This window comes from Hemitrygon akajei, chromosome 12, assembly GCF_048418815.1.
Source record: "Hemitrygon akajei chromosome 12, sHemAka1.3, whole genome shotgun sequence".
NCBI lineage: Eukaryota > Metazoa > Chordata > Chondrichthyes > Myliobatiformes > Dasyatidae > Hemitrygon > Hemitrygon akajei.
Window position 1 is genome coordinate 94,096,491 of NC_133135.1, and position 72,089 is coordinate 94,168,579.

The window sequence follows — 72,089 nt, forward strand, 5'->3', positions numbered from 1 at the left end:
AGCTCAAAGCATTACCTTCTATTCTATGCATTTTCTGTTAAGGATGTGGACATAACTAATCAGGGTGAGCTGGAATTGTATAAATATTGCCTGCATACTTCTCAGAGCTATGGAATACTCAAATGCAAGATGAATTCAGGAACCTACCTCATAACATTCAGAGTGGTACAGGGAATATGTTTGCTTAGTTCCGTAAACGCTAATGTTCCATTGTGTACAAAAGGTGATGTTACTGAAAGTATCTTCTCGAACATTGGTAGAACACTCATTGGTGGCATACTACTCTAAATCATATGGTAAATAAAATAATAAGGTTTACATCAAGTTATCACATAGCAGTTTTCAGCAAAATTCATCTCTACACTCTATTGACCTGAATGCATTACTTTGTATTCTATGCATTTTGAGTTAAGGATGTGTACATAGCCACTCAGGGAGAGCTGGAACTGTATAGATATTGCATGTACACTATTCAGAGCAATGGAATACTCAAATGACAGATGAATTCAGGAACCTACCTCATAACGTTCAGAGTGGTACAGGCAATATGTTTGCTTAGTTCCGTAAACGCTAATGTTCCATTGTGTACAAAAGGTGATGTTACTGAAAGTATCTTCACGAACCTAGGTTGAACACTCATAAAATTGGTTGCATACTACGCTATCATATGGTAAGTAAAATAATGAGGTTTACATCAATTTAGCACATCGTAGTTTTCAGCAAATTTCAATACACTCTATTGAGCTCAAAGCATTACCTTCTATTCTATGCATTTTCTGTTAAGGATGTGGACATAACTACTCAGGGTGAGCTGGAATTGTATAAACATTGCCTGCATACTTTTCAGAGCTATGGAATACTCAAATTCAAGATGAATTCAGGAACCTACCTCATAACATTCACAGTGGGACAGGCAATAACTTTGTTTAGTTCTGAAAACGCTAATGTTCCATTGTGTACAAACGGTGATGTTACTGAAAGTATGTTCTCGAACGTTGGTAGAACACTCATTGGTTGCATACTACTGTAAATCATATGGTAAGTCAAATAATAAGGTTTACATCAAGTTATCACATAGCAGTTTTCAGCAAAATTCATCTCTACACTCTATTGACCTGAATGCATTACTTTGTATTCTATTCATTTTGAGTTAAGGATGTGTACATAGCCACTCAGGGTGAGCTGGAACTGTATAGATATTGCATGTATACTATTCAGAGCAATGGAATACTCAAATGACAGATGAATTCAGGAACCTACATCATAACGTTCAGAGTGGTACAGGCAATATGTTTGCTTAGTTCCGTAAACGCTAATGTTCCATTGTGTACAAAAGGTGATGTTACTGAAAGTATCTTCACGAACCTAGGTTGAACACTCATAAAATTGGTTGCATACTACGCTATCATATGGTAAGTAAAATAATGAGGTTTACATCAAGTTAGCACATCGTAGTTTTCAGCAAATTTCAATACACTCTATTGAGCTCAAAGCATTACCTTCTATTCTATGCATTTTCTGTTAAGGATGTGGACATAACTAATCAGGGTGAGCTGGAATTGTATAAATATTGCCTGCATACTTCTCAGAGCTATGGAATACTCAAATGCAAGATGAATTCAGGAACCTACCTCATAACATTCAGAGTGGTACAGGGAATATGTTTGCTTAGTTCCGTAAACGCTAATGTTCCATTGTGTACAAAAGGTGATGTTACTGAAAGTATCTTCTCGAACATTGGTAGAACACTCATTGGTGGCATACTACTCTAAATCATATGGTAAATAAAATAATAAGGTTTACATCAAGTTATCACATAGCAGTTTTCAGCAAAATTCATCTCTACACTCTATTGACCTGAATGCATTACTTTGTATTCTATGCATTTTGAGTTAAGGATGTGTACATAGCCACTCAGGGTGAGCTGGAACTGTATAGATATTGCATGTACACTATTCAGAGCAATGGAATACTCAAATGACAGATGAATTCAGGAACCTACCTCATAACGTTCAGAGTGGTACAGGCAATATGTTTGCTTAGTTCCGTAAACGCTAATGTTCCATTGTGTACAAAAGGTGATGTTACTGAAAGTATCTTCACGAACCTAGGTTGAACACTCATAAAATTGGTTGCATACTACGCTATCATATGGTAAGTAAAATAATGAGGTTTACATCAAGTTAGCACATCGTAGTTTTCAGCAAATTTCAATACACTCTATTGAGCTCAAAGCATTACCTTCTATTCTATGCATTTTCTGTTAAGGATGTGGACATAACTACTCAGGGTGAGCTGGAATTGTATAAACATTGCCTGCATACTTCTCAGAGCTATGGAATACTCAAATTCAAGATGAATTCAGGAACCTACTTCATAACATTCACAGTGGGACAGGCAATAACTTTGTTTAGTTCTGAAAACGCTAATGTTCCATTGTGTACAAAAGCTGATGTTACAGAAAGTATCTTCTCGAACATTGGTAGAACACTCATAAAATTGGTTGCATACTACTCTAAGTCATATGGAAAGTAAAATAAGAAGGTTTACATCAAGTTATCACATAGCAGTTTTCAGCAAAATTCAACTCTACTCTCTATTGAGCTCAATGCATTACCTTCTATCCTATGCATTGTCTGTTAAGGATGTGGACATAACAACTCAGGGTGAGCTGGAATTGTATAGATATTGCCTGTACACTTCTCAGAGCCATGGAATACTCAAATGCAAGATGAATTCAGGAACCTACCTCATAACATTCAGAATGGTACAGGCAATATCTTTCTTTAGTTTTGTAAACGCTAATGTTCCATTGTGTACAAAAGGTGATGTTACTGAAAGTATGTTCTCGAACGTTGGTAGAACACTCATTGGTGGCATACTACTCTAAATCATATGGTAAATAAAATAATAAGGTTTACATCAAGTTATCACATAGCAGTTTTCAGCAAAATTCATCTCTACACTCTATTGACCTGAATGCATTACTTTGTATTCCATGCATTTTGAGTTAAGGATGTGTACATAGCCACTCAGGGTGAGCTGGAACTGTATAGATAATGCATGTACACTATTCACTGCCACGGAATATTGAAATGCAAGCTGAATTCAGGAACCAACCTCATCACATTCAGAGTGGAACAGCCAATATCGTTGTTTAGTTCTGTAAACTCTAATGTTCCACTGTGTACAAAAGGTGATGTTACTGAAAGTATCTTCACGAACATAGGTTGAACACTTATTGGTTGCATTCTACTCTAAATCATATGGTAAGTCAAATGATAAACCTTACATCAAGTTAGCACACAGCAGTTTTCAGCAATTTTCATCTCAACACTCTATTGACCTGAATGCATTACTTTGTATTCTATGTATTTTGAGTTAAGGATGTGTACGTAGTCACTCAGGGTGAGCTAGAACTGTATAGATAATGCATGTACACTATTCAGAGCCACAGAATACTGAAATGCAAGCTGAATTCAGGAACCAACCTCATCACATTCAGAGTGGGACAGCCAATATCGTTGTTTAGTTCTGTAAACGCTAATGTTCCATTGTGCACAAAAGGTGATGTTTCTGAAAGTATCTTCACGAACATAGGTTGAACACTCATAAATCTGGTTGCATACTACTGTAAATCATATGGAAAGTAAAATAATAAGGTTTACATCAAGTTAGCACATCGTAGTTTTCAGCAAATTTCAATACACTCTATTGAGCTCAAAGCATTACCTTCTATTCTATGCATTTTCTGTTAAGGATGTGGACATAACTAATCAGGGTGAGCTGGAATTGTATAAATATTGCCTGCATACTTCTCAGAGCTATGGAATACTCAAATGCAAGATGAATTCAGGAACCTACCTCATAACATTCAGAGTGGTACAGGGAATATGTTTGCTTAGTTCCGTAAACGCTAATGTTCCATTGTGTACAAAAGGTGATGTTACTGAAAGTATCTTCTCGAACATTGGTAGAACACTCATTGCTGGCATACTACTCTAAATCATATGGTAAATAAAATAATAAGGTTTACATCAAGTTATCACATAGCAGTTTTCAGCAAAATTCATCTCTACACTCTATTGACCTGAATGCATTACTTTGTATTCTATGCATTTTGAGTTAAGGATGTGTACATAGCCACTCAGGGAGAGCTGGAACTGTATAGATATTGCATGTACACTATTCAGAGCAATGGAATACTCAAATGACAGATGAATTCAGGAACCTACCTCATAACGTTCAGAGTGGTACAGGCAATATGTTTGCTTAGTTCCGTAAACGCTAATGTTCCATTGTGTACAAAAGGTGATGTTACTGAAAGTATCTTCACGAACCTAGGTTGAACACTCATAAAATTGGTTGCATACTACGCTATCATATGGTAAGTAAAATAATGAGGTTTACATCAATTTAGCACATCGTAGTTTTCAGCAAATTTCAATACACTCTATTGAGCTCAAAGCATTACCTTCTATTCTATGCATTTTCTGTTAAGGATGTGGACATAACTACTCAGGGTGAGCTGGAATTGTATAAACATTGCCTGCATACTTCTCAGAGCTATGGAATACTCAAATTCAAGATGAATTCAGGAACCTACCTCATAACATTCACAGTGGGACAGGCAATAACTTTGTTTAGTTCTGAAAACGCTAATGTTCCATTGTGTACAAACGGTGATGTTACTGAAAGTATGTTCTCGCACGTTGGTAGAACACTCATTGGTGGCATACTACTCTAAATCATATGGTAAATAAAATAATAAGGTTTACATCAAGTTATCACATAGCAGTTTTCAGCAAAATTCATCTCTACACTCTATTGACCTGAATGCATTACTTTGTATTCCATGCATTTTGAGTTAAGGATGTGTACATAGCCACTCAGGGTGAGCTGGAACTGTATAGATAATGCATGTACACTATTCAGAGCCACGGAATATTGAAATGCAAGCTGAATTCAGGAACCAACCTCATCACATTCAGAGTGGAACAGCCAATATCGTTGTTTAGTTCTGTAAACTCTAATGTTCCACTGTGTACAAAAGGTGATGTTACTGAAAGTATCTTCACGAACATAGGTTGAACACTTATTGGTTGCATTCTACTCTAAATCATATGGTAAGTCAAATGATAAACCTTACATCAAGTTAGCACACAGCAGTTTTCAGCAATTTTCATCTCAACACTCTATTGACCTGAATGCATTACTTTGTATTCTATGTATTTTGAGTTAAGGATGTGTACGTAGTCACTCAGGGTGAGCTAGAACTGTATAGATAATGCATGTACACTATTCAGAGCCACAGAATACTGAAATGCAAGCTGAATTCAGGAACCAACCTCATCACATTCAGAGTGGGACAGCCAATATCGTTGTTTAGTTCTGTAAACGCTAATGTTCCATTGTGCACAAAAGGTGATGTTTCTGAAAGTATCTTCACGAACATAGGTTGAACACTCATAAATCTGGTTGCATACTACTGTAAATCATATGGAAAGTAAAATAATAAGGTTTACATCAAGTTAGCACATCGTAGTTTTCAGCAAATTTCAATACACTCTATTGAGCTCAAAGCATTACCTTCTATTCTATGCATTTTCTGTTAAGGATGTGGACATAACTAATCAGGGTGAGCTGGAATTGTATAAATATTGCCTGCATACTTCTCAGAGCTATGGAATACTCAAATGCAAGATGAATTCAGGAACCTACCTCATAACATTCAGAGTGGTACAGGGAATATGTTTGCTTAGTTCCGTAAACGCTAATGTTCCATTGTGTACAAAAGGTGATGTTACTGAAAGTATCTTCTCGAACATTGGTAGAACACTCATTGCTGGCATACTACTCTAAATCATATGGTAAATAAAATAATAAGGTTTACATCAAGTTATCACATAGCAGTTTTCAGCAAAATTCATCTCTACACTCTATTGACCTGAATGCATTACTTTGTATTCTATGCATTTTGAGTTAAGGATGTGTACATAGCCACTCAGGGAGAGCTGGAACTGTATAGATATTGCATGTACACTATTCAGAGCAATGGAATACTCAAATGACAGATGAATTCAGGAACCTACCTCATAACGTTCAGAGTGGTACAGGCAATATGTTTGCTTAGTTCCGTAAACGCTAATGTTCCATTGTGTACAAAAGGTGATGTTACTGAAAGTATCTTCACGAACCTAGGTTGAACACTCATAAAATTGGTTGCATACTACGCTATCATATGGTAAGTAAAATAATGAGGTTTACATCAATTTAGCACATCGTAGTTTTCAGCAAATTTCAATACACTCTATTGAGCTCAAAGCATTACCTTCTATTCTATGCATTTTCTGTTAAGGATGTGGACATAACTACTCAGGGTGAGCTGGAATTGTATAAACATTGCCTGCATACTTCTCAGAGCTATGGAATACTCAAATTCAAGATGAATTCAGGAACCTACCTCATAACATTCACAGTGGGACAGGCAATAACTTTGTTTAGTTCTGAAAACGCTAATGTTCCATTGTGTACAAACGGTGATGTTACTGAAAGTATGTTCTCGAACGTTGGTAGAACACTCATTGGTTGCATACTACTGTAAATCATATGGTAAGTCAAATAATAAGGTTTACATCAAGTTATCACATAGCAGTTTTCAGCAAAATTCATCTCTACACTCTATTGACCTGAATGCATTACTTTGTATTCTATTCATTTTGAGTTAAGGATGTGTACATAGCCACTCAGGGTGAGCTGGAACTGTATAGATATTGCATGTATACTATTCAGAGCAATGGAATACTCAAATGACAGATGAATTCAGGAACCTACATCATAACGTTCAGAGTGGTACAGGCAATATGTTTGCTTAGTTCCGTAAACGCTAATGTTCCATTGTGTACAAAAGGTGATGTTACTGAAAGTATCTTCACGAACCTAGGTTGAACACTCATAAAATTGGTTGCATACTACGCTATCATATGGTAAGTAAAATAATGAGGTTTACATCAAGTTAGCACATCGTAGTTTTCAGCAAATTTCAATACACTCTATTGAGCTCAAAGCATTACCTTCTATTCTATGCATTTTCTGTTAAGGATGTGGACATAACTAATCAGGGTGAGCTGGAATTGTATAAATATTGCCTGCATACTTCTCAGAGCTATGGAATACTCAAATGCAAGATGAATTCAGGAACCTACCTCATAACATTCAGAGTGGTACAGGGAATATGTTTGCTTAGTTCCGTAAACGCTAATGTTCCATTGTGTACAAAAGGTGATGTTACTGAAAGTATCTTCTCGAACATTGGTAGAACACTCATTGGTGGCATACTACTCTAAATCATATGGTAAATAAAATAATAAGGTTTACATCAAGTTATCACATAGCAGTTTTCAGCAAAATTCATCTCTACACTCTATTGACCTGAATGCATTACTTTGTATTCTATGCATTTTGAGTTAAGGATGTGTACATAGCCACTCAGGGTGAGCTGGAACTGTATAGATATTGCATGTACACTATTCAGAGCAATGGAATACTCAAATGACAGATGAATTCAGGAACCTACCTCATAACGTTCAGAGTGGTACAGGCAATATGTTTGCTTAGTTCCGTAAACGCTAATGTTCCATTGTGTACAAAAGGTGATGTTACTGAAAGTATCTTCACGAACCTAGGTTGAACACTCATAAAATTGGTTGCATACTACGCTATCATATGGTAAGTAAAATAATGAGGTTTACATCAAGTTAGCACATCGTAGTTTTCAGCAAATTTCAATACACTCTATTGAGCTCAAAGCATTACCTTCTATTCTATGCATTTTCTGTTAAGGATGTGGACATAACTACTCAGGGTGAGCTGGAATTGTATAAACATTGCCTGCATACTTCTCAGAGCTATGGAATACTCAAATTCAAGATGAATTCAGGAACCTACTTCATAACATTCACAGTGGGACAGGCAATAACTTTGTTTAGTTCTGAAAACGCTAATGTTCCATTGTGTACAAAAGCTGATGTTACAGAAAGTATCTTCTCGAACATTGGTAGAACACTCATAAAATTGGTTGCATACTACTCTAAGTCATATGGAAAGTAAAATAAGAAGGTTTACATCAAGTTATCACATAGCAGTTTTCAGCAAAATTCAACTCTACTCTCTATTGAGCTCAATGCATTACCTTCTATCCTATGCATTGTCTGTTAAGGATGTGGACATAACAACTCAGGGTGAGCTGGAATTGTATAGATATTGCCTGTACACTTCTCAGAGCCATGGAATACTCAAATGCAAGATGAATTCAGGAACCTACCTCATAACATTCAGAATGGTACAGGCAATATCTTTCTTTAGTTTTGTAAACGCTAATGTTCCATTGTGTACAAAAGGTGATGTTACTGAAAGTATGTTCTCGAACGTTGGTAGAACACTCATTGGTGGCATACTACTCTAAATCATATGGTAAATAAAATAATAAGGTTTACATCAAGTTATCACATAGCAGTTTTCAGCAAAATTCATCTCTACACTCTATTGACCTGAATGCATTACTTTGTATTCCATGCATTTTGAGTTAAGGATGTGTACATAGCCACTCAGGGTGAGCTGGAACTGTATAGATAATGCATGTACACTATTCACTGCCACGGAATATTGAAATGCAAGCTGAATTCAGGAACCAACCTCATCACATTCAGAGTGGAACAGCCAATATCGTTGTTTAGTTCTGTAAACTCTAATGTTCCACTGTGTACAAAAGGTGATGTTACTGAAAGTATCTTCACGAACATAGGTTGAACACTTATTGGTTGCATTCTACTCTAAATCATATGGTAAGTCAAATGATAAACCTTACATCAAGTTAGCACACAGCAGTTTTCAGCAATTTTCATCTCAACACTCTATTGACCTGAATGCATTACTTTGTATTCTATGTATTTTGAGTTAAGGATGTGTACGTAGTCACTCAGGGTGAGCTAGAACTGTATAGATAATGCATGTACACTATTCAGAGCCACAGAATACTGAAATGCAAGCTGAATTCAGGAACCAACCTCATCACATTCAGAGTGGGACAGCCAATATCGTTGTTTAGTTCTGTAAACGGTAATGTTCCATTGTGCACAAAAGGTGATGTTTCTGAAAGTATCTTCACGAACATAGGTTGAACACTCATAAATCTGGTTGCATACTACTGTAAATCATATGGAAAGTAAAATAATAAGGTTTACATCAAGTTAGCACATCGTAGTTTTCAGCAAATTTCAATACACTCTATTGAGCTCAAAGCATTACCTTCTATTCTATGCATTTTCTGTTAAGGATGTGGACATAACTAATCAGGGTGAGCTGGAATTGTATAAATATTGCCTGCATACTTCTCAGAGCTATGGAATACTCAAATGCAAGATGAATTCAGGAACCTACCTCATAACATTCAGAGTGGTACAGGGAATATGTTTGCTTAGTTCCGTAAACGCTAATGTTCCATTGTGTACAAAAGGTGATGTTACTGAAAGTATCTTCTCGAACATTGGTAGAACACTCATTGGTGGCATACTACTCTAAATCATATGGTAAATAAAATAATAAGGTTTACATCAAGTTATCACATAGCAGTTTTCAGCAAAATTCATCTCTACACTCTATTGACCTGAATGCATTACTTTGTATTCTATGCATTTTGAGTTAAGGATGTGTACATAGCCACTCAGGGAGAGCTGGAACTGTATAGATATTGCATGTACACTATTCAGAGCAATGGAATACTCAAATGACAGATGAATTCAGGAACCTACCTCATAACGTTCAGAGTGGTACAGGCAATATGTTTGCTTAGTTCCGTAAACGCTAATGTTCCATTGTGTACAAAAGGTGATGTTACTGAAAGTATCTTCACGAACCTAGGTTGAACACTCATAAAATTGGTTGCATACTACGCTATCATATGGTAAGTAAAATAATGAGGTTTACATCAAGTTAGCACATCGTAGTTTTCAGCAAATTTCAATACACTCTATTGAGCTCAAAGCATTACCTTCTATTCTATGCATTTTCTGTTAAGGATGTGGACATAACTACTCAGGGTGAGCTGGAATTGTATAAACATTGCCTGCATACTTCTCAGAGCTATGGAATACTCAAATTCAAGATGAATTCAGGAACCTACCTCATAACATTCACAGTGGGACAGGCAATAACTTTGTTTAGTTCTGAAAACGCTAATGTTCCATTGTGTACAAACGGTGATGTTACTGAAAGTATGTTCTCGAACGTTGGTAGAACACTCATTGGTTGCATACTACTGTAAATCATATGGTAAGTCAAATAATAAGGTTTACATCAAGTTATCACATAGCAGTTTTCAGCAAAATTCATCTCTACACTCTATTGACCTGAATGCATTACTTTGTATTCTATTCATTTTGAGTTAAGGATGTGTACATAGCCACTCAGGGTGAGCTGGAACTGTATAGATATTGCATGTATACTATTCAGAGCAATGGAATACTCAAATGACAGATGAATTCAGGAACCTACATCATAACGTTCAGAGTGGTACAGGCAATATGTTTGCTTAGTTCCGTAAACGCTAATGTTCCATTGTGTATAAAAGGTGATGTTACTGAAAGTATCTTCACGAACCTAGGTTGAACACTCATAAAATTGGTTGCATACTACGCTATCATATGGTAAGTAAAATAATGAGGTTTACATCAAGTTAGCACATCGTAGTTTTCAGCAAATTTCAATACACTCTATTGAGCTCAAAGCATTACCTTCTATTCTATGCATTTTCTGTTAAGGATGTGGACATAACTAATCAGGGTGAGCTGGAATTGTATAAATATTGCCTGCATACTTCTCAGAGCTATGGAATACTCAAATGCAAGATGAATTCAGGAACCTACCTCATAACATTCAGAGTGGTACAGGGAATATGTTTGCTTAGTTCCGTAAACGCTAATGTTCCATTGTGTACAAAAGGTGATGTTACTGAAAGTATCTTCTCGAACATTGGTAGAACACTCATTGGTGGCATACTACTCTAAATCATATGGTAAATAAAATAATAAGGTTTACATCAAGTTATCACATAGCAGTTTTCAGCAAAATTCATCTCTACACTCTATTGACCTGAATGCATTACTTTGTATTCTATGCATTTTGAGTTAAGGATGTGTACATAGCCACTCAGGGTGAGCTGGAACTGTATAGATTTTGCATGTACACTATTCAGAGCAATGGAATACTCAAATGACAGATGAATTCAGGAACCTACCTCATAACGTTCAGAGTGGTACAGGCAATATGTTTGCTTAGTTCCGTAAACGCTAATGTTCCATTGTGTACAAAAGGTGATGTTACTGAAAGTATCTTCACGAACCTAGGTTGAACACTCATAAAATTGGTTGCATACTACGCTATCATATGGTAAGTAAAATAATGAGGTTTACATCAAGTTAGCACATCGTAGTTTTCAGCAAATTTCAATACACTCTATTGAGCTCAAAGCATTACCTTCTATTCTATGCATTTTCTGTTAAGGATGTGGACATAACTACTCAGGGTGAGCTGGAATTGTATAAACATTGCCTGCATACTTCTCAGAGCTATGGAATACTCAAATTCAAGATGAATTCAGGAACCTACCTCATAACATTCACAGTGGGACAGGCAATAACTTTGTTTAGTTCTGAAAACCCTAATGTTCCATTGTGTGCAAAAGCTGATGTTACAGAAAGTATCTTCTCGAACATTGGTAGAACACTCATAAAATTGGTTGCATACTACTCTAAGTCATATGGAAAGTAAAATAATAAGGTTTACATCAAGTTATCACATAGTAGTTTTCAGCAAAATTCAACTCTACTCTCTATTGAGCTCAATGCATTACCTTCTATCCTATGCATTGTCTGTTAAGGATGTGGACATAACAACTCAGGGTGAGCTGGAATTGTATAGATATTGCCTGTACACTTCTCAGAGCCATGGAATACTCAAATGCAAGATGAATTCAGGAACCTACCTCATAACATTCAGAATGGTACAGGCAATATCTTTCTTTAGTTTTGTAAACGCTAATGTTCCATTGTGTACAAAAGGTGATGTTACTGAAAGTATGTTCTCGAACGTTGGTAGAACACTCATTGGTGGCATACTACTCTAAATCATATGGTAAATAAAATAATAAGGTTTACATCAAGTTATCACATAGCAGTTTTCAGCAAAATTCATCTCTACACTCTATTGACCTGAATGCATTACTTTGTATTCCATGCATTTTGAGTTAAGGATGTGTACATAGCCACTCAGGGTGAGCTGGAACTGTATAGATAATGCATGTACACTATTCAGAGCCACGGAATATTGAAATGCAAGCTGAATTCAGGAACCAACCTCATCACATTCAGAGTGGAACAGCCAATATCGTTGTTTAGTTCTGTAAACTCTAATGTTCCACTGTGTACAAAAGGTGATGTTACTGAAAGTATCTTCACGAACATAGGTTGAACACTTATTGGTTGCATTCTACTCTAAATCATATGGTAAGTCAAATGATAAACCTTACATCAAGTTAGCACACAGCAGTTTTCAGCAATTTTCATCTCAACACTCTATTGACCTGAATGCATTACTTTGTATTCTATGTATTTTGAGTTAAGGATGTGTACGTAGTCACTCAGGGTGAGCTAGAACTGTATAGATAATGCATGTACACTATTCAGAGCCACAGAATACTGAAATGCAAGCTGAATTCAGGAACCAACCTCATCACATTCAGAGTGGGACAGCCAATATCGTTGTTTAGTTCTGTAAACGGTAATGTTCCATTGTGCACAAAAGGTGATGTTTCTGAAAGTATCTTCACGAACATAGGTTGAACACTCATAAGACTGGTTGCATACTACTGTAAATCATATGGAAAGTAAAATAATAAGGTTTACATCAAGTTAGCACATCGTAGTTTTCAGCAAATTTCAATACACTCTATTGAGCTCAAAGCATTACCTTCTATTCTATGCATTTTCTGTTAAGGATGTGGACATAACTACTCAGGGTGAGCTGGAATTGTATAAACATTGCCTGCATACTTCTCAGAGCTATGGAATACTCAAATTCAAGATGAATTCAGGAACCTACCTCATAACATTCACAGTGGGACAGGCAATAACTTTGTTTAGTTCTGAAAACGCTAATGTTCCATTGTGTACAAAAGCTGATGTTACAGAAAGTATCTTCTCGAACATTGGTAGAACACTCATAAAATTGGTTGCATACTACTCTAAGTCATATGGAAAGTAAAATAATAAGGTTTACATCAAGTTATCACATAGTAGTTTTCAGCAAAATTCAACTCTACTCTCTATTGAGCTCAATGCATTACCTTCTATCCTATGCATTGTCTGTTAAGGATGTGGACATAACAACTCAGGGTGAGCTGGAATTGTATAGATATTGCCTGTACACTTCTCAGAGCCATGGAATACTCAAATGCAAGATGAATTCAGGAACCTACCTCATAACATTCAGAATGGTACAGGCAATATCTTTCTTTAGTTTTGTAATCGCTAATGTTCCATTGTGTACAAAAGGTGATGTTACCTAAAGTATGTTCTCGAACGTTGGTAGAACACTCATTGGTGGCATACTACTCTAAATCATATGGTAAATAAAATAATAAGGTTTACATCAAGTTATCACATAGCAGTTTTCAGCAAAATTCATCTCTACACTCTATTGACCTGAATGCATTACTTTGTATTCCATGCATTTTGAGTTAAGGATGTGTACATAGCCACTCAGGGTGAGCTGGAACTGTATAGATAATGCATGTACACTATTCAGAGCCACGGAATATTGAAATGCAAGCTGAATTCAGGAACCAACCTCATCACATTCAGAGTGGAACAGCCAATATCGTTGTTTAGTTCTGTAAACTCTAATGTTCCACTGTGTACAAAAGGTGATGTTACTGAAAGTATCTTCACGAACATAGGTTGAACACTTATTGGTTGCATTCTACTCTAAATCATATGGTAAGTCAAATGATAAACCTTACATCAAGTTAGCATTCAGCAGTTTTCAGCAATTTTCATCTCAACACTCTATTGACCTGAATGCATTACTTTGTATTCTATGTATTTTGAGTTAAGGATGTGTACGTAGTCACTCAGGGTGAGCTAGAACTGTATAGATAATGCATGTACACTATTCAGAGCCACAGAATACTGAAATGCAAGCTGAATTCAGGAACCAACCTCATCACATTCAGAGTGGGACAGCCAATTTCGTTGTTTAGTTCTGTAAACGCTAATGTTCCATTGTGCACAAAAGGTGATGTTTCTGAAAGTATCTTCACGAACATAGTTTGAACACTCATAAAACTGGTTGCATACTACTGTAAATCATATGGAAAGTAAAATAATAAGGTTTACATCAAGTTAGCACATAGTAGTTTTCAGCAAAATTCGACTCTAAACTCTATTGAGCTCAATGCATTACCTTCTATTCTATGAATTTTCTGTTAAGGATGTGGACATAACAACTCAGGGTGAGCTGGAATTGTATAGATAATGCCTGTATACTTCTCAGAGCCATGGAAATCTCAAATGCAAGAAGACTTCAGCGACCTACTTCATAACATTCAGAGTGGTACAGGCAATATGTTTGCTTAGTTCCGTAAACGCTAATGTTCCATTGTGTACAAAAGGTGATGTTACTGAAAGTATCTTCACGAACCTAGGTTGAACACTCATAAAATTGGTTGCATACTACGCTATCATATGGTAAGTAAAATAATGAGGTTTACATCAAGTTAGCACATCGTAGTTTTCAGCAAATTTCAATACACTCTATTGAGCTCAAAGCATTACCTATTCTATGCATTTTCTGTTAAGGATGTGGACATAACTAATCAGGGTGAGCTGGAATTGTATAAATATTGCCTGCATACTTCTCAGAGCTATGGAATACTCAAATGCAAGATGAATTCAGGAACCTACCTCATAACATTCAGAGTGGTACAGGGAATATGTTTGCTTAGTTCCGTAAACGCTAATGTTCCATTGTGTACAAAAGGTGATGTTACTGAAAGTATCTTCTCGAACATTGGTAGAACACTCATTGGTGGCATACTACTCTAAATCATGTGGTAAATAAAATAATAAGGTTTACATCAAGTTATCACATAGCAGTTTTCAGCAAAATTCATCTCTACACTCTATTGACCTGAATGCATTACTTTGTATTCTATGCATTTTGAGTTAAGGATGTGTACATAGCCACTCAGGGTGAGCTGGAACTGTATAGATATTGCATGTACACTATTCAGAGCAATGGAATACACAAATGACAGATGAATTCAGGAACCTACCTCATAACATTCAGAGTGGTACAGGCAATATGTTTGCTTAGTTCCGTAAACGCTAATGTTCCATTGTGTACAAAAGGTGATGTTACTGAAAGTATCTTCACGAACCTAGGTTGAACACTCATAAAATTGGTTGCATACTACGCTATCATATGGTAAGTAAAATAATGAGGTTTACATCAAGTTAGCACATCGTAGTTTTCAGCAAATTTCAATACACTCTATTGAGCTCAAAGCATTACCTTCTATTCTATGCATTTTCTGTTAAGGATGTGGACATAACTAATCAGGGTGAGCTGGAATTGTATAAATATTGCCTGCATACTTCTCAGAGCTATGGAATACTCAAATTCAAGATGAATTCAGGAACCTACCTCATAACATTCACAGTGGGACAGGCAATAACTTTGTTTAGTTCTGTAAACGCTAAACTTCCACTGTGTACAAAAGCTGATGTTACAGAAAGTATCTTCTCGAACATTTGTAGAACACTCATTGGTTGAATACTACTCTAAATCATATGGTAAATAAAATAATAAGGTTTACATCAAGTTATCACATAGCAGTTTTCAGCAAAATTCATCAATTGACTCTATTGACCTGAATGCATTACTTTGTATTCCATGCATTTTGAGTTAATGATGTGTACATAGCCACTCAGGGTGTGCTGGAACTGTATAGATAATGCATGAACACTATTCAGAGCCACAGAATACTGAAATGCAAACTGAATTCAGGAACCAACCTCATCACATTCAGAGTGGAACAGCCAATATTGTTGTTTAGTTCTGTAAACTCTAATGTTCCATTGTGTACAAAATGTGATGTTACTGAAAGTATCTTCACGAACATAGGTTGAACACTCATAAAATTGGTTGCATACTACGCTATCATATGGTAAGTAAAATAATGAGGTTTACATGAAGTTAGCACATTGTAGATTTCAGCAAAATTCAACTCTACACTCTATTGAGCTCAATGCATTACCTTCTATTCTATGCACTTCCTGCTAAGGATGTGGACATATCTACTCAGGGTGAGCTGGAATTAAATAGATATTGCCTGTATACTTCTCCGAGCCATGGAATACTCAAATGCAAGATGAATTCAGGAACCTACCTCATAACATTCAGAGTGGTACAGGCAATATGTTTGCTTAGTTCCGTAAACGCTAATGTTCCATTGTGTACAAATGGTGATGTCACTGAAAGTAGCTTTTCGAACATTTGTAGAACACTCATTGGTTGCATACTACTCTAAATCATATGGTAAGTCAAATAATAAACTTTACATCAATTTAGCACATTGCAGTTTTCAGCAAAATTCATCTCTACACTCTATTGACCTGAATGCATTACCTTCTATTCTATGTATTTTCAGTTAAGGATGTGTACATAGCCACTCAGTGTGAGCTAGAACTGTATAGATAATGCATGTACACTATTCAGAGCCACGGAATACTGAAATGCAAGCTGAATTCAGGAACCTACCTCATCACATTCAGAGTGGAACAGCCAATATTGTTGTTTAGTTCTGTAAACTCTAATGTTCCATTGTGTACAAAATGTGATGTTACTGAAAGTATCTTCTCGAACATTGGTAGAACACTCATAAAACTGGTTGCATACTACTGTAAATCATATGGAAAGTAAAATAATAAGGTTTACATCAAGTTAGCACATAGTAGTTTTCAGCAAAATTCGACTCTAAACTCTATTGAGCTCAATGCATTACCTTCTATTCTATGAATTTTCTGTTAAGGATGTGGACATAACAACTCACGGTGAGCTGGAATTGTATAGATAATGCCTGTATACTTCTCAGAGCCATGGAAATCTCAAATGCAAGATGACTTCAGGGACCTACTTCATAACATTCAGAGTGGTACAGGCATTATCTTTGTTTATTTCAGTAAACGCTAATGTAACATTGTACACAAAAAGTGATGATACTGAAAGTATCTTCTCGAACATTGGTAGAACACTCATAAAACTGGTTGCATACTACTCAAAAGCGTATGGAAAGTAAAATAATAAGGTTTACATCAAGTTAGCACATAGCAGTTTTCAGCAAAATTCAACTCTAAACTCTATTGAGCTCAATGCATTACCTTCTATTCTATGCATTTTCTGTTAAGGATGAGGACATAACAACTCGGGGTGAGCTGGAATTGTATAGATAATCCCTGTATACTTCTCAGAGCCATGGAATACTCAAACGCAATATGAATTCAGGAACCTACCTCATAACATTCAGAATGGTACAGGCAATATCTTTGTTTAGTTCTGTAAACGCTAATGTTCCATTGTGCACAAAAAGTGATGATACTGAAGGTATCTTCTCGAACATTGGTAGAACACTCATAAAATTGGTAGCATACTATAAATCATATGGGAAGTAAAATAATGTTTACATCATGTTAGCACATAGTAGTTTTCAGCGAATTTCAACTCTACACTCTATTGAGCACAAAGCATTACCTTCTATTCTATGCATTTTCTGTTAAGGATGTGGACATAACTAATCAGGGTGAGCTGGAATTGTATAAATATTGCCTGCATACTTCTCAGAGCTATGGAATACTCAAATGCAAGATGAATTCAGGAACCTACCTCATAACATTCAGAGTGGTACAGGGAATATGTTTGCTTAGTTCCGTAAACGCTAATGTTCCATTGTGTACATAAGGTGATGTTACTGAAAGTATCTTCTCGAACATTGGTAGAACACTCATTGGTTGAATACTACTCTAAATCATATGGTAAATAAAATAATAAGGTTTACATCAAGTTATCACATAGCAGTTTTCAGCAAAATTCATCTCTACACTCTATTGACCTGAATGCATTACTTTGTATTCTATGCATTTTGAGTTAAGGATGTGTACATAGCCACTCAGGGTGAGCTGGAACTGTATAGATATTGCATGTACACTATTCAGAGCAATGGAATACTCAAATGACAGATGAATTCAGGAACCTACCTCATAACATTCAGAGTGGTACAGGCAATAACTTTGTTTAGTTCTGTAAACGCTAATGTTCCATTGTGTACAAAAGGTGATGTTACTGAAAGTATCTTCTCGAACATTGGTAGAACACTCATTGGTTGAATACTACTCTAAATCATATGGTAAATAAAATAATAAGGTTTACATCAAGTTATCACATAGCAGTTTTCAGCAAAATTCATCTCTACACTCTATGGAGCTCAAAGCATTACCTTCTATTCTATGCATTTTCTGTTAAGGATGTGGACATAACTACTCACGGTGAGCTGGAATTGTATAAATATTGCCCTCATACTTCTCAGAGCTATGGAATACACAAATTCAAGATGAATTCAGGAACCTACCTCATAACATTCAGAGTGGTACAGGCAATAACTTTATTTAGTTCTGTAAACGCTAATGTTCCATTGTGTACAAACGGTGATGTTACTGAAAGTATGTTCTCGAACGTTGGTAGAACACTCATTGGTTGCATACTACTGTAAATCATATGGTAAGTCAAATAATAAACTTTACATCAAGTTAGCACATTGCAGTCTTCAGCAAAATTCATCTCTACACTATTCAGCTCAATGCATTACGTTCTATTCTATGCATTTTCTGTTAAGGATGTGGACATAACAACTCAGGGTGAGCTGGAATTGTATAGATAATGCCTGTATACTTCTCAGAGCCATGGAATTCTCAAATGCAAGATGAATTCAGGGACCTACTTCATAACATTCAGAGTGGTACAGGCAATATCTTTGTTTATTTCTGTAAACGCTAATGTAACATTGTACACAAAAAGTGATGATACTGAAAGTATCTTCTCGAACATTGGTAGAACACTCATAAAATTGGTAGCATACTATAAATCATATGGGAAGTAAAATAATGTTTACATCATGTTAGCACATAGTAGTTTTCAGTGAATTTCAACTCTACACTCTATTGAGCACAAAGCATTACCTTCTATTCTATGCATTTTCTGTTAAGGATGTGGACATAACTACTCAGGGTGAGCTGGAATTGTATAAACATTGCCTGCATACTTCTCAGAGCTATGGAATACTCAAATTCAAGATGAATTCAGGAACCTACCTCATAACATTCAGAATGGTACAGGCAATATCTTTCTTTAGTTTTGTAAACGCTAATGTTCCATTGTGTACAAAAGGTGATGTTACTGAAAGTATCTTCACGAACATAGGTTGAACACTTATTGGTTGCATTCTACTCTAAATCATATGGTAAGTCAAATGATAAACCTTACATCAAGTTAGCACACAGCAGTTTTCAGCAATTTTCATCTCAACACTCTATTGACCTGAATGCATTACTTTGTATTCTATGTATTTTGAGTTAAGGATGTGTACGTAGTCACTCAGGGTGAGCTGGAATTGTATAAATATTGCCTGTATACTTCTCAGAGGTATGGAATACTCAAATGCAAGATGAATTCAGGAACCAACCTCAACACATTCAGAGTGGAACAGCCAATATCGTTGTTTAGTTCTGTAAACGCTAATGTTCCATTGTGCACAAAAGGTGATGTTTCTGAAAGTATCTTCACGAACATAGGTTGAACACTCATAAAATTGGTAGCATACTATAAATCATATGGGAAGTAAAATAATGTTTACATCATGTTAGCACATAGTAGTTTTCAGTGAATTTCAACTCTACACTCTATTGAGCACAAAGCATTACCTTCTATTCTATGCATTTTCTGTTAAGGATGTGAACATAACTAATCAGGGTGAGCTGGAATTGTATAAATATTGCCTGTATACTTCTCAGAGGTATGGAATACTCAAATGCAAGATGAATTCAGGAACCTACCTCATAACATTCAGAGTGGTACAGGCAATATGTTTGCTTAGTTCCGTAAACGCTAATGTTCCATCGTGTACAAAAGGTGATGTTACTGAAAGTAGCTTTTCGAACATTTGTAGAACACTCATTGGTTGCATACTACTCTAAATCATATGGTAAGTCAAATAAAAAACTTTACATCAATTTAGCACATTGCAGTTTTCAGCAAAATTCATCTCTACACTCTATTGACCTGCAAGCATTACCTTCTATTCTATGCGTTTTCTGTTAAGGCTGTGGACATAACAACTCAGGGTGAGCTGGAATTGTATTGATATTGCCTGTATACTTCTCAGAGCCATGGAATACTCAAATGCAAGATGAATTCAGGAACCTACCTCATAACATTCAGAGTGGTAAAGGCAATATGTTTGCTTAGCTCCGTAAACGCTAATGTTCCGTTGTGTACAAAAGGTGATGTTACTGAAAGTATCTTTTCGAACATTTGTAGAACACTCATTGGTTGCATACCACTCTAAATCATATGGTAAGTCAAATAATAAACTTTACATCAAGTTAGCACATTGCAGATTTCAGCAAAATTCATCTCTACACTCTATTGACCTGAATGCATTACGTTGTATACTGTGTATTTTGAGTTAAGGATGTGTACATAGCCACTCAGGCTGAGCTAGAACTGTATAGATAATGCATGTACACTATTCAGAGCCACGGAATACGGAAATGCAAGCTGAATTCAGGAACCTACCTCATCACATTCAGAGTGGAACAGCCAATATTGTTGTTTAGTTCTGTAAGCTCTAATGTTCCATTGTGTACAAAAGGTGATGTTTCTGAAAGTATCTTCACGAACATAGGTTGAACACTCATAAAATTGGTTGCATACTACTCTATCATATGGTAAGTAAAATAATGAGGTTTACATCAAGTTAGCACATAGTAGATATCAGCAAAATTCAACTCTACACTCTATTGAGCTCAATGCATTACATTCTATTCTATGCATTTCCTGTTAAGGATGTGGACATAACTACTCAGGGTGAGCTGGAATTGTATAGATAATGCCTGTATACTTCTCAGAGCCATGGAAATCTCAAATGCAAGATGACTTCAGGGACCTACTTCATAACATTCAGAGTGGTACAGGCAATATCTTTGTTTATTTCAGTAAACGCTAATGTAACATTGTACACAAAAAGTGATGATACTGAAAGTATCTTCTCGAACATTGGTAGAACACTCATAAAACTGGTTGCATACTACTCAAAAGCATATGGAAAGTAAAATAATGTTTACATCAAGTTAGCACATAGCAGTTTTCAGCAAAATTCAACTCTAAACTCTATTGAGCTCAATGCATTACCTTCTATTCTATGCATTTTCTGTTAAGGATGAGGACATAACAACTCGGGGTGAGCTGGAATTGTATAGATAATGCCTGTATACTTCTCAGAGCCATGGAATACTCAAACGCAATATGAATTCAGGAACCTACCTCATAACATTCAGAATGGTACAGGCAATATCTTTGTTTAGTTCTGTAAACGCTAATGTTCCATTGTGCACAAAAACTGATGATACTGAAGGTATCTTCTCGAACATTGGTAGAACACTCATAAAATTGGTAGCATACTATAAATCATATGGGAAGTAAAATAATGTTTACATCATGTTAGCACATAGTAGTTTTCAGCGAATTTCAACTCTACACTCTATTGAGCACAAAGCATTACCTTCTATTCTATGCATTTACTGTTAAGGATGTGGACATAACTAATCAGGGTGAGCTGGAATTGTATAAATATTGCCTGCATACTTCTCAGAGCTATGGAATACTCAAATGCAAGATGAATTCAGGAACCTACCTCATAACATTCAGAATGGTACAGGCAAAATCTTTGTTTAGTTCTGTAAACGCTAATGTTCCATTGTGCACAAAAACTGATGATACTGAAAGTATCTTCACGAACATAGGTTGAACACTCATAAAATTGGTTGCATACTACTCTATCATATGGTAAGTAAAATAATGAGGTTTACATCAAGTTAGCACATAGTAGTTTTCAGCAAATTTCAACTCTACACTCTATGGAGCTCAAAGCATTACCTTCTATTCTATGCATTTTCTGTTAAGGATGTGGACATAACTACTCACGGTGAGCTGGAATTGTATAAATATTGCCCTCATACTTCTCAGAGCTATGGAATACACAAATTCAAGATGAATTCAGGAACCTACCTCATAACATTCAGAGTGGTACAGGCAATAACTTTATTTAGTTCTGTAAACGCTAATGTTCCATTGTGTACAAACGGTGATGTTACTGAAAGTATGTTCTCGAACGTTGGTAGAACACTCATTGGTTGCATACTACTGTAAATCATATGGTAAGTCAAATAATAAACTTTACATCAAGTTAGCACATTGCAGTCTTCAGCAAAATTCATCTCTACACTCTATTGACCTGAATGCATTACGTTGTATACTGTGTATTTTGAGTTAAGGATGTGTACATAGCCACTCAGGCTGAGCTAGAACTGTATAGATATTGCATGTACACTATTCAGAGCAATGGAATACTCAAATGACAGATCAATTCAGGAACCTACCTCATAACATTCAGAGTGGTACAGGCAATATGTTTGCTTAGTTCCGTAAACGCTAATGTTCCATTGTGTACAAAAGGTGATGTTACTGAAAGTATCTTCACGAACCTAGGTTGAACACTCATAAAATTGGTTGCATACTACGCTATCATATGGTAAGTAAAATAATGAGGTTTACATCAAGTTAGCACATCGTAGTTTTCAGCAAATTTCAATACACTCTATTGAGCTCAAAGCATTACCTTCTATTCTATGCATTTTCTGTTAAGGATGTGGACATAACTAATCAGGGTGAGCTGGAATTGTATAAATATTGCCTGCATACTTCTCAGAGCTATGGAATACTCAAATGCAAGATGAATTCAGGAACCTACCTCATAACATTCAGAGTGGTACAGGCAATATGTTTGCTTAGTTCCGTAAACGCTAATGTTCCATTGTGTACAAATGGTGATGTCACTGAAAGTAGCTTTTCGAACATTTGTAGAACACTCATTGGTTGCATACTACTCTAAATCATATGGTAAGTCAAATAATAAACTTTACATCAATTTAGCACATTGTAGTTTTCAGCAAAATTCATCTCTACACTCTATTGACCTGAATGCATTACCTTCTATTCTATGTATTTTCAGTTAAGGATGTGTACATAGCCACTCAGTGTGAGCTAGAACTGTATAGATAATGCATGTACACTATTCAGAGCCACGGAATACTGAAATGCAAGCTGAATTCAGGAACCTACCTCATCACATTCAGAGTGGAACAGCCAATATTGTTGTTTAGTTCTGTAAACTCTAATGTTCCATTGTGTACAAAATGTGATGTTACTGAAAGTATCTTCTCGAACATTGGTAGAACACTCATAAAACTGGTTGCATACTACTGTAAATCATATGGAAAGTAAAATAATAAGGTTTACATCAAGTTAGCACATAGTAGTTTTCAGCAAAATTCGACTCTAAACTCTATTGAGCTCAATGCATTACCTTCTATTCTATGAATTTTCTGTTAAGGATGTGGACATAACAACTCACGGTGAGCTGGAATTGTATAGATAATGCCTGTATACTTCTTAGAGCCATGGAAATCTCAAATGCAAGATGACTTCAGGGACCTACTTCATAACATTCAGAGTGGTACAGGCATTATCTTTGTTTATTTCAGTAAACGCTAATGTAACATTGTACTCAAAAAGTGATGATACTGAAAGTATCTTCTCGAACATTGGTAGAACACTCATAAAACTGGTTGCATACTACTCAAAAGCATATGGAAAGTAAAATAATAAGGTTTACATCAAGTTAGCACATAGCAGTTTTCAGCAAAATTCAACTCTAAATATCTATTGAGCTCAATGCATTACCTTCTATTCTATGCATTTTCTGTTAAGGATGAGGACATAACAATTCGGGGTGAGCTGGAATTGTATAGATAATGCCTGTATACTTCTCAGAGCCATGGAATACTCAAACGCAATATGAATTCAGGAACCTACCTCATAACATTCAGAATGGTACAGGCAATATCTTTGTTTATTTCTGTAAACGCTAATGTTCCATTGTGCACAAAAACTGATGATACTGAAGGTATCTTCTCGAACATTGGTAGAACACTCATAAAATTGGTAGCATACTATAAATCATATGGGAAGTAAAATAATGTTTACATCATGTTAGCACATAGTAGTTTTCAGCGAATTTCAACTCTACACTCTATTGAGCACAAAGCATTACCTTATATTCTATGCATTTTCTGTTAAGGATGTGGACATAACTACTCAGGGTGAGCTGGAATTGTATAGATAATGCCTGTATACTTCTCAGAGCCATGGAAATCTCAAATGCAAGATGACTTCAGGGACCTACTTCATAACATTCAGAGTGGTACAGGCAATATCTTTGTTTATTTCAGTAAACGCTAATGTAACATTGTACACAAAAAGTGATGATACTGAAAGTATCTTCTCGAACATTGGTAGAACACTCATAAAACTGGTTGCATACTACTCAAAAGCATATGGAAAGTAAAATAATGTTTACATCAAGTTAGCACATAGCAGTTTTCAGCAAAATTCAACTCTAAACTCTATTGAGCTCAATGCATTACCTTCTATTCTATGCATTTTCTGTTAAGGATGAGGACATAACAACTCGGGGTGAGCTGGAATTGTATAGATAATGCCTGTATACTTCTCAGAGCCATGGAATACTCAAACGCAATATGAATTCAGGAACCTACCTCATAACATTCAGAATGGTACAGGCAATATCTTTGTTTAGTTCTGTAAACGCTAATGTTCCATTGTGCACAAAAACTGATGATACTGAAGGTATCTTCTCGAACATTGGTAGAACACTCATAAAATTGGTAGCATACTATAAATCATATGGGAAGTAAAATAATGTTTACATCATGTTAGCACATAGTAGTTTTCAGCGAATTTCAACTCTACACTCTATTGAGCACAAAGCATTACCTTCTATTCTATGCATTTACTGTTAAGGATGTGGACATAACTAATCAGGGTGAGCTGGAATTGTATAAATATTGCCTGCATACTTCTCAGAGCTATGGAATACTCAAATGCAAGATGAATTCAGGAACCTACCTCATAACATTCAGAATGGTACAGGCAAAATCTTTGTTTAGTTCTGTAAACGCTAATGTTCCATTGTGCACAAAAACTGATGATACTGAAGGTATCTTCTCGAACATTGGTAGAACACTCATAAAATTGGTAGCATACTATAAATCATATGGTAAGTAAAATAATGAGGTTTACATCAAGTTAGCACATCGTAGTTGTCAGCAAATTTCAATACACTCTATTGAGCTCAAAGCATTACCTTCTATTCTATGCATTTTCTGTTAAGGATGTGGACATAACTACTCAGGGTGAGCTGGAATTGTATAAACATTGCCTGCATACTTCTCAGAGCTATGGAATACACAAATTCAAGATGAATTCAGGAACCTACCTCATAACATTCAGAGTGGTACAGGCAATAACTTTATTTAGTTCTGTAAACGCTAATGTTCCATTGTGTACAAACGGTGATGTTACTGAAAGTATGTTCTCGAACGTTGGTAGAACACTCATTGGTTGCATACTACTGTAAATCATATGGTAAGTCAAATAATAAACTTTACATCAAGTTAGCACATTGCAGTCTTCAGCAAAATTCATCTCTACACTCTATTGACCTGAATGCATTACGTTGTATACTGTGTATTTTGAGTTAAGGATGTGTACATAGCCACTCAGGCTGAGCTAGAACTGTATAGATATTGCATGTACACTATTCAGAGCAATGGAATACTCAAATGACAGATCAATTCAGGAACCTACCTCATAACATTCAGAGTGGTACAGGCAATATGTTTGCTTAGTTCCGTAAACGCTAATGTTCCATTGTGTACAAAAGGTGATGTTACTGAAAGTATCTTCACGAACCTAGGTTGAACACTCATAAAATTGGTTGCATACTACGCTATCATATGGTAAGTAAAATAATGAGGTTTACATCAAGTTAGCACATCGTAGTTTTCAGCAAATTTCAATACACTCTATTGAGCTCAAAGCATTACCTTCTATTCTATGCATTTTCTGTTAAGGATGTGGACATAACTAATCAGGGTGAGCTGGAATTGTATAAATATTGCCTGCATACTTCTCAGAGCTATGGAATACTCAAATGCAAGATGAATTCAGGAACCTACCTCATAACATTCAGAGTGGTACAGGCAATATGTTTGCTTAGTTCCGTAAACGCTAATGTTCCATTGTGTACAAATGGTGATGTCACTGAAAGTAGCTTTTCGAACATTTGTAGAACACTCATTGGTTGCATACTACTCTAAATCATATGGTAAGTCAAATAATAAACTTTACATCAATTTAGCACATTGTAGTTTTCAGCAAAATTCATCTCTACACTCTATTGACCTGAATGCATTACCTTCTATTCTATGTATTTTCAGTTAAGGATGTGTACATAGCCACTCAGTGTGAGCTAGAACTGTATAGATAATGCATGTACACTATTCAGAGCCACGGAATACTGAAATGCAAGCTGAATTCAGGAACCTACCTCATCACATTCAGAGTGGAACAGCCAATATTGTTGTTTAGTTCTGTAAACTCTAATGTTCCATTGTGTACAAAATGTGATGTTACTGAAAGTATCTTCTCGAACATTGGTAGAACACTCATAAAACTGGTTGCATACTACTGTAAATCATATGGAAAGTAAAATAATAAGGTTTACATCAAGTTAGCACATAGTAGTTTTCAGCAAAATTCGACTCTAAACTCTATTGAGCTCAATGCATTACCTTCTATTCTATGAATTTTCTGTTAAGGATGTGGACATAACAACTCACGGTGAGCTGGAATTGTATAGATAATGCCTGTATACTTCTTAGAGCCATGGAAATCTCAAATGCAAGATGACTTCAGGGACCTACTTCATAACATTCAGAGTGGTACAGGCATTATCTTTGTTTATTTCAGTAAACGCTAATGTAACATTGTACTCAAAAAGTGATGATACTGAAAGTATCTTCTCGAACATTGGTAGAACACTCATAAAACTGGTTGCATACTACTCAAAAGCATATGGAAAGTAAAATAATAAGGTTTACATCAAGTTAGCACATAGCAGTTTTCAGCAAAATTCAACTCTAAATATCTATTGAGCTCAATGCATTACCTTCTATTCTATGCATTTTCTGTTAAGGATGAGGACATAACAATTCGGGGTGAGCTGGAATTGTATAGATAATGCCTGTATACTTCTCAGAGCCATGGAATACTCAAACGCAATATGAATTCAGGAACCTACCTCATAACATTCAGAATGGTACAGGCAATATCTTTGTTTATTTCTGTAAACGCTAATGTTCCATTGTGCACAAAAACTGATGATACTGAAGGTATCTTCTCGAACATTGGTAGAACACTCATAAAATTGGTAGCATACTATAAATCATATGGGAAGTAAAATAATGTTTACATCATGTTAGCACATAGTAGTTTTCAGCGAATTTCAACTCTACACTCTATTGAGCACAAAGCATTACCTTATATTCTATGCATTTTCTGTTAAGGATGTGGACATAACTACTCAGGGTGAGCTGGAATTGTATAGATAATGCCTGTATACTTCTCAGAGCCATGGAAATCTCAAATGCAAGATGACTTCAGGGACCTACTTCATAACATTCAGAGTGGTACAGGCAATATCTTTGTTTATTTCAGTAAACGCTAATGTAACATTGTACACAAAAAGTGATGATACTGAAAGTATCTTCTCGAACATTGGTAGAACACTCATAAAACTGGTTGCATACTACTCAAAAGCATATGGAAAGTAAAATAATGTTTACATCAAGTTAGCACATAGCAGTTTTCAGCAAAATTCAACTCTAAACTCTATTGAGCTCAATGCATTACCTTCTATTCTATGCATTTTCTGTTAAGGATGAGGACATAACAACTCGGGGTGAGCTGGAATTGTATAGATAATGCCTGTATACTTCTCAGAGCCATGGAATACTCAAACGCAATATGAATTCAGGAACCTACCTCATAACATTCAGAATGGTACAGGCAATATCTTTGTTTAGTTCTGTAAACGCTAATGTTCCATTGTGCACAAAAACTGATGATACTGAAGGTATCTTCTCGAACATTGGTAGAACACTCATAAAATTGGTAGCATACTATAAATCATATGGGAAGTAAAATAATGTTTACATCATGTTAGCACATAGTAGTTTTCAGCGAATTTCAACTCTACACTCTATTGAGCACAAAGCATTACCTTCTATTCTATGCATTTACTGTTAAGGATGTGGACATAACTAATCAGGGTGAGCTGGAATTGTATAAATATTGCCTGCATACTTCTCAGAGCTATGGAATACTCAAATGCAAGATGAATTCAGGAACCTACCTCATAACATTCAGAATGGTACAGGCAAAATCTTTGTTTAGTTCTGTAAACGCTAATGTTCCATTGTGCACAAAAACTGATGATACTGAAGGTATCTTCTCGAACATTGGTAGAACACTCATAAAATTGGTAGCATACTATAAATCATATGGTAAGTAAAATAATGAGGTTTACATCAAGTTAGCACATCGTAGTTGTCAGCAAATTTCAATACACTCTATTGAGCTCAAAGCATTACCTTCTATTCTATGCATTTTCTGTTAAGGATGTGGACATAACTACTCAGGGTGAGCTGGAATTGTATAAACATTGCCTGCATACTTCTCAGAGCTATGGAATACTCAAATTCAAGATGAATTCAGGAACCTACCTCATAACATTCAGAATGGTACAGGCAATATCTTTCTTTAGATTTGTAAACGCTAATGTTCCATTGTGTACAAAAGGTGATGTTACTGAAAGTATCTTCACGAACATAGGTTGAACACTTGTTGGTTGCATTCTACTCTAAATCATATGGTAAGTCAAATGATAAACCTTACATCAAGTTAGCACACAGCAGTTTTCAGCAATTTTCATCTCAACACTCTATTGACCTGAATGCATTACTTTGTATTCTATGTATTTTGAGTTAAGGATGTGTACGTAGTCACTCAGGGTGAGCTAGAACTGTATAGATAATGCATGTACACTATTCAGAGCCACAGAATACTGAAATGCAAGCTGAATTCAGGAACCAACCTCATCACATTCAGAGTGGAACAGCCAATATCGTTGTTTAGTTCTGTAAACGCTAATGTTCCATTGTGCACAAAAGGTGATGTTTCTGAAAGTATCTTCACGAACATAGGTTGAACACTCATAAAATTGGTTGCATACTACTCTATCATATGGTAAGTAAAATAATGAGGTTTACATCAAGTTAGCACATAGTAGTTTTCAGCAAATTTCAACTCTACACTCTATGGAGCTCAAAGCATTACCTTCTATTCTATGCATTTTCTGTTAAGGATGTGGACATAACTACTCACGGTGAGCTGGAATTGTATAAATATTGCCCTCATACTTCTCAGAGCTATGGAATACACAAATTCAAGATGAATTCAGGAACCTACCTCATAACATTCAGAGTGGTACAGGCAATAACTTTATTTAGTTCTGTAAACGCTAATGTTCCATTGTGTACAAACGGTGATGTTACTGAAAGTATGTTCTCGAACGTTGGTAGAACACTCATTGGTTGCATACTACTGTAAATCATATGGTAAGTCAAATAATAAACTTTACATCAAGTTAGCACATTGCAGTCTTCAGCAAAATTCATCTCTACACTCTATTGACCTGAATGCATTACGTTGTATACTGTGTATTTTGAGTTAAGGATGTGTACATAGCCACTCAGGCTGAGCTAGAACTGTATAGATATTGCATGTACACTATTCAGAGCAATGGAATACTCAAATGACAGATCAATTCAGGAACCTACCTCATAACATTCAGAGTGGTACAGGCAATATGTTTGCTTAGTTCCGTAAACGCTAATGTTCCATTGTGTACAAAAGGTGATGTTACTGAAAGTATCTTCACGAACCTAGGTTGAACACTCATAAAATTGGTTGCATACTACGCTATCATATGGTAAGTAAAATAATGAGGTTTACATCAAGTTAGCACATCGTAGTTTTCAGCAAATTTCAATACACTCTATTGAGCTCAAAGCATTACCTTCTATTCTATGCATTTTCTGTTAAGGATGTGGACATAACTAATCAGGGTGAGCTGGAATTGTATAAATATTGCCTGCATACTTCTCAGAGCTATGGAATACTCAAATGCAAGATGAATTCAGGAACCTACCTCATAACATTCAGAGTGGTACAGGCAATATGTTTGCTTAGTTCCGTAAACGCTAATGTTCCATTGTGTACAAATGGTGATGTCACTGAAAGTAGCTTTTCGAACATTTGTAGAACACTCATTGGTTGCATACTACTCTAAATCATATGGTAAGTCAAATAATAAACTTTACATCAATTTAGCACATTGTAGTTTTCAGCAAAATTCATCTCTACACTCTATTGACCTGAATGCATTACCTTCTATTCTATGTATTTTCAGTTAAGGATGTGTACATAGCCACTCAGTGTGAGCTAGAACTGTATAGATAATGCATGTACACTATTCAGAGCCACGGAATACTGAAATGCAAGCTGAATTCAGGAACCTACCTCATCACATTCAGAGTGGAACAGCCAATATTGTTGTTTAGTTCTGTAAACTCTAATGTTCCATTGTGTACAAAATGTGATGTTACTGAAAGTATCTTCTCGAACATTGGTAGAACACTCATAAAACTGGTTGCATACTACTGTAAATCATATGGAAAGTAAAATAATAAGGTTTACATCAAGTTAGCACATAGTAGTTTTCAGCAAAATTCGACTCTAAACTCTATTGAGCTCAATGCATTACCTTCTATTCTATGAATTTTCTGTTAAGGATGTGGACATAACAACTCACGGTGAGCTGGAATTGTATAGATAATGCCTGTATACTTCTTAGAGCCATGGAAATCTCAAATGCAAGATGACTTCAGGGACCTACTTCATAACATTCAGAGTGGTACAGGCATTATCTTTGTTTATTTCAGTAAACGCTAATGTAACATTGTACTCAAAAAGTGATGATACTGAAAGTATCTTCTCGAACATTGGTAGAACACTCATAAAACTGGTTGCATACTACTCAAAAGCATATGGAAAGTAAAATAATAAGGTTTACATCAAGTTAGCACATAGCAGTTTTCAGCAAAATTCAACTCTAAATATCTATTGAGCTCAATGCATTACCTTCTATTCTATGCATTTTCTGTTAAGGATGAGGACATAACAATTCGGGGTGAGCTGGAATTGTATAGATAATGCCTGTATACTTCTCAGAGCCATGGAATACTCAAACGCAATATGAATTCAGGAACCTACCTCATAACATTCAGAATGGTACAGGCAATATCTTTGTTTATTTCTGTAAACGCTAATGTTCCATTGTGCACAAAAACTGATGATACTGAAGGTATCTTCTCGAACATTGGTAGAACACTCATAAAATTGGTAGCATACTATAAATCATATGGGAAGTAAAATAATGTTTACATCATGTTAGCACATAGTAGTTTTCAGCGAATTTCAACTCTACACTCTATTGAGCACAAAGCATTACCTTATATTCTATGCATTTTCTGTTAAGGATGTGGACATAACTAATCAGGGTGAGCTGGAATTGTATAAATATTGCCTGCATACTTCTCAGAGCTATGGAATACTCAAATGCAAGATGAATTCAGGAACCTACCTCATAACATTCAGAGTGGTACAGGGAATATGTTTGCTTAGTTCCGTAAACGCTAATGTTCCATTGTGTACAAAAGGTGATGTTACTGAAAGTATCTTCTCGAACATTGGTAGAACACTCATTGGTTGCATACTACTGTAAATCATATGGTAAGTCAAATAATAAACTTTACATCAAGTTAGCACATTGCAGTCTTCAGCAAAATTCATCTCTACACTATTCAGCTCAATGCATTACGTTCTATTCTATGCATTTTCTGTTAAGGATGTGGACATAACAACTCAGGGTGAGCTGGAATTGTATAGATAATGCCTGTATACTTCTCAGAGCCATGGAATTCTCAAATGCAAGATGAATTCAGGGACCTACTTCATAACATTCAGAGTGGTACAGGCAATATCTTTGTTTATTTCTGTAAACGCTAATGTAACATTGTACACAAAAAGTGATGATACTGAAAGTATCTTCTCGAACATTGGTAGAACACTCATAAAATTGGTAGCATACTATAAATCATATGGGAAGTAAAATAATGTTTACATCATGTTAGCACATAGTAGTTTTCAGTGAATTTCAACTCTACACTCTATTGAGCACAAAGCATTACCTTCTATTCTATGCATTTTCTGTTCAGGATGTCTACATAACTAATCAGGGTGAGCTGGAATTGTATAAATATTGCCTGTATACTTCTCAGAGCTATGGAATACTCAAATGCAAGATGAATTCAGGAACCTACCTCATAACATTCAGAGTGGTACAGGCAATATGTTTGCTTAGTTCCGTAAACGCTAATGTTCCATCGTGTACAAAAGGTGATGTTACTGAAAGTAGCTTTTCGAACATTTGTAGAACACTCATTGGTTGCATACTACTCTAAATCATATGGTAAGTCAAATAAAAAACTTTACATCAATTTAGCACATTGCAGTTTTCAGCAAAATTCATCTCTACACTCTATTGACCTGAAAGCATTACCTTCTATTCTATGCGTTTTCTGTTAAGGATGTGGACATAACAACTCAGGGTGAGCTGGAATTGTATTGATATTGCCTGTATACTTCTCAGAGCCATGGAATACTCAAATGCAAGATGAATTCAGGAACCTACCTGATAACATTCAGAGTGGTAAAGGCAATATGTTTGCTTAGCTCCGTAAACGCTAATGTTCCGTTGTGTACAAAAGGTGATGTTACTGAAAGTATCTTTTCGAACATTTGTAGAACACTCATTGGTTGCATACCACTCTAAATCATATGGTAAGTCAAATAATAAACTTTACATCAAGTTAGCACATTGCAGATTTCAGCAAAATTCATCTCTACACTCTATTGACCTGAATGCATTACGTTGTATACTGTGTATTTTGAGTTAAGGATGTGTACATAGCCACTCAGGCTGAGCTAGAACTGTATAGATAATGCATGTACACTATTCAGAGCCACGGAATACGGAAATGCAAGCTGAATTCAGGAACCTACCTCATCACATTCAGAGTGGAACAGCCAATATTGTTGTTTAGTTCTGTAAGCTCTAATGTTCCATTGTGTACAAAAGGTGATGTTTCTGAAAGTATCTTCACGAACATAGGTTGAACACTCATAAAATTGGTTGCATACTACTCTATCATATGGTAAGTAAAATAATGAGGTTTACATCAAGTTAGCACATAGTAGATATCAGCAAAATTCAACTCTACACTCTATTGAGCTCAATGCATTACATTCTATTCTATGCATTTCCTGTTAAGGATGTGGACATAACTACTCAGGGTGAGCTGGAATTGTATAGATAATGCCTGTATACTTCTCAGAGCCATGGAAATCTCAAATGCAAGATGACTTCAGCGACCTACTTCATAACATTCAGAGTGGTACAGGCAATATCTTTCTTTATTTCAGTAAACGCTAATGTAACATTGTACACAAAAAGTGATGATACTGAAAGTATCTTCTCGAACATTGGTAGAACACTCATAAAACTGGTTGCATACTACTCAAAAGCATATGGAAAGTAAAATAATGTTTACATCATGTTAGCACATAGTAGTTTTCAGCGAATTTCAACTCTACACTCTATTGAGCACAAAGCATTACCTTCTATTCTATGCATTTTCTGTTAAGGATGTGGACATAACTAATCAGGGTGAGCTGGAATTGTATAAATATTGCCTGCATACTTCTCAGAGCTATGGAATACTCAAATGCAAGATGAATTCAGGAACCTACCTCATAACATTCAGAGTGGTACAGGGAATATGTTTGCTTAGTTCCGTAAACGCTAATGTTCCATTGTGTACAAAAGGTGATGTTACTGAAAGTATCTTCTCGAACATTGGTAGAACACTCATTGGTTGAATACTACTCTAAATCATATGGTAAATAAAATAATAAGGTTTACATCAAGTTATCACATAGCAGTTTTCAGCAAAATTCATCTCTACACTCTATTGACCTGAATGCATTACTTTCTATTCTATGCATTTTGAGTTAAGGATGTGTACATAGCCACTCAGGGTGAGCTGGAACTGTATAGATATTGCATGTACACTATTCAGAGCAATGGAATAATCAAATGACAGATGAATTCAGGAAGCTACCTCATAACATTCAGAGTGGTACAGGCAATATGTTTGCTTAGTTCCGTAAACGCTAATGTTCCATTGTGTACAAAAGGTGATGTTACTGAAAGTATCTTCACGAACCTAGGTTGAACACTCATAAAATTGGTTGCATACTACGCTATCATATGGTCAGTAAAATAATGAGGTTTACATCAAGTTAGCACATCGTAGTTTTCAGCAAATTTCAATACACTCTATGGAGCTCAAAGCATTACCTTCTATTCTATGCATTTTCTGTTAAGGATGTGGACATAACTACTCAGGGTGAGCTGGAATTGTATAAACATTGCCTGCATACTTCTCAGAGCTATGGAATACTCAAATTCAAGATGAATTCAGGAACCTACCTCATAACATTCAGAATGGTACAGGCAATATCTTTCTTTAGTTTTGTAAACGCTAATGTTCCATTGTGTACAAAAGGTGATGTTACTGAAAGTATCTTCACGAACATAGGTTGAACACTTATTGGTTGCATTCTACTCTAAATCATATGGTAAGTCAAATGATAAACCTTACATCAAGTTAGCACACAGCAGTTTTCAGCAATTTTCATCTCAACACTCTATTGACCTGAATGCATTACTTTGTATTCTATGTATTTTGAGTTAAGGATGTGTACGTAGTCACTCAGGGTGAGCTAGAACTGTATAGATAATGCATGTACACTATTCAGAGCCACAGAATACTGAAATGCAAGCTGAATTCAGGAACCAACCTCATCACATTCAGAGTGGAACAGCCAATATCGTTGTTTAGTTCTGTAAACGCTAATGTTCCATTGTGCACAAAAGGTGATGTTTCTGAAAGTATCTTCACGAACATAGGTTGAACACTCATAAAATTGGTAGCATACTACTCTATCATATGGTAAGTAAAATAATGAGGTTTACATCAAGTTAGCACATAGTAGTTTTCAGCAAATTTCAACTCTACACTCTATGGAGCTCAAAGCATTACCTTCTATTCTATGCATTTTCTGTTAAGGATGTGGACATAACTGACACGGTGAGCTGGAATTGTATAAATATTGCCCTCATACTTCTCAGAGCTATGGAATACACAAATTCAAGATGAATTCAGGAACCTACCTCATAACATTCAGAGTGGTACAGGCAATATGTTTGCTTAGTTCCGTAAACGCTAATGTTCCATCGTGTACAAAAGGTGATGTTACTGAAAGTAGCTTTTCGAACATTTGTAGAACACTCATTGGTTGCATACTACTCTAAATCATATGGTAAGTCAAATAAAAAAACTTTACATCAATTTAGCACATTGCAGTTTTCAGCAAAATTCATCTCTACACTCTATTGGCCTGCAAGCATTACCTTCTATTCTATGCGTTTTCTGTTAAGGCTGTGGACATAACAACTCAGGGTGAGCTGGAATTGTATTGATATTGCCTGTATACTTCTCAGAGCCATGGAATACTCAAATGCAAGATGAATTCAGGAACCTACCTCATAACATTCAGAGTGGTAAAGGCAATATGTTTGCTTAGCTCCGTAAACGCTAATGTTCCGTTGTGTACAAAAGGTGATGTTACTGAAAGTATCTTTTCGAACATTTGTAGAACACTCATTGGTTGCATACCACTCTAAATCATATGGTAAGTCAAATAATAAACTTTACATCAAGTTAGCACATTGCAGATTTCAGCAAAATTCATCTCTACACTCTATTGACCTGAATGCATTACGTTGTATACTGTGTATTTTGAGTTAAGGATGTGTACATAGCCACTCAGGCTGAGCTAGAACTGTATAGATAATGCATGTACACTATTCAGAGCCACGGAATACGGAAATGCAAGCTGAATTCAGGAACCTACCTCATCACATTCAGAGTGGAACAGCCAATATTGTTGTTTAGTTCTGTAAGCTCTAATGTTCCATTGTGTACAAAAGGTGATGTTTCTGAAAGTATCTTCACGAACATAGGTTGAACACTCATAAAATTGGTTGCATACTACTCTATCATATGGTAAGTAAAATAATGAGGTTTACATCAAGTTAGCACATAGTAGATATCAGCAAAATTCAACTCTACACTCTATTGAGCTCAATGCATTACATTCTATTCTATGCATTTCCTGTTAAGGATGTGGACATAACTACTCAGGGTGAGCTGGAATTGTATAGATAATGCCTGTATACTTCTCAGAGCCATGGAAATCTCAAATGCAAGATGACTTCAGCGACCTACTTCATAACATTCAGAGTGGTACAGGCAATATCTTTGTTTATTTCAGTAAACGCTAATGTAACATTGTACACAAAAAGTGATGATACTGAAAGTATCTTCTCGAACATTGGTAGAACACTCATAAAACTGGTTGCATACTACTCAAAAGCATATGGAAAGTAAAATAATGTTTACATCATGTTAGCACATAGTAGTTTTCAGCGAATTTCAACTCTACACTCTATTGAGCACAAAGCATTACCTTCTATTCTATGCATTTTCTGTTAAGGATGTGGACATAACTAATCAGGGTGAGCTGGAATTGTATAAATATTGCCTGCATACTTCTCAGAGCTATGGAATACTCAAATGCAAGATGAATTCAGGAACCTACCTCATAACATTCAGAGTGGTACAGGGAATATGTTTGCTTAGTTCCGTAAACGCTAATGTTCCATTGTGTACAAAAGGTGATGTTACTGAAAGTATCTTCTCGAACATTGGTAGAACACTCATTGGTTGAATACTACTCTAAATCATATGGTAAATAAAATAATAAGGTTTACATCAAGTTATCACATAGCAGTTTTCAGCAAAATTCATCTCTACACTCTATTGACCTGAATGCATTACTTTGTATTCTATGCATTTTGAGTTAAGGATGTGTACATAGCCACTCAGGGTGAGCTGGAACTGTATAGATATTGCATGTACACTATTCAGAGCAATGGAATAATCAAATGACAGATGAATTCAGGAAGCTACCTCATAACATTCAGAGTGGTACAGGCAATATGTTTGCTTAGTTCCGTAAACGCTAATGTTCCATTGTGTACAAAAGGTGATGTTACTGAAAGTATCTTCACGAACCTAGGTTGAACACTCATAAAATTGGTTGCATACTACGCTATCATATGGTAAGTAAAATAATGAGGTTTACATCAAGTTAGCACATCGTAGTTTTCAGCAAATTTCAATACACTCTATTGAGCTCAAAGCATTACCTTCTATTCTATGCATTTTCTGTTAAGGATGTGGACATAACTACTCAGGGTGAGCTGGAATTGTATAAACATTGCCTGCATACTTCTCAGAGCTATGGAATACTCAAATTCAAGATGAATTCAGGAACCTACCTCATAACATTCAGAATGGTACAGGCAATATCTTTCTTTAGTTTTGTAAACGCTAATGTTCCATTGTGTACAAAAGGTGATGTTACTGAAAGTATCTTCACGAACATAGGTTGAACACTTATTGGTTGCATTCTACTCTAAATCATATGGTAAGTCAAATGATAAACCTTACATCAAGTTAGCACACAGCAGTTTTCAGCAATTTTCATCTCAACACTCTATTGACCTGAATGCATTACTTTGTATTCTATGTATTTTGAGTTAAGGATGTGTACGTAGTCACTCAGGGTGAGCTAGAACTGTATAGATAATGCATGTACACTATTCAGAGCCACAGAATACTGAAATGCAAGCTGAATTCAGGAACCAACCTCATCACATTCAGAGTGGAACAGCCAATATCGTTGTTTAGTTCTGTAAACGCTAATGTTCCATTGTGCACAAAAGGTGATGTTTCTGAAAGTATCTTCACGAACATGGGTTGAACACTCATAAAATTGGTTGCATACTACTCTATCATATGGTAAGTAAAATAATGAGGTTTACATCAAGTTAGCACATAGTAGTTTTCAGCAAATTTCAACTCTACACTCTATGGAGCTCAAAGCATTACCTTCTATTCTATGCATTTTCTGTTAAGGATGTGGACATAACTACTCACGGTGAGCTGGAATTGTATAAATATTGCCCTCATACTTCTCAGAGCTATGGAATACACAAATTCAAGATGAATTCAGGAACCTACCTCATAACATTCAGAGTGGTACAGGCAATAACTTTATTTAGTTCTGTAAACGCTAATGTTCCATTGTGTACAAACGGTGATGTTACTGAAAGTATGTTCTCGAACGTTGGTAGAACACTCATTGGTTGCATACTACTGTAAATCATATGCTAAGTCAAATAATAAACTTTACATCAAGTTAGCACATTGCAGTCTTCAGCAAAATTCATCTCTACACTATTCAGCTCAATGCATTACCTTCTATTCTATGCATTTTCTGTTAAGGATGTGGACATAACAACTCAGGGTGAGCTGGAATTGTATAGATAATGCCTGTATACTTCTCAGAGCCATGGAATTCTCAAATGCAAGATGAATTCAGGGACCTACTTCATAACATTCAGAGTGGTACAGGCAATATCTTTGTTTATTTCAGTAAACGCTAATGTAACATTGTACACAAAAAGTAATGATACTGAAAGTATCTTCTCGAACATTGGTAGAACACTCATAAAACTGGTTGCATACTACTCAAAAGCATATGGAAAGTAAAATAATAAGGTTTACATCAAGTTAGCACATAGCAGTTTTCAGCAAAATTCAACTCTAAACTCTATTGAGCTCAATGCATTACCTTCTATTCTATGCATTTTCTGTTAAGGATGAGGACATAACAACTCGGGGTGAGCTGGAATTGTATAGATAATGCCTGTATACTTCTCAGAGCCATGGAATACTCAAACGCAATATGAATTCAGGAACCTACCTCATAACATTCAGAATGGTACAGGCAATATCGTTGTTTAGTTCTGTAAACGCTAATGTTCCATTGTGCACAAAAACTGATGATACTGAAGGTATCTTCTCGAACATTGGTAGAACACTCATAAAATTGGTAGCATACTATAAATCATATGGGAAGTAAAATAATGTTTACATCATGTTAGCACATAGTAGTTTTCAGCGAATTTCAACTCTACACTCTATTGAGCACAAAGCATTACCTTCTATTCTATGCATTTTCTGTTAAGGATGTGGACATAACTAATCAGGGTGAGCTGGAATTGTATAAATATTGCCTGCATACTTCTCAGAGCTATGGAATACTCAAATGCAAGATGAATTCAGGAACCTACCTCATAACATTCAGAGTGGTACAGGGAATATGTTTGCGTAGTTCCGTAAACGCTAATGTTCCATTGTGTACAAAAGGTGATGTTACTGAAAGTATCTTCTCGAACATTGGTAGAACACTCATTGGTTGAATACTACTCTAAATCATATGGTAAATAAAATAATAAGGTTTACATCAAGTTATCACATAGCAGTTTTCAGCAAAATTCATCTCTACACTCTATTGACCTGAATGCATTACTTTGTATTCTATGCATTTTGAGTTAAGGATGTGTACATAGCCACTCAGGGTGAGCTGGAACTGTATAGATATTGCATGTACACTATTCAGAGCAATGGAATAATCAAATGACAGATGAATTCAGGAACCTACCTCATAACATTCAGAGTGGTACAGGCAATATGTTTGCTTAGTTCCGTAAACGCTAATGTTCCATTGTGTACAAAAGGTGATGTTACTGAAAGTATCTTCACGAACCTAGGTTGAACACTCATAAAATTGGTTGCATACTACGCTATCATATGGTAAGTAAAATAATGAGGTTTACATCAAGTTAGCACATCGTAGTTTTCAGCAAATTTCAATACACTCTATTGAGCTCAAAGCATTACCTTCTATTCTATGCATTTTCTGTTAAGGATGTGGACATAACTACTCAGGGTGAGCTGGAATTGTATAAACATTGCCTGCATACTTCTCAGAGCTATGGAATACTCAAATTCAAGATGAATTCAGGAACCTACCTCATAACATTCAGAATGGTACAGGCAATATCTTTCTTTACTTTTGTAAACGCTAATGTTCCATTGTGTACAAAAGGTGATGTTACTGAAAGTATCTTCACGAACATAGGTTGAACACTTATTGGTTGCATTCTACTCTAAATCATATGGTAAGTCAAATGATAAACCTTACATCAAGTTAGCACACAGCAGTTTTCAGCAATTTTCATCTCAACACTCTATTGACCTGAATGCATTACTTTGTATTCTATGTATTTTGAGTTAAGGATGTGTACGTAGTCACTCAGGGTGAGCTAGAACTGTATAGATAATGCATGTACACTATTCAGAGCCACAGAATACTGAAATGCAAGCTGAATTCAGGAACCAACCTCATCACATTCAGAGTGGAACAGCCAATATCGTTGTTTAGTTCTGTAAACGCTAATGTTCCATTGTGCACAAAAGGTGATGTTTCTGAAAGTATCTTCACGAACATGGGTTGAACACTCATAAAATTGGTTGCATACTACTCTATCATATGGTAAGTAAAATAATGAGGTTTACATCAAGTTAGCACATAGTAGTTTTCAGCAAATTTCAACTCTACACTCTATGGAGCTCAAAGCATTACCTTCTATTCTATGCATTTTCTGTTAAGGATGTGGACATAACTACTCACGGTGAGCTGGAATTGTATAAATATTGCCCTCATACTTCTCAGAGCTATGGAATACACAAATTCAAGATGAATTCAGGAACCTACCTCATAACATTCAGAGTGGTACAGGCAATAACTTTATTTAGTTCTGTAAACGCTAATGTTCCATTGTGTACAAACGGTGATGTTACTGAAAGTATGTTCTCGAACGTTGGTAGAACACTCATTGGTTGCATACTACTATAAATCATATGCTAAGTCAAATAATAAACTTTACATCAAGTTAGCACATTGCAGTCTTCAGCAAAATTCATCTCTACACTATTCAGCTAAATGCATTACCTTCTATTCTATGCATTTTCTGTTAAGGATGTGGACATAACAACTCAGGGTGAGCTGGAATTGTATAGATAATGCCTGTATACTTCTCAGAGCCATGGAATTCTCAAATGCAAGATGAATTCAGGGACCTACTTCATAACATTCAGAGTGGTACAGGCAATATCTTTGTTTATTTCAGTAAACGCTAATGTAACATTGTACACAAAAAGTAATGATACTGAAAGTATCTTCTCGAACATTGGTAGAACACTCATAAAACTGGTTGCATACTACTCAAAAGCATATGGAAAGTAAAATAATAAGGTTTACATCAAGTTAGCACATAGCAGTTTTCAGCAAAATTCAACTCTAAACTCTATTGAGCTCAATGCATTACCTTCTATTCTATGCATTTTCTGTTAAGGATGAGGACATAACAACTCGGGGTGAGCTGGAATTGTATAGATAATGCCTGTATACTTCTCAGAGCCATGGAATACTCAAACGCAATATGAATTCAGGAACCTACCTCATAACATTCAGAATGGTACAGGCAATATCGTTGTTTAGTTCTGTAAACGCTAATGTTCCATTGTGCACAAAAACTGATGATACTGAAGGTATCTTCTCGAACATTGGTAGAACACTCATAAAATTGGTAGCATACTATAAATCATATGGGAAGTAAAATAATGTTTACATCATGTTAGCACATAGTAGTTTTCAGCGAATTTCAACTCTACACTCTATTGAGCACAAAGCATTACCTTCTATTCTATGCATTTTCTGTTAAGGATGTGGACATAACTAATCAGGGTGAGCTGGAATTGTATAAATATTGCCTGCATACTTCTCAGAGCTATGGAATACTCAAATGCAAGATGAATTCAGGAACCTACCTCATAACATTCAGAGTGGTACAGGGAATATGTTTGCGTAGTTCCGTAAACGCTAATGTTCCATTGTGTACAAAAGGTGATGTTACTGAAAGTATCTTCTCGAACATTGGTAGAACACTCATTGGTTGAATACTACTCTAAATCATATGGTAAATAAAATAATAAGGTTTACATCAAGTTATCACATAGCAGTTTTCAGCAAAATTCATCTCTACACTCTATTGACCTGAATGCATTACTTTGTATTCTATGCATTTTGAGTTAAGGATGTGTACATAGCCACTCAGGGTGAGCTGGAACTGTATAGATATTGCATGTACACTATTCAGAGCAATGGAATAATCAAATGACAGATGAATTCAGGAACCTACCTCATAACATTCAGAGTGGTACAGGCAATATGTTTGCTTAGTTCCGTAAACGCTAATGTTCCATTGTGTACAAAAGGTGATGTTACTGAAAGTATCTTCACGAACCTAGGTTGAACACTCATAAAATTGGTTGCATACTACGCTATCATATGGTAAGTAAAATAATGAGGTTTACATCAAGTTAGCACATCGTAGTTTTCAGCAAATTTCAATACACTCTATTGAGCTCAAAGCATTACCTTCTATTCTATGCATTTTCTGTTAAGGATGTGGACATAACTACTCAGGGTGAGCTGGAATTGTATAAACATTGCCTGCATACTTCTCAGAGCTATGGAATACTCAAATTCAAGATGAATTCAGGAACCTACCTCATAACATTCAGAATGGTACAGGCAATATCTTTCTTTAGTTTTGTAAACGCTAATGTTCCATTGTGTACAAAAGGTGATGTTACTGAAAGTATCTTCACGAACATAGGTTGAACACTTATTGGTTGCATTCTACTCTAAATCATATGGTAAGTCAAATGATAAACCTTACATCAAGTTAGCACACAGCAGTTTTCAGCAATTTTCATCTCAACACTCTATTGACCTGAATGCATTACTTTGTATTCTATGTATTTTGAGTTAAGGATGTGTACGTAGTCACTCAGGGTGAGCTAGAACTGTATAGATAATGCATGTACACTATTCAGAGCCACAGAATACTGAAATGCAAGCTGAATTCAGGAACCAACCTCATCACATTCAGAGTGGAACAGCCAATATCGTTGTTTAGTTCTGTAAACGCTAATGTTCCATTGTGCACAAAAGGTGATGTTTCTGAAAGTATCTTCACGAACATAGGTTGAACACTCATAAAATTGGTTGCATACTACTCTATCATATGGTAAGTAAAATAATGAGGTTTACATCAAGTTAGCACATAGTAGTTTTCAGCAAATTTCAACTCTACACTCTATGGAGCTCAAAGCATTACCTTCTATTCTATGCATTTTCTGTTAAGGATGTGGACATAACTACTCACGGTGAGCTGGAATTGTATAAATATTGCCCTCATACTTCTCAGAGCTATGGAATACACAAATTCAAGATGAATTCAGGAACCTACCTCATAACATTCAGAGTGGTACAGGCAATATGTTTGCTTAGTTCCGTAAACGCTAATGTTCCATCGTGTACAAAAGGTGATGTTACTGAAAGTAGCTTTTCGAACATTTGTAGAACACTCATTGGTTGCATACTACTCTAAATCATATGGTAAGTCAAATAAAAAAACTTTACATCAATTTAGCACATTGCAGTTTTCAGCAAAATTCATCTCTACACTCTATTGGCCTGCAAGCATTACCTTCTATTCTATGCGTTTTCTGTTAAGGCTGTGGACATAACAACTCAGGGTGAGCTGGAATTGTATTGATATTGCCTGTATACTTCTCAGAGCCATGGAATACTCAAATGCAAGATGAATTCAGGAACCTACCTCATAACATTCAGAGTGGTAAAGGCAATATGTTTGCTTAGCTCCGTAAACGCTAATGTTCCGTTGTGTACAAAAGGTGATGTTACTGAAAGTATCTTTTCGAACATTTGTAGAACACTCATTGGTTGCATACCACTCTAAATCATATGGTAAGTCAAATAATAAACTTTACATCAAGTTAGCACATTGCAGATTTCAGCAAAATTCATCTCTACACTCTATTGACCTGAATGCATTACGTTGTATACTGTGTATTTTGAGTTAAGGATGTGTACATAGCCACTCAGGCTGAGCTAGAACTGTATAGATAATGCATGTACACTATTCAGAGCCACGGAATACGGAAATGCAAGCTGAATTCAGGAACCTACCTCATCACATTCAGAGTGGAACAGCCAATATTGTTGTTTAGTTCTGTAAGCTCTAATGTTCCATTGTGTACAAAAGGTGATGTTTCTGAAAGTATCTTCACGAACATAGGTTGAACACTCATAAAATTGGTTGCATACTACTCTATCATATGGTAAGTAAAATAATGAGGTTTACATCAAGTTAGCACATAGTAGATATCAGCAAAATTCAACTCTACACTCTATTGAGCTCAATGCATTACATTCTATTCTATGCATTTCCTGTTAAGGATGTGGACATAACTACTCAGGGTGAGCTGGAATTGTATAGATAATGCCTGTATACTTCTCAGAGCCATGGAAATCTCAAATGCAAGATGACTTCAGGGACCTACTTCATAACATTCAGGGTGGTACAGGCAATATCTTTGTTTATTTCAGTAAACGCTAATGTAACATTGTACACAAAAAGTGATGATACTGAAAGTATCTTCTCGAACATTGGTAGAACACTCATAAAACTGGTTGCATACTACTCAAAAGCATATGGAAAGTAAAATAATAAGGTTTACATCAAGTTAGCACATAGCAGTTTTCAGCAAAATTCAACTCTAAACTCTATTGAGCTCAATGCATTACCTTCTATTCTATGCATTTACTGTTAAGGATGTGGACATAACTAATCAGGGTGAGCTGGAATTGTATAAATATTGCCTGCATACTTCTCAGAGCTATGGAATACTCAAATGCAAGATGAATTCAGGAACCTACCTCATAACATTCAGAGTGGTACAGGGAATATGTTTGCTTAGTTCCGTAAACGCTAATGTTCCATTGTGTACAAAAGGTGATGTTACTGAAAGTATCTTCTCGAACATTGGTAGAACACTCATTGGTTGAATACTACTCTAAATCAAATGGTAAATAAAATAATAAGGTTTACATCAAGTTATCACATAGCAGTTTTCAGCAAAATTGATCTCTACACTCTATTGACCTGAATGCATTACTTTGTATTCTATGCATTTTGAGTTAAGGATGTGTACATAGCCACTCAGGGTGAGCTGGAACTGTATAGATATTGCATGTACACTATTCAGAGCAATGGAATAATCAAATGACAGATGAATTCAGGAACCTACCTCATAACATTCAGAGTGGTACAGGCAATATGTTTGCTTAGTTCCGTAAACGCTAATGTTCCATTGTGTACAAAAGGTGATGTTACTGAAAGTATCTTCACGAACCTAGGTTGAACACTCATAAAATTGGTTGCATACTACGCTATCATATGGTAAGTAAAATAATGAGGTTTACATCAAGTTAGCACATCGTAGTTTTCAGCAAATTTCAATACACTCTATTGAGCTCAAAGCATTACCTTCTATTCTATGCATTTTCTGTTAAGGATGTGGACATAACTACTCAGGGTGAGCTGGAATTGTATAAACATTGCCTGCATACTTCTCAGAGCTATGGAATACTCAAATTCAAGATGAATTCAGGAACCTACCTCATAACATTCAGAATGGTACAGGCAATATCTTTCTTTAGTTTTGTAAACGCTAATGTTCCATTGTGTACAAAAGGTGATGTTACTGAAAGTATCTTCACGAACATAGGTTGAACACTTATTGGTTGCATTCTACTCTAAATCATATGGTAAGTCAAATGATAAACCTTACATCAAGTTAGCACACAGCAGTTTTCAGCAATTTTCATCTCAACACTCTATTGACCTGAATGCATTACTTTGTATTCTATGTATTTTGAGTTAAGGATGTGTACGTAGTCACTCAGGGTGAGCTAGAACTGTATAGATAATGCATGTACACTATTCAGAGCCACAGAATACTGAAATGCAAGCTGAATTCAGGAACCAACCTCATCACATTCAGAGTGGAACAGCCAATATCGTTGTTTAGTTCTGTAAACGCTAATGTTCCATTGTGCACAAAAGGTGATGTTTCTGAAAGTATCTTCACGAACATAGGTTGAACACTCATAAAATTGGTTGCATACTACTCTATCATATGGTAAGTAAAATAATGAGGTTTACATCAAGTTAGCACATAGTAGTTTTCAGCAAATTTCAACTCTACACTCTATGGAGCTCAAAGCATTACCTTCTATTCTATGCATTTTCTGTTAAGGATGTGGACATAACTACTCACGGTGAGCTGGAATTGTATAAATATTGCCCTCATACTTCTCAGAGCTATGGAATACACAAATTCAAGATGAATTCAGGAACCTACCTCATAACATTCAGAGTGGTACAGGCAATAACTTTATTTAGTTCTGTAAACGCTAATGTTCCATTGTGTACAAACGGTGATGTTACTGAAAGTATGTTCTCGAACGTTGGTAGAACACTCATTGGTTGCATACTACTGTAAATCATATGCTGTCAAATAATAAACTTTACATCAAGTTAGCACATTGCAGTCTTCAGCAAAATTCATCTCTACACTATTCAGCTCAATGCATTACCTTCTATTCTATGCATTTTCTGTTAAGGATGTGGACATAACAACTCAGGGTGAGCTGGAATTGTATAGATAATGCCTGTATACTTCTCAGAGCCATGGAATTCTCAAATGCAAGATGAATTCAGGGACCTACTTCATAACATTCAGAGTGGTACAGGCAATATCTTTGTTTATTTCAGTAAACGCTAATGTAACATTGTACACAAAAAGTGATGATACTGAAAGTATCTTCTCGAACATTGGTAGAACACTCATAAAACTGGTTGCATACTACTCAAAAGCATATGGAAAGTAAAATAATAAGGTTTACATCAAGTTAGCACATAGCAGTTTTCAGCAAAATTCAACTCTAAACTCTATTGAGCTCAATGCATTACCTTCTATTCTATGCATTTTCTGTTAAGGATGAGGACATAACAACTCGGGGTGAGCTGGAATTGTATAGATAATGCCTGTATACTTCTCAGAGCCATGGAATACTCAAACGCAATAAGAATTCAGGAACCTACCTCATAACATTCAGAATGGTACAGGCAATATCTTTGTTTAGTTCTGTAAACGCTAATGTTCCATTGTGCACAAAAACTGATGATACTGAAGGTATCTTCTCGAACATTGGTAGAACACTCATAAAATTGGTAGCATACTATAAATCATATGGGAAGTAAAATAATGTTTACATCATGTTAGCACATAGTAGTTTTCAGCGAATTTCAACTCTACACTCTATTGAGCACAAAGCATTACCTTCTATTCTATGCATTTACTGTTAAGGATGTGGACATAACTAATCAGGGTGAGCTGGAATTGTATAAATATTGCCTGCATACTTCTCAGAGCTATGGAATACTCAAATGCAAGATGAATTCAGGAACCTACCTCATAACATTCAGAGTGGTACAGGGAATATGTTTGCTTAGTTCCGTAAACGCTAATGTTCCATTGTGTACAAAAGGTGATGTTACTGAAAGTATCTTCTCGAACATTGGTAGAACACTCATTGGTTGAATACTACTCTAAATCATATGGTAAATAAAATAATAAGGTTTACATCAAGTTATCACATAGCAGTTTTCAGCAAAATTCATCTCTACACTCTATTGACCTGAATGCATTACTTTGTATTCTATGCATTCTGAGTTAAGGATGTGTACATAGCCACTCAGGGTGAGCTGGAACTGTATAGATATTGCATGTACACTATTCAGAGCAATGGAATACTCAAATAACAGATGAATTCAGGAACCTACCTCATAACATTCAGAGTGGTACAGGCAATATGTTTGCTTAGTTCCGTAAACGCTAATGTTCCATTGTGCACAAAAGGTGATGTTTCTGAAAGTATCTTCACGAACATAGGTTGAACACTCATAAAATTGGTTGCATACTACTCTATCATATGGTAAGTAAAATAATGAGGTTTACATCAAGTTAGCACATAGTAGTTTTCAGCAAATTTCAACTCTACACTCTATGGAGCTCAAAGCATTACCTTCTATTCTATGCATTTTCTGTTAAGGATGTGGACATAACAACTCAGGGTGAGCTGGAATTGTATAGATAATGCCTGTATACTTCTCAGAGCCATGGAATTCTCAAATGCAAGATGAATTCAGGGACCTACTTCATAACATTCAGAGTGGTACAGGCAATATCTTTGTTTATTTCTGTAAACGCTAATGTAATATTGTACACAAAAAGTGATGATACTGAAAGTATCTTCTCGAACATTGGTAGAACACTCATAAAATTGGTAGCATACTATAAATCATATGGGAAGTAAAATAATGTTTACATCATGTTAGCACATAGTAGTTTTCAGTGAATTTCAACTCTACACTCTATTGAGCACAAAGCATTACCTTCTATTCTATGCATTTTCTGTTAAGGATGTGAACATAACTAATCAGGGTGAGCTGGAATTGTATAAATATTGCCCTCATACTTCTCAGAGCCATGGAAATCTCAAATGCAAGAAGACTTCAGCGACCTACTTCATAACATTCAGAGTGGTACAGGCAATATGTTTGCTTAGTTCCGTAAACGCTAATGTTCCATTGTGTACAAAAGGTGATGTTACTGAAAGTATCTTCACGAACCTAGGTTGAACACTCATAAAATTGGTTGCATACTACGCTATCATATGGTAAGTAAAATAATGAGGTTTACATCAAGTTAGCACATCGTAGTTTTCAGCAAATTTCAATACACTCTATTGAGCTCAAAGCATTACCTATTCTATGCATTTTCTGTTAGGGATGTGGACATAACTAATCAGGGTGAGCTGGAATTGTATAAATATTGCCTGCATACTTCTCAGAGCTATGGAATACTCAAATGCAAGATGAATTCAGGAACCTACCTCATAACATTCAGAGTGGTACAGGGAATATGTTTGCTTAGTTCCGTTAACGCTAATGTTCCATTGTGTACAAAAGGTGATGTTACTGAAAGTATCTTCTCGAACATTGGTAGAACACTCATTGGTGGCATACTACTCTAAATCATGTGGTAAATAAAATAATAAGGTTTACATCAAGTTATCACATAGCAGTTTTCAGCAAAATTCATCTCTACACTCTATTGACCTGAATGCATTACTTTGTATTCTATGCATTTTGAGTTAAGGATGTGTACATAGCCACTCAGGGTGAGCTGGAACTGTATAGATATTCCATGTACACTATTCAGAGCAATGGAATACACAAATGACAGATGAATTCAGGAACCTACCTCATAACATTCAGAGTGGTACAGGCAATATGTTTGCTTAGTTCCGTAAACGCTAATGTTCCATTGTGTACAAAAGGTGATGTTACTGAAAGTATCTTCACGAACCTAGGTTGAACACTCATAAAATTGGTTGCATACTACGCTATCATATGGTAAGTAAAATAATGAGGTTTACATCAAGTTAGCACATCGTAGTTTTCAGCAAATTTCAATACACTCTATTGAGCTCAAAGCATTACCTTCTATTCTATGCATTTTCTGTTAAGGATGTGGACATAACTAATCAGGGTGAGCTGGAATTGTATAAATATTGCCTGCATACTTCTCAGAGCTATGGAATACTCAAATTCAAGATGAATTCAGGAACCTACCTCATAACATTCACAGTGGGACAGGCAATAACTTTGTTTAGTTCTGTAAACGCTAAACTTCCACTGTGTACAAAAGCTGATGTTACAGAAAGTATCTTCTCGAACATTTGTAGAACACTCATTGGTTGAATACTACTCTAAATCATATGGTAAATAAAATAATAAAGTTTACATCAAGTTATCACATAGCAGTTTTCAGCAAAATTCATCTCTACACTCTATTGACCTGAATGCATTACTTTGTATTCCATGCATTTTGAGTTAATGATGTGTACATAGCCACTCAGGGTGTGCTGGAATTAAATAGATATTGCCTGTATACTTCTCCGAGCCATGGAATACTCAAATGCAAGATGAATTCAGGAACCTACCTCATAACATTCAGAGTGGTACAGGCAATATGTTTGCTTAGTTCCGTAAACGCTAATGTTCCATCGTGTATAAAAGGTGATGTTACTGAAAGTAGCTTTTCGAACATTTGTAGAACACTCATTGGTTGCATACTACTCTAAATCATATGGTAAGTCAAATAAAAAAACTTTACATCAATTTAGCACATTGCAGTTTTCAGCAAAATTCATCTCTACACTCTATTGGCCTGCAAGCATTACCTTAGGTTCTATGCGTTTTCTGTTAAGGCTGTGGACATAACAACTCAGGGTGAGCTGGAATTGTATTGATATTGCCTGTATACTTCTCAGAGCCATGGAATACTCAAATGCAAGATGAATTCAGGAACCTACCTCATAACATTCAGAGTGGTAAAGGCAATATGTTTGCTTAGCTCCGTAAACGCTAATGTTCCGTTGTGTACAAAAGGTGATGTTACTGAAAGTATCTTTTCGAACATTTGTAGAACACTCATTGGTTGCATACCACTCTAAATCATATGGTAAGTCAAATAATAAACTTTACATCAAGTTAGCACATTGCAGATTTCAGCAAAATTCATCTCTACACTCTATTGACCTGAATGCATTACGTTGTATACTGTGTATTTTGAGTTAAGGATGTGTACATAGCCACTCAGGCTGAGCTAGAACTGTATAGATAATGCATGTACACTATTCAGAGCCACGGAATACGGAAATGCAAGCTGAATTCAGGAACCTACCTCATCACATTCAGAGTGGAACAGCCAATATTGTTGTTTAGTTCTGTAAGCTCTAATGTTCCATTGTGTACAAAAGGTGATGTTTCTGAAAGTATCTTCACGAACATAGGTTGAACACTCATAAAATTGGTTGCATACTACTCTATCATATGGTAAGTAAAATAATGAGGTTTACATCAAGTTAGCACATAGTAGATATCAGCAAAATTCAACTCTACACTCTATTGAGCTCAATGCATTACATTCTATTCTATGCATTTCCTGTTAAGGATGTGGACATAACTACTCAGGGTGAGCTGGAATTGTATAGATAATGCCTGTATACTTCTCAGAGCCATGGAAATCTCAAATGCAAGATGACTTCAGGGACCTACTTCATAACATTCAGAGTGGTACAGGCAATATCTTTGTTTATTTCAGTAAACGCTAATGTAACATTGTACACAAAAAGTGATGATACTGAAAGTATCTTCTCGAACATTGGTAGAACACTCATAAAACTGGTTGCATACTACTCAAAAGCATATGGAAAGTAAAATAATAAGGTTTACATCAAGTTAGCACATAGCAGTTTTCAGCAAAATTCAACTCTAAACTCTATTGAGCTCAATGCATTACCTTCTATTCTATGCATTTTCTGTTAAGGATGAGGACATAACAACTCGGGGTGAGCTGGAATTGTATAGATAATGCCTGTATACTTCTCAGAGCCATGGAATACTCAAACGCAATATGAATTCAGGAACCTACCTCATAACATTCAGAATGGTACAGGCAATATCTTTGTTTAGTTCTGTAAACGCTAATGTTCCATTGTGCACAAAAACTGATGATACTGAAGGTATCTTCTCGAACATTGGTAGAACACTCATAAAATTGGTAGCATACTATAAATCATATGGGAAGTAAAATAATGTTTACATCATGTTAGCACATAGTAGTTTTCAGCGAATTTCAACTCTACACTCTATTGAGCACAAAGCATTACCTTCTATTCTATGCATTTACTGTTAAGGATGTGGACATAACTAATCAGGGTGAGCTGGAATTGTATAAATATTGCCTGCATACTTCTCAGAGCTATGGAATACTCAAATGCAAGATGAATTCAGGAACCTACCTCATAACATTCAGAGTGGTACAGGGAATATGTTTGCTTAGTTCCGTAAACGCTAATGTTCCATTGTGTACAAAAGGTGATGTTACTGAAAGTATCTTCTCGAACATTGGTAGAACACTCATTGGTTGAATACTACTCTAAATCATATGGTAAATAAAATAATAAGGTTTACATCAAGTTATCACATAGCAGTTTTCAGCAAAATTCATCTCTACACTCTATTGACCTGAATGCATTACTTTGTATTCTATGCATTTTGAGTTAAGGATGTGTACATAGCCACTCAGGGTGAGCTGGAACTGTATAGATATTGCATGTACACTATTCAGAGCAATGGAATAATCAAATGACAGATGAATTCAGGAACCTACCTCATAACATTCAGAGTGGTACAGGCAATATGTTTGCTTAGTTCCGTAAACGCTAATGTTCCATTGTGTACAAAAGGTGATGTTACTGAAAGTATCTTCACGAACCTAGGTTGAACACTCATAAAATTGGTTGCATACTACGCTATCATATGGTAAGTAAAATAATGAGGTTTACATCAAGTTAGCACATCGTAGTTTTCAGCAAATTTCAATACACTCTATTGAGCTCAAAGCATTACCTTCTATTCTATGCATTTTCTGTTAAGGATGTGGACATAACTACTCAGGGTGAGCTGGAATTGTATAAACATTGCCTGCATACTTCTCAGAGCTATGGAATACTCAAATTCAAGATGAATTCAGGAACCTACCTCATAACATTCAGAATGGTACAGGCAATATCTTTCTTTAGTTTTGTAAACGCTAATGTTCCATTGTGTACAAAAGGTGATGTTACTGAAAGTATCTTCACGAACATAGGTTGAACACTTATTGGTTGCATTCTACTCTAAATCATATGGTAAGTCAAATGATAAACCTTACATCAAGTTAGCACACAGCAGTTTTCAGCAATTTTCATCTCAACACTCTATTGACCTGAATGCATTACTTTGTATTCTATGTATTTTGAGTTAAGGATGTGTACGTAGTCACTCAGGGTGAGCTAGAACTGTATAGATAATGCATGTACACTATTCAGAGCCACAGAATACTGAAATGCAAGCTGAATTCAGGAACCAACCTCATCACATTCAGAGTGGAACAGCCAATATCGTTGTTTAGTTCTGTAAACGCTAATGTTCCATTGTGCACAAAAGGTGATGTTTCTGAAAGTATCTTCACGAACATAGGTTGAACACTCATAAAATTGGTTGCATACTACTCTATCATATGGTAAGTAAAATAATGAGGTTTACATCAAGTTAGCACATAGTAGTTTTCAGCAAATTTCAACTCTACACTCTATGGAGCTCAAAGCATTACCTTCTATTCTATGCATTTTCTGTTAAGGATGTGGACATAACTACTCACGGTGAGCTGGAATTGTATAAATATTGCCCTCATACTTCTCAGAGCTATGGAATACACAAATTCAAGATGAATTCAGGAACCTACCTCATAACATTCAGAGTGGTACAGGCAATAACTTTATTTAGTTCTGTAAACGCTAATGTTCCATTGTGTACAAACGGTGATGTTACTGAAAGTATGTTCTCGAACGTTGGTAGAACACTCATTGGTTGCATATTACTGTAACTCATATGCTGTCAAATAATAAACTTTACATCAAGTTAGCACATTGCAGTCTTCAGCAAAATTCATCTCTACACTATTCAGCTCAATGCATTACCTTCTATTCTATGCATTTTCTGTTAAGGATGTGGACATAACAACTCAGGGTGAGCTGGAATTGTATAGATAATGCCTGTATACTTCTCAGAGCCATGGAATTCTCAAATGCAAGATGAATTCAGGGACCTACTTCATAACATTCAGAGTGGTACAGGCAATATCTTTGTTTATTTCAGTAAACGCTAATGTAACATTGTACACAAAAAGTGATGATACTGAAAGTATCTTCTCGAACATTGGTAGAACACTCATAAAACTGGTTGCATACTACTCAAAAGCATATGGAAAGTAAAATAATAAGGTTTACATCAAGTTAGCACATAGCAGTTTTCAGCAAAATTCAACTCTAAACTCTATTGAGCTCAATGCATTACCTTCTATTCTATGCATTTTCTGTTAAGGATGAGGACATAACAACTCGGGGTGAGCTGGAATTGTATAGATAATGCCTGTATACTTCTCAGAGCCATGGAATACTCAAACGCAATAAGAATTCAGGAACCTACCTCATAACATTCAGAATGGTACAGGCAATATCTTTGTTTAGTTCTGTAAACGCTAATGTTCCATTGTGCACAAAAACTGATGATACTGAAGGTATCTTCTCGAACATTGGTAGAACACTCATAAAATTGGTAGCATACTATAAATCATATGGGAAGTAAAATAATGTTTACATCATGTTAGCACATAGTAGTTTTCAGCGAATTTCAACTCTACACTCTATTGAGCACAAAGCATTACCTTCTATTCTATGCATTTACTGTTAAGGATGTGGACATAACTAATCGGGGTGAGCTGGAATTGTATAAATATTGCCTGCATACTTCTCAGAGCTATGGAATACTCAAATGCAAGATGAATTCAGGAACCTACCTCATAACATTCAGAGTGGTACAGGGAATATGTTTGCTTAGTTCCGTAAACGCTAATGTTCCATTGTGTACAAAAGGTGATGTTACTGAAAGTATCTTCTCGAACATTGGTAGAACACTCATTGGTTGAATACTACTCTAAATCATATGGTAAATAAAATAATAAGGTTTACATCAAGTTATCACATAGCAGTTTTCAGCAAAATTCATCTCTACACTCTATTGACCTGAATGCATTACTTTGTATTCTATGCATTCTGAGTTAAGGATGTGTACATAGCCACTCAGGGTGAGCTGGAACTGTATAGATATTGCATGTACACTATTCAGAGCAATGGAATACTCAAATAACAGATGAATTCAGGAACCTACCTCATAACATTCAGAGTGGTACAGGCAATATGTTTGCTTAGTTCCGTAAACGCTAATGTTCCATTGTGCACAAAAGGTGATGTTTCTGAAAGTATCTTCACGAACATAGGTTGAACACTCATAAAATTGGTTGCATACTACTCTATCATATGGTAAGTAAAATAATGAGGTTTACATCAAGTTAGCACATAGTAGTTTTCAGCAAATTTCAACTCTACACTCTATGGAGCTCAAAGCATTACCTTCTATTCTATGCATTTTCTGTTAAGGATGTGGACATAACAACTCAGGGTGAGCTGGAATTGTATAGATAATGCCTGTATACTTCTCAGAGCCATGGAATTCTCAAATGCAAGATGAATTCAGGGACCTACTTCATAACATTCAGAGTGGTACAGGCAATATCTTTGTTTATTTCTGTAAACGCTAATGTAACATTGTACACAAAAAGTGATGATACTGAAAGTATCTTCTCGAACATTGGTAGAACACTCATAAAATTGGTAGCATACTATAAATCATATGGGAAGTAAAATAATGTTTACATCATGTTAGCACATAGTAGTTTTCAGTGAATTTCAACTCTACACTCTATTGAGCACAAAGCATTACCTTCTATTCTATGCATTTTCTGTTAAGGATGTGAACATAACTAATCAGGGTGAGCTGGAATTGTATAAATATTGCCTGTATACTTCTCAGAGGTATGGAATACTCAAATGCAAGATGAATTCAGGAACCTACCTCATAACATTCAGAGTGGTACAGGCAATATGTTTGCTTAGTTCCGTAAACGCTAATGTTCCATCGTGTACAAAAGGTGATGTTACTGAAAGTAGCTTTTCGAACATTTGTAGAACACTCATTGGTTGCATACTACTCTAAATCATATGGTAAGTCAAATAAAAAACTTTACATCAATTTAGCACATTGCAGTTTTCAGCAAAATTCATCTCTACACTCTATTGACCTGAAAGCATTACCTTCTATTCTATGCGTTTTCTGTTAAGGATGTGGACATAACAACTCAGGGTGAGCTGGAATTGTATTGATATTGCCTGTATACTTCTCAGAGCCATGGAATACTCAAATGCAAGATGAATTCAGGAACCTACCTCATAACATTCAGAGTGGTAAAGGCAATATGTTTGCTTAGCTCCATAAACGCTAATGTTCCGTTGTGTACAAAAGGTGATGTTACTGAAAGTATCTTTTCGAACATTTGTAGAACACTCATTGGTTGCATACCACTCTAAATCATATGGTAAGTCAAATAATAAACTTTACATCAAGTTAGCACATTGCAGATTTCAGCAAAATTCATCTCTACACTCTATTGACCTGAATGCATTACGTTGTATACTGTGTATTTTGAGTTAAGGATGTGTACATAGCCACTCAGGCTGAGCTAGAACTGTATAGATAATGCATGTACACTATTCAGAGCCACGGAATACGGAAATGCAAGCTGAATTCAGGAACCTACCTCATCACATTCAGAGTGGAACAGCCAATATTGTTGTTTAGTTCTGTAAGCTCTAATGTTCCATTGTGTACAAAAAGTGATGTTTCTGAAAGTATCTTCACGAACATAGGTTGAACACTCATAAAATTGGTTGCATACTACTCTATCATATGGTAAGTAAAATAATGAGGTTTACATCAAGTTAGCACATAGTAGATATCAGCAAAATTCAACTCTACACTCTATTGAGCTCAATGCATTACATTCTATTCTATGCATTTCCTGTTAAGGATGTGGACATAACTACTCAGGGTGAGCTGGAATTGTATAGATAATGCCTGTATACTTCTCAGAGCCATGGAAATCTCAAATGCAAGATGACTTCAGCGACCTACTTCATAACATTCAGAGTGGTACAGGCAATATCTTTGTTTATTTCAGTAAACGCTAATTAAACATTGTACACAAAAAGTGATGATACTGAAAGTATCGTCTCGAACATTGGTAGAACACTCATAAAACTGGTTGCATACTACTCAAAAGCATATGGTAAATAAAATAATAAGGTTTACATCAAGTTATCACATAGCAGTTTTCAGCAAAATTCATCTCTACACTCTATTGACCTGAATGCATTACTTTGTATTCTATGCATTTTGAGTTAAGGATGTGTACATAGCCACTCAGGGTGAGCTGGAACTGTATAGATATTGCATGTACACTATTCAGAGCAATGGAATACTCAAATGACAGATGAATTCAGGAACCTACCTCATAACATTCAGAGTGGTACAGGCAATATGTTTGCTTAGTTCCGTAAACGCTAATGTTCCATTGTGCACAAAAGGTGATGTTTCTGAAAGTATCTTCACGAACATAGGTTGAGCACTCATAAAATTGGTTGTATACTACTCTATCATATGGTAAGTAAAATAATGAGGTTTACATCAAGTTAGCACATAGTAGTTTTCAGCAAATTTCAACTACACTCTATGGAGCTCAAAGCATTACCTTCTATTCTATGCATTTTCTGTTAAGGATGTGGACATAACAACTCAGGGTGAGCTGGAATTGTATAGATAATGCCTGTATACTTCTCAGAGCCATGGAATTCTCAAATGCAAGATGAATTCAGGGACCTACTTCATAACATTCAGAGTGGTACAGGCAATATCTTTGTTTATTTCAGTAAACGCTAATGTAACATTGTACACAAAAAGTGATGATACTGAAAGTATCTTCTCGAACATTGGTAGAACACTCATAAAACTGGTTGCATACTACTCAAAAGCATATGGAAAGTAAAATAATAATGTTTACATCAAGTTAGCACATAGCAGTTTTCAGCGAATTTCAACTCTACACTCTATTGAGCACAAAGCATTACCTTCTATTCTATGCATTTTCTGTTAAGGATGTGGACATAACTAATCGGGGTGAGCTGGAATTGTATAAATATTGCCTGCATACTTCTCAGAGCTATGGAATACTCAAATGCAAGATGAATTCAGGAACCTACCTCATAACATTCAGAGTGGTACAGGGAATATGTTTGCTTAGTTCCGTAAACGCTAATGTTCCATTGTGTACAAAAGGTGATGTTACTGAAAGTATCTTCTCGAACATTGGTAGAACACTCATTGGTTGAATACTACTCTAAATCATATGGTAAATAAAATAATAAGGTTTACATCAAGTTATCACATAGCAGTTTTCAGCAAAATTCATCTCTACACTCTATTGACCTGAATGCATTACTTTGTATTCTATGCATTCTGAGTTAAGGATGTGTACATAGCCACTCAGGGTGAGCTGGAACTGTATAGATATTGCATGTACACTATTCAGAGCAATGGAATACTCAAATAACAGATGAATTCAGGAACCTACCTCATAACATTCAGAGTGGTACAGGCAATATGTTTGCTTAGTTCCGTAAACGCTAATGTTCCATTGTGCACAAAAGGTGATGTTTCTGAAAGTATCTTCACGAACATAGGTTGAACACTCATAAAATTGGTTGCATACTACTCTATCATATGGTAAGTAAAATAATGAGGTTTACATCAAGTTAGCACATAGTAGTTTTCAGCAAATTTCAACTCTACACTCTATGGAGCTCAAAGCATTACCTTCTATTCTATGCATTTTCTGTTAAGGATGTGGACATAACAACTCAGGGTGAGCTGGAATTGTATAGATAATGCCTGTATACTTCTCAGAGCCATGGAATTCTCAAATGCAAGATGAATTCAGGGACCTACTTCATAACATTCAGAATGGTACAGGCAATATCTTTCTTTAGTTTTGTAAACGCTAATGTTCCATTGTGTACAAAAGGTGATGTTACTGAAAGTATCTTCACGAACATAGGTTGAACACTTATTGGTTGCATTCTACTCTAAATCATATGGTAAGTCAAATGATAAACCTTACATCAAGTTAGCACACAGCAGTTTTCAGCAATTTTCATCTCAACACTCTATTGACCTGAATGCATTACTTTGTATTCTATGTATTTTGAGTTAAGGATGTGTACGTAGTCACTCAGGGTGAGCTAGAACTGTATAGATAATGCATGTACACTATTCAGAGCCACAGAATACTGAAATGCAAGCTGAATTCAGGAACCAACCTCATCACATTCAGAGTGGAACAGCCAATATCGTTGTTTAGTTCTGTAAACGCTAATGTTCCATTGTGCACAAAAGGTGATGTTTCTGAAAGTATCTTCACGAACATAGGTTGAACACTCATAAAATTGGTTGCATACTACTCTATCATATGGTAAGTAAAATAATGAGGTTTACATCAAGTTAGCACATAGTAGTTTTCAGCAAATTTCAACTCTACACTCTATGGAGCTCAAAGCATTACCTTCTATTCTATGCATTTTCTGTTAAGGATGTGGACATAACTACTCACGGTGAGCTGGAATTGTATAAATATTGCCCTCATACTTCTCAGAGCTATGGAATACACAAATTCAAGATGAATTCAGGAACCTACCTCATAACATTCAGAGTGGTACAGGCAATAACTTTATTTAGTTCTGTAAACGCTAATGTTCCATTGTGTACAAACGGTGATGTTACTGAAAGTATGTTCTCGAACGTTGGTAGAACACTCATTGGTTGCATATTACTGTAACTCATATGCTGTCAAATAATAAACTTTACATCAAGTTAGCACATTGCAGTCTTCAGCAAAATTCATCTCTACACTATTCAGCTCAATGCATTACCTTCTATTCTATGCATTTTCTGTTAAGGATGTGGACATAACAACTCAGGGTGAGCTGGAATTGTATAGATAATGCCTGTATACTTCTCAGAGCCATGGAATTCTCAAATGCAAGATGAATTCAGGGACCTACTTCATAACATTCAGAGTGGTACAGGCAATATCTTTGTTTATTTCAGTAAACGCTAATGTAACATTGTACACAAAAAGTGATGATACTGAAAGTATCTTCTCGAACATTGGTAGAACACTCATAAAACTGGTTGCATACTACTCAAAAGCATATGGAAAGTAAAATAATAAGGTTTACATCAAGTTAGCACATAGCAGTTTTCAGCAAAATTCAACTCTAAACTCTAGTGAGCTCAATGCATTACCTTCTATTCTATGCATTTTCTGTTAAGGATGAGGACATAACAACTCGGGGTGAGCTGGAATTGTATAGATAATGCCTGTATACTTCTCAGAGCCATGGAATACTCAAACGCAATAAGAATTCAGGAACCTACCTCATAACATTCAGAATGGTACAGGCAATATCTTTGTTTAGTTCTGTAAACGCTAATGTTCCATTGTGCACAAAAACTGATGATACTGAAGGTATCTTCTCGAACATTGGTAGAACACTCATAAAATTGGTAGCATACTATAAATCATATGGGAAGTAAAATAATGTTTACATCATGTTAGCACATAGTAGTTTTCAGCGAATTTCAACTCTACACTCTATTGAGCACAAAGCATTACCTTCTATTCTATGCATTTACTGTTAAGGATGTGGACATAACTAATCGGGGTGAGCTGGAATTGTATAAATATTGCCTGCATACTTCTCAGAGCTATGGAATACTCAAATGCAAGATGAATTCAGGAACCTACCTCATAACATTCAGAGTGGTACAGGGAATATGTTTGCTTAGTTCCGTAAACGCTAATGTTCCATTGTGTACAAAAGGTGATGTTACTGAAAGTATCTTCTCGAACATTGGTAGAACACTCATTGGTTGAATACTACTCTAAATCATATGGTTAATAAAATAATAAGGTTTACATCAAGTTATCACATAGCAGTTTTCAGCAAAATTCATCTCTACACTCTATTGACCTGAATGCATTACTTTGTATTCTATGCATTCTGAGTTAAGGATGTGTACATAGCCACTCAGGGTGAGCTGGAACTGTATAGATATTGCATGTACACTATTCAGAGCAATGGAATACTCAAATAACAGATGAATTCAGGAACCTACCTCATAACATTCAGAGTGGTACAGGCAATATGTTTGCTTAGTTCCGTAAACGCTAATGTTCCATTGTGCACAAAAGGTGATGTTTCTGAAAGTATCTTCACGAACATAGGTTGAACACTCATAAAATTGGTTGCATACTACTCTATCATATGGTAAGTAAAATAATGAGGTTTACATCAAGTTAGCACATAGTAGTTTTCAGCAAATTTCAACTCTACACTCTATGGAGCTCAAAGCATTACCTTCTATTCTATGCATTTTCTGTTAAGGATGTGGACATAACAACTCAGGGTGAGCTGGAATTGTATAGATAATGCCTGTATACTTCTCAGAGCCATGGAATTCTCAAATGCAAGATGAATTCAGGGACCTACTTCATAACATTCAGAGTGGTACAGGCAATATCTTTGTTTATTTCTGTAAACGCTAATGTAACATTGTACACAAAAAGTGATGATACTGAAAGTATCTTCTCGAACATTGGTAGAACACTCATAAAATTGGTAGCATACTATAAATCATATGGGAAGTAAAATAATGTTTACATCATGTTAGCACATAGTAGTTTTCAGTGAATTTCAACTCTACACTCTATTGAGCACAAAGCATTACCTTCTATTCTATGCATTTTCTGTTAAGGATGTGAACATAACTAATCAGGGTGAGCTGGAATTGTATAAATATTGCCTGTATACTTCTCAGAGGTATGGAATACTCAAATGCAAGATGAATTCAGGAACCTACCTCATAACATTCAGAGTGGTACAGGCAATATGTTTGCTTAGTTCCGTAAACGCTAATGTTCCATCGTGTACAAAAGGTGATGTTACTGAAAGTAGCTTTTCGAACATTTGTAGAACACTCATTGGTTGCATACTACTCTAAATCATATGGTAAGTCAAATAAAAAACTTTACATCAATTTAGCACATTGCAGTTTTCAGCAAAATTCATCTCTACACTCTATTGACCTGAAAGCATTACCTTCTATTCTATGCGTTTTCTGTTAAGGATGTGGACATAACAACTCAGGGTGAGCTGGAATTGTATTGATATTGCCTGTATACTTCTCAGAGCCATGGAATACTCAAATGCAAGATGAATTCAGGAACCTACCTCATAACATTCAGAGTGGTAAAGGCAATATGTTTGCTTAGCTCCATAAACGCTAATGTTCCGTTGTGTACAAAAGGTGATGTTACTGAAAGTATCTTTTCGAACATTTGTAGAACACTCATTGGTTGCATACCACTCTAAATCATATGGTAAGTCAAATAATAAACTTTACATCAAGTTAGCACATTGCAGATTTCAGCAAAATTCATCTCTACACTCTATTGACCTGAATGCATTACGTTGTATACTGTGTATTTTGAGTTAAGGATGTGTACATAGCCACTCAGGCTGAGCTAGAACTGTATAGATAATGCATGTACACTATTCAGAGCCACGGAATACGGAAATGCAAGCTGAATTCAGGAACCTACCTCATCACATTCAGAGTGGAACAGCCAATATTGTTGTTTAGTTCTGTAAGCTCTAATGTTCCATTGTGTACAAAAAGTGATGTTTCTGAAAGTATCTTCACGAACATAGGTTGAACACTCATAAAATTGGTTGCATACTACTCTATCATACGGTAAGTAAAATAATGAGGTTTACATCAAGTTAGCACATAGTAGATATCAGCAAAATTCAACTCTACACTCTATTGAGCTCAATGCATTACATTCTATTCTATGCATTTCCTGTTAAGGATGTGGACATAACTACTCAGGGTGAGCTGGAATTGTATAGATAATGCCTGTATACTTCTCAGAGCCATGGAAATCTCAAATGCAAGATGACTTCAGCGACCTACTTCATAACATTCAGAGTGGTACAGGCAATATCTTTGTTTATTTCAGTAAACGCTAATTAAACATTGTACACAAAAAGTGATGATACTGAAAGTATCGTCTCGAACATTGGTAGAACACTCATAAAACTGGTTGCATACTACTCAAAAGCATATGGTAAATAAAATAATAAGGTTTACATCAAGTTATCACATAGCAGTTTTCAGCAAAATTCATCTCTACACTCTATTGACCTGAATGCATTACTTTGTATTCTATGCATTTTGAGTTAAGGATGTGTACATAGCCACTCAGGGTGAGCTGGAACTGTATAGATATTGCATGTACACTATTCAGAGCAATGGAATACTCAAATGACAGATGAATTCAGGAACCTACCTCATAACATTCAGAGTGGTACAGGCAATATGTTTGCTTAGTTCCGTAAACGCTAATGTTCCATTGTGCACAAAAGGTGATGTTTCTGAAAGTATCTTCACGAACATAGGTTGAGCACTCATAAAATTGGTTGTATACTACTCTATCATATGGTAAGTAAAATAATGAGGTTTACATCAAGTTAGCACATAGTAGTTTTCAGCAAATTTCAACTACACTCTATGGAGCTCAAAGCATTACCTTCTATTCTATGCATTTTCTGTTAAGGATGTGGACATAACAACTCAGGGTGAGCTGGAATTGTATAGATAATGCCTGTATACTTCTCAGAGCCATGGAATTCTCAAATGCAAGATGAATTCAGGGACCTACTTCATAACATTCAGAGTGGTACAGGCAATATCTTTGTTTATTTCAGTAAACGCTAATGTAACATTGTACACAAAAAGTGATGATACTGAAAGTATCTTCTCGAACATTGGTAGAACACTCATAAAACTGGTTGCATACTACTCAAAAGCATATGGAAAGTAAAATAATAATGTTTACATCAAGTTAGCACATAGCAGTTTTCAGCGAATTTCAACTCTACACTCTATTGAGCACAAAGCATTACCTTCTATTCTATGCATTTTCTGTTAAGGATGTGGACATAACTAATCGGGGTGAGCTGGAATTGTATAAATATTGCCTGCATACTTCTCAGAGCTATGGAATACTCAAATGCAAGATGAATTCAGGAACCTACCTCATAACATTCAGAGTGGTACAGGGAATATGTTTGCTTAGTTCCGTAAACGCTAATGTTCCATTGTGTACAAAAGGTGATGTTACTGAAAGTATCTTCTCGAACATTGGTAGAACACTCATTGGTTGAATACTACTCTAAATCATATGGTAAATAAAATAATAAGGTTTACATCAAGTTATCACATAGCAGTTTTCAGCAAAATTCATCTCTACACTCTATTGACCTGAATGCATTACTTTGTATTCTATGCATTCTGAGTTAAGGATGTGTACATAGCCACTCAGGGTGAGCTGGAACTGTATAGATATTGCATGTACACTATTCAGAGCAATGGAATACTCAAATAACAGATGAATTCAGGAACCTACCTCATAACATTCAGAGTGGTACAGGCAATATGTTTGCTTAGTTCCGTAAACGCTAATGTTCCATTGTGCACAAAAGGTGATGTTTCTGAAAGTATCTTCACGAACATAGGTTGAACACTCATAAAATTGGTTGCATACTACTCTATCATATGGTAAGTAAAATAATGAGGTTTACATCAAGTTAGCACATAGTAGTTTTCAGCAAATTTCAACTCTACACTCTATGGAGCTCAAAGCATTACCTTCTATTCTATGCATTTTCTGTTAAGGATGTGGACATAACAACTCAGGGTGAGCTGGAATTGTATAGATAATGCCTGTATACTTCTCAGAGCCATGGAATTCTCAAATGCAAGATGAATTCAGGGACCTACTTCATAACATTCAGAGTGGTACAGGCAATATCTTTGTTTATTTCTGTAAACGCTAATGTAACATTGTACACAAAAAGTGATGATACTGAAAGTATCTTCTCGAACATTGGTAGAACACTCATAAAATTGGTAGCATACTATAAATCATATGGGAAGTAAAATAATGTTTACATCATGTTAGCACATAGTAGTTTTCAGTGAATTTCAACTCTACACTCTATTGAGCACAAAGCATTACCTTCTATTCTATGCATTTTCTGTTAAGGATGTGAACATAACTAATCAGGGTGAGCTGGAATTGTATAAATATTGCCTGTATACTTCTCAGAGGTATGGAATACTCAAATGCAAGATGAATTCAGGAACCTACCTCATAACATTCAGAGTGGTACAGGCAATATGTTTGCTTAGTTCCGTAAACGCTAATGTTCCATCGTGTACAAAAGGTGATGTTACTGAAAGTAGCTTTTCGAACATTTGTAGAACACTCATTGGTTGCATACTACTCTAAATCATATGGTAAGTCAAATAAAAAACTTTACATCAATTTAGCACATTGCAGTTTTCAGCAAAATTCATCTCTACACTCTATTGACCTGAAAGCATTACCTTCTATTCTATGCGTTTTCTGTTAAGGATGTGGACATAACAACTCAGGGTGAGCTGGAATTGTATTGATATTGCCTGTATACTTCTCAGAGCCATGGAATACTCAAATGCAAGATGAATTCAGGAACCTACCTCATAACATTCAGAATGGTAAAGGCAATATGTTTGCTTAGCTCCATAAACGCTAATGTTCCGTTGTGTACAAAAGGTGATGTTACTGAAAGTATCTTTTCGAACATTTGTAGAACACTCATTGGTTGCATACCACTCTAAATCATATGGTAAGTCAAATAATAAACTTTACATCAAGTTAGCACATTGCAGATTTCAGCAAAATTCATCTCTACACTCTATTGACCTGAATGCATTACGTTGTATACTGTGTATTTTGAGTTAAGGATGTGTACATAGCCACTCAGGCTGAGCTAGAACTGTATAGATAATGCATGTACACTATTCAGAGCCACGGAATACGGAAATGCAAGCTGAATTCAGGAACCTACCTCATCACATTCAGAGTGGAACAGCCAATATTGTTGTTTAGTTCTGTAAGCTCTAATGTTCCATTGTGTACAAAAAGTGATGTTTCTGAAAGTATCTTCACGAACATAGGTTGAACACTCATAAAATTGGTTGCATACTACTCTATCATATGGTAAGTAAAATAATGAGGTTTACATCAAGTTAGCACATAGTAGATATCAGCAAAATTCAACTCTACACTCTATTGAGCTCAATGCATTACATTCTATTCTATGCATTTCCTGTTAAGGATGTGGACATAACTACTCAGGGTGAGCTGGAATTGTATAGATAATGCCTGTATACTTCTCAGAGCCATGGAAATCTCAAATGCAAGATGACTTCAGCGACCTACTTCATAACATTCAGAGTGGTACAGGCAATATCTTTGTTTATTTCAGTAAACGCTAATTAAACATTGTACACAAAAAGTGATGATACTGAAAGTATCGTCTCGAACATTGGTAGAACACTCATAAAACTGGTTGCATACTACTCAAAAGCATATGGTAAATAAAATAATAAGGTTTACATCAAGTTATCACATAGCAGTTTTCAGCAAAATTCATCTCTACACTCTATTGACCTGAATGCATTACTTTGTATTCTATGCATTTTGAGTTAAGGATGTGTACATAGCCACTCAGGGTGAGCTGGAACTGTATAGATATTGCATGTACACTATTCAGAGCAATGGAATACTCAAATGACAGATGAATTCAGGAACCTACCTCATAACATTCAGAGTGGTACAGGCAATATGTTTGCTTAGTTCCGTAAACGCTAATGTTCCATTGTGCACAAAAGGTGATGTTTCTGAAAGTATCTTCACGAACATAGGTTGAGCACTCATAAAATTGGTTGTATACTACTCTATCATATGGTAAGTAAAATAATGAGGTTTACATCAAGTTAGCACATAGCAGTTTTCAGCAAAATTCAACTCTAAACTCTATTGAGCTCAATGCATTACCTTCTATTCTATGCATTTTCTGTTAAGGATGAGGACATAACAACTCGGGGTGAGCTGGAATTGTATAGATAATGCCTGTATACTTCTCAGAGCCATGGAATACTCAAACGCAATATGTATTCAGGAACCTACCTCATAACATTCAGAATGGTACAGGCAATATCTTTGTTTAGTTCTGTAAACGCTAATGTTCCATTGTGCACAAAAACTGATGATACTGAAGGTATCTTCTCGAACATTGGTAGAACACTCATAAAATTGGTAGCATACTATAAATCATATGGGAAGTAAAATAATGTTTACATCATGTTAGCACATAGTAGTTTTCAGCGAATTTCAACTCTACACGCTATTGAGCACAAAGCATTACCTTCTATTCTATGCATTTACTGTTAAGGATGTGGACATAACTAATCAGGGTGAGCTGGAATTGTATAAATATTGCCTGCATACTTCTCAGAGCTATGGAATACTCAAATGCAAGATGAATTCAGGAACCTACCTCATAACATTCAGAGTGGTACAGGGAATATGTTTGCTTAGTTCCGTAAACGCTAATGTTCCATTGTGTACAAAAGGTGATGTTACTGAAAGTATCTTCTCGAACATTGGTAGAACACTCATTGGTGGCATACTACTCTAAATCATATGGTAAATAAAATAATAAGGTTTACATCAAGTTATCACATAGCAGTTTTCAGCAAAATTCATCTCTACACTCTATTGACCTGAATGCATTACTTTGTATTCTATGCATTTTGAGTTAAGGATGTGTACATAGCCACTCAGGGTGAGCTGGAACTGTATAGATATTGCATGTACACTATTCAGAGCAATGGAATACTCAAATGACAGATGAATTCAGGAACCTACCTCATAACGTTCAGAGTGGTACAGGCAATATGTTTGCTTAGTTCTGTAAACGCTAATGTTCCATTGTGCACAAAAGGTGATGTTTCTGAAAGTATCTTCACGAACATAGGTTGAACACTCATAAAACTGGTTGCATACTACTGTAAATCATATGGAAAGTAAAATAATAAGGTTTACATCAAGTTAGCACATAGTAGTTTTCAGCAAAATTCGACTCTAAACTCTATTGAGCTCAATGCATTACCTTCTATTCTATGAATTTTCTGTTAAGGATGTGGACATAACAACTCAGGGTGAGCTGGAATTGTATAGATAATGCCTGTATACTTCTCAGAGCCATGGAAATCTCAAATGCAAGATGACTTCAGCGACCTACTTCATAACATTCAGAGTGGTACAGGCAATATGTTTGCTTAGTTCCGTAAACGCTAATGTTCCATTGTGTACAAAAGGTGATGTTACTGAAAGTATCTTCACGAACCTAATTTGAACACTCATAAAATTGGTTGCATACTACGCTATCATATGGTAAGTAAAATAATGAGGTTTACATCAAGTTAGCACATCGTAGTTTTCAGCAAATTTCAATACACTCTATTGAGCTCAAAGCATTACCTATTCTATGCATTTTCTGTTAAGGATGTGGACATAACTAATCAGGGTGAGCTGGAATTGTATAAATATTGCCTGCATACTTCTCAGAGCTATGGAATACTCAAATGCAAGATGAATTCAGGAACCTACCTCATAACATTCAGAGTGGTACAGGGAATATGTTTGCTTAGTTCCGTAAACGCTAATGTTCCATTGTGTACAAAAGGTGATGTTACTGAAAGTATCTTCTCGAACATTGGTAGAACACTCATTGGTGGCATACTACTCTAAATCATATGGTAAATAAAATATTCAGGTTTACATCAAGTTATCACATAGCAGTTTTCAGCAAAATTCATCTCTACACTCTATTGACCTGAATGCATTACTTTGTATTCTATGCATCTTGAGTTAAGGATGTGTACATAGCCACTCAGGGTGAGCTGGAACTGTATAGATATTGCATGTACACTATTCAGAGCAATGGAATACTCAAATGACAGATGAATTCAGGAACCTACCTCATAACATTCAGAGTGGTACAGGCAATATGTTTGCTTAGTTCCGTAAACGCTAATGTTCCATTGTGTACAAAAGGTGATGTTACTGAAAGTATCTTCACGAACCTAGGTTGAACACTCATAAAATTGGTTGCATACTACGCTATCATATGGTAAGTAAAATAATGAGGTTTACATCAAGTTAGCACATCGTAGTTTTCAGCAAATTTCAATACACTCTATTGAGCTCAAAGCATTACCTTCTATTCTATGCATTTTCTGTTAAGGATGTGGACATAACTAATCAGGGTGAGCTGGAATTGTATAAATATTGCCTGCATACTTCTCAGAGCTATGGAATACTCAAATTCAAGATGAATTCAGGAACCTACCTCATAACATTCACAGTGGGACAGGCAATAACTTTGTTTAGTTCTGTAAACGCTAAACTTCCACTGTGTACAAAAGCTGATGTTACAGAAAGTATCTTCTCGAACATTTGTAGAACACTCATTGGTTGAATACTACTCTAAATCATATGGTAAATAAAATAATAAGGTTTACATCAAGTTATCACATAGCAGCTTTCAGCAAAATTCATCTCTACACTCTATTGACCTGAATGCATTACTTTGTATTCCATGCATTTTGAGTTAATGATGTGTACATAGCCACTCAGGGTGTGCTGGAATTAAATAGATATTGCCTGTATACTTCTCCGAGCCATGGAATACTCAAATGCAAGATGAATTCAGGAACCTACCTCATAACATTCAGAGTGGTACAGGCAATATGTTTGCTTAGTTCCGTAAACGCTAATGTTCCATTGTGTACAAATGGTGATGTCACTGAAAGTAGCTTTTCGAACATTTGTAGAACACTCATTGGTTGCATACTACTCTAAATCATATGGTAAGTCAAATAATAAACATTACATCAATTTAGCACATTGTAGTTTTCAGCAAAATTCATCTCTACACTCTATTGACCTGAATGCATTACCTTCTATTCTATGTATTTTCAGTTAAGGATGTGTACATAGCCACTCAGTGTGAGCTAGAACTGTATAGATAATGCATGTACACTATTCAGAGCCACGGAATACTGAAATGCAAGCTGAATTCAGGAACCTACCTCATCATATTCAGAGTGGAACAGCCAATAGTGTTGTTTAGTTCTGTAAACTCTAATGTTCCATTGTGTACAAAATGTGATGTTACTGAAAGTATCTTCTCGAACATTGGTAGAACACTCATAAAACTGGTTGCATACTACTGTAAATCATATGGAAAGTAAAATAATAAGGTTTACATCAAGTTAGCACATAGTAGTTTTCAGCAAAATTCGACTCTAAACTCTATTGAGCTCAATGCATTACCTTCTATTCTATGAATTTTCTGTTAAGGATGTGGACATAACAACTCACGGTGAGCTGGAATTGTATAGATAATGCCTGTATACTTCTTAGAGCCATGGAAATCTCAAATGCAAGATGACTTCAGGGACCTACTTCATAACATTCAGAGTGGTACAGGCATTATCTTTGTTTATTTCAGTAAACGCTAATGTAACATTGTACACAAAAAGTGATGATACTGAAAGTATCTTCTCGAACATTGGTAGAGCACTCATAAAACTGGTTGCATACTACTCAAAAGCATATGGAAAGTAAAATAATAAGGTTTACATCAAGTTAGCACATAGCAGTTTTCAGCAAAATTCAACTCTAAATATCTATTGAGCTCAATGCATTACCTTCTATTCTATGCATTTTCTGTTAAGGATGAGGACATAACAATTCGGGGTGAGCTGGAATTGTATAGATAATGCCTGTATACTTCTCAGAGCCATGGAATACTCAAACGCAATATGAATTCAGGAACCTACCTCATAACATTCAGAATGGTACAGGCAATATCTTTGTTTATTTCTGTAAACGCTAATGTTCCATTGTGCACAAAAACTGATGATACTGAAGGTATCTTCTCGAACATTGGTAGAACACTCATAAAATTGGTAGCATACTATAAATCATATGGGAAGTAAAATAATGTTTACATCATGTTAGCACATAGTAGTTTTCAGCGAATTTCAACTCTACACTCTATTGAGCACAAAGCATTACCTTCTATTCTATGCATTTTCTGTTAAGGATGTGGACATAACTAATCAGGGTGAGCTGGAATTGTATAAATATTGCCTGCATACTTCTCAGAGCTATGGAATACTCAAATGCAAGATGAATTCAGGAACCTACCTCATAACATTCAGAGTGGTACAGGGAATATGTTTGCTTAGTTCCGTAAACGCTAATGTTCCATTGTGTACAAAAGGTGATGTTACTGAAAGTATCTTCTCGAACATTGGTAGAACACTCATTGGTTGAATACTACTCTAAATCATATGGTAAATAAAATAATAAGGTTTACATCAAGTTATCACATAGCAGTTTTCAGCAAAATTCATCTCTACACTCTATTGACCTGAATGCATTACTTTGTATTCTATGCATTTTCAGTTAAGGATGTGTACATAGCCACTCAGGGTGAGCTGGAACTGTATAGATATTGCATGTACACTATTCAGAGCAATGGAATACTCAAATGACAGATGAATTCAGGAACCTACCTCATAACATTCAGAGTGGTACAGGCAATAACTTTGTTTAGTTCTGTAAACGCTAATGTTCCATTGTGTACAAAAGGTGATGTTACTGAAAGTATCTTCTCGAACATTGGTAGAACACTCATTGGTTGAATACTACTCTAAATCATATGGTAAA